Here is a 72,089-nt window from a genome sequence, read left to right on the forward strand (position 1 = left end):
CTAAACCCTAAAGTAAGGTTTCTTGGAATCATACAGGATTCAGAGAAAAGCATTTGAAATGCCTGAAATTACCTTAAAATAGTCATTCTATATCTGAAAGTTACCTAAGTGGAAATCTAGGGGTTTTCAGTCAGTGGAAGATTTCCTGCTGATCTCAACACATCCAAGAACCTGCTGTAAGGTAACATTCCCCACTGTGGGGACCTGGCACGGTGGTAGGTAAATGGTAGCTCTTCAGGAAGCTGAGACTTTCCCCTTCCCACTGGGATGGAGCTACAGGGATGCTCCTTCCAAAGAGTTCAGTTCCCCTATGGCATCAGGCCTAATTGTGGTTGTTCAGGTTTTCTGAAAATCTGGACACCCACTTCAGAACCAAGGACGGCTGTGGGATACTTGCCTAGAAATACAGTGGGGTTTCTTAGAGAAAATTCACCGCTTCCTTGGTGAAGGGCTGATGCTTCCCCATTCGAGTTATCATTCCAGCAAAACTACCCCAAATTATGCCATCTGCAGAAGTGCGCATGCACATCTTCCCTGGCCAGCCACAGGAACTCAGAAGGGTGGGACTGGTTGCTCTTTCCCCATAAAGCACACGCTCGTGACGGCCTTCGCCTTCAAACATAGGAAAGGAGTTGCCAGACTGAATTCAAATTAGAAAGCAGCACCAAGCCAGCTGATGGAGTGTGTAAGGACCGTCACCGAAAATCCCTGGGCACCAACACTCCTCTCCTTTCTACACGCCTCGGCAGGCACCACCCACCCATTTGCCATCGTAACAATTTGGAGGTAGGCTTAGTTTGGGATATGTTTGACAGCTTTGGCACGCTTTATATTCAAGGGGATCAGACAGTAACATCCTCTTATATCTCCATAGAGCCATTTGGCAGCAGGTGCTCACAGTCATTCTGGGTTATATAGTATCTGGTCCTTTTTATAGTACAGACTCATTACATTGATAATTAATCCGATAATGCCTATATGTCTGCCGTTATCTCCAAGGAACACGCAGCCTGAGCGGTGAGCCATTAACACACCTCACCACTCATTGTCTTATAGCAACGATGAAAGCTTCCCTAAACTTCACTCACTTGCCTTCCAGCCAGACTTTACAGTCAATGTGAGATTATACCCAGGTGGCATTTTTTTAAATCTGATTTTTCAATTATGGAGCCAAGCCTTGTTCTTGCAGCTGGTGGTGGCATTCCCAGTCCAGGCAGATGGGATCACGGGCTGAAGGATAAGTGAGAGATCCCACTCCTTTGGCTTCTTGCTCTAAGCAGAGAGTGTTGCAGCTCCAGCCCTCACCAACTCTCTGAACTAAAACTGCCAGGCATCAGGCAGCCTGCCTGGGCAGGGGACGGTGGTTATGAATGGCAACCTACGTGGGTCTCAAACTGCAGCTTCACAGACTTATTTCATGTCTCACAAATATTAAAAAATTAAGTCCTTAAAATTAAGAAAATCCAGCCTCAGGTGCCATCCTTCAGCAGGGTACCCCTGATATTCACCAGGGAAAAAATGGCATGCTTGTGCCTGGATTTAGGAAAACCCTTGATCAGGGCATCCAGGCCCTCTCCAGGTCAGTTAACCCTGCAGGAAAGATGTTTTATATCAGTCACAGATTTTGAGTTTGTGTTTTCTCACTTCCATGTGTCTGAAGGAATCAGTGACTGGGAGGCCTTCTCTTTGGGTCTGAAAGATGCGATTTCCCTTGTGTTCCTTGTGCCATTATAAAGTCCTGATACAGGAAAAGGAATAAAGAGCAGACTATAGAAACAGGGGGAGGACAGCATGGAAGTGATTTCTGCTGAAGCAAATGAAGACATGCTGTAGCTGGGGAGGAAAATAAATTGAAAAAAAGAAAGAAAAGAACCCAGAAGGAGCATTTCATCTCAATCACAATGCTCTTGTTTTCCAGTGGAAGCTGGAATCGAGTGGTCTTCAAACAGTCCAGAGAAATAGAATTCAAACTGAAATTTTATATCCCCCGCTCGCACCCTGCTGAGCCCATCGCGGCAGCTGGAGGGGGCTGAGCCCGAGGCTCTGCTGACTGCCTGCTCCTGCCCCCACCCGTGCTGCTCACACAACCTGTGTGAGTGCATTGCAGAAGGGGCTGACAGCCCCTGAGAGAAAGGAGCAACAGTCCCTCATGGCATCACTAGCCTCCACCTTTCCCTTTAACCTCAAGGTGTTGTTTCTCCATCAGTCAAGGAAGAATGTGGCATCAGGCTGTTTCCCTGAAATGACTGTGATGCTTTTTATTTCTCACAGCAGGCAGCTCCCCAACACAAAATGCATCGCAGGCAGAGGTAATCAGGGATCCCAGACCAGCAGCCTAACCACACCAACTAACTTTCTCTCATCTTTCCACCCAATTACATGCTGCAAAATGCTCTCTCTGAAAGTAATTAGGTTGTCTTGTTTAGTCCCTGCACAAGTGATTACAGAGAGACTCTCACTCCTGTGAGTGGTGGAATTACTCACAGCAGATACATCCCAGATAAAAGCACCCTCGCTATGGCCTTAGTGCACTTCAAGAGCTTATTTGTGCTGTTTGATTTTAAGTATGCACCAAAGCTTAAGCTCATGCCGCTTCAATGCATTGCACTATTCACACTGCAGGAATACCTCTCTGCCTCGGCAGCTCTCAATAAGCAGAATAGGACAACTGCCATTCAGTAATAAAAAAGGGAAAAAAACCACCAAAAAATAACACACTATCATTTAAATGTCTGTATTCTCATGGGACCCAGCAAATCTGACTTAAAGAGCCATGTAGCCAAAGGCTGTTGGATTACCAGCATTCCTGGCAATGCCCAGACATCCGCTTCCTTGCTCACCAATGGCACAAATGGGCATTTTTTGTTCCCATCTCGGATACACATCTCTGGACTTAGGAACTCAGGCCAGGTTAATGCAGAGGGAGAACCCCTTTCTAAAGGCGGAATCCAGACAAGGGAGAGGGCTGAGTCCAGACCTGCCATTAAATCCAAACACAAATGATCCGAACGGGCGACTGGGTCCATGTGGTACCCTGAGCCGAAGGATCTGTCCTCCGCTGACGGCCAGCTGGGCTGTACCCCCAGGCACGTGTGCTGCTGGCCCCACAGTGACTCAGGGCTGTGCAATTCTCTTTGCTGGATAAAATTTCAGAAGGGCTTGCACAGACTGTGCTACAGGGAGCCTCACGCATTGCATCTGAGGTCCCCACCATGCAGGTGGGTCTCCCAGTTTAAGTGCTCAGACTTCACAGTTGAACCTAGAGGACGTGGAAAGTAGAGCCCAAACAACACCTAAATAAAGGCAAGTGGTTGGGTAGGACACAATTTCTTGTCTGTTTTATGACTAATAATTGTTAGATTTCTTCCTGACTGGGCATTACCTAATCACAGAATCGCTGAGGTTGGAAAAGACCTTTAAGATCATCCAGTCCAACCATTAACCTAACACTACCAAGTCCACCACTGAAACAATTAAGGGTAGAGTAGCAATTTCGTGTTTCCTGGCTTGGTGGCTGGATTCCTTTTAATGAAAGTGAAAACTAGGAATCATTCGGGTTGGAAAGGATCTCTAAGATCATCAGTCCAACCATCAGCCCAACACCACCATGCCCGCTAAACCACGTCCCAAAGTGCCACGTGTGCTAATCCTCCCCCTTCCAGAAGAACACAGCTGTGGGCACAGGGGCCTTGCTTCCAGACTTCGTATCGGTGCAGGGCTGTGCCTGCTCTATAACAATTGCTAAGACTGTATTGCCCAGTGTATATGCTGCTGAAATGTAAAGCTCTAAATACCATCCCGGTTGTTCTCCAGCCACTCTCCTTCTCTTTCTATTCCGTACACTTCCTCCTCACCACCACTCTCCTGCGTTTTGCTGTCTTATGTCAGTTTCCAGGGGTTCCCCCAGGAACGATTTTATTATCTGTGGCAGGATAGAGGCAGATTTAAATACACTCAGCCGAAGCTGTCGCTCAAATTCTCACAACAACCTTTCTTCTACCACAGGGCTGTGGGTTTTGTTTACACAGCTCTCCCTGAGGGCCCGATTGCGGGGATCCAGCGGTGGGATTTGAGATAGAATTACGAAATACAGGACTGTGCTGTCTAAGCATTATATAGTGCCTTTTTTCATAGACATGCGGACATTAAAGGGAGGGAGGGGAAACTATTTAGTCAGCCAGATCATGCGTGGCTGTTCAATATGGTGCTGTGGTTCAGCCGTGGGTGGTGATGCAGGGGTGTGCGCCCAGCCTCACACAGGTTTCCACACAAGTCCCTGGATACCATGGGACTTAAGCACTTCCAGGCCCTCTGCACCACGGAAACTGGCAGTGAAGCTTTGCAAATGCTGTGCGCACTGTGCTGTATGTACACGCTCTGATGTAGAGATAAAACAATTTGGAGGTAGGTGAACTGACTTGAAAGTAAGTGAAAACTTCATGATGAACACATTTACTATTCAAAAGCAGCCAGTTTTGGAAAATATATTACCTATTCTAGCCTATGTTTGTGCAAAGACTTAGACAAAGTGTGTTTGATCTTAGCTTTTGGAGGGCTTTGCTGTTTCTCTATCAGTTACATGGTGCTTCCTATAAACCTGTGATTCCTTAATCCCCTGTTACTTCACACAGGCATTCATTGACATGACACAAAGCCTACACCACTGCCTGCTAGTGTTTCAGCCCTCTACATATTGTTTACTAACAAGAGCTAATCCCCCTTCTGCAGCCCAATGTGGTTCATCACTTTCCCTTGCGTGGGGAAGCTGAGGCAGGTGTGTGCACAGTGCCGTGGTGTGGGGCGCTCACCGTCACGGCCAGTACTGCAAGGCGGGTGTGCAGCCTGCTCACCTGGGTCAGAAACATGATCCCATCGCTTTCCCTGAAACAAAAGAAAAAAAAAAAGAAGAAGGATAAATAAATTCATTGCTCCATTTAGCATCTCCCTCTCTCTCTCTTTGACCTGGCAGGAGGAGGAAGAAATGCTTGTCATTTCTTTAACTTATGTTTTTAAAACTCAATTCTTTTTTAACTACTTACATTGCATAGGTGTCATCAAACTGAGAATGGACTGTGGAGTGAATTACCTGTATTCCTGATGCTTAAAACATGTTGTCAGGCTGCATGTAACCTGCTACAAAAATTCACTGCAACTGCAAACCGATTAGCGGGCAGCTCTGTCTCATCCAGTGCCATTCATTTATTTATTTTAGTAAAGACCAAATTGTTACAGCTAACTGTGTTCTGTGCGTTTTAATCAAGTGCAATGTTAGCCATGCTGGTGGGGTGATAACCAAGGAAAATAGTCCTGGACACCCTTTGCTTTCTGAACTGACATTTCAATTCACTGCTTGCCCGGAGACACAACATGAGCTCAGGTACATGGGGGTTATTGCTCCTGCAGAGTTTATTTTCTCCTTATAGTATTTGACCACCACGGTGACTGCCGTTTGCTGGAGAAAAGGACTGAAACAAATAAACCCTTGCTGAGACTCGCTGGATAAACCGGGAAGCGTGGGCACGCAGTGCTGCTTGCTGCACAACTCCTTGGGGGCATTGAGCCATGGCAGGCGGGCGGGGGGGGGGGGGTCCTTCGTACAGCTGCAAATCCTCTGAGCTAATTGCTTTAAAACCAGTTCACCTCCAACGGGACTCTTCACTGTCCAGCGACTGGTTCAGGCTGGGGGTTTGTTTTCTCCCAGCCCCACCATATTGAGGAATCGCTCAGCCCTTGGGCGAGTTATTTCACCGCGGTGCAGGAACCGCTCTGCCTCCTTTGGCCACCCATCCCCGCTCGCTTCAGCCACGCTTTTCTGAGGTGCTTTTTGCAGCGTGTTTGCAGAAGCTGTAGCACAGGGAAACCCTGAGTTTACTTAGGACCTTCAGGTTTTGCTCTGTGCAGCAATAAAGCATATATGGGGCCCACAAAAAGCAGTATAAGGCCCATCTCTTTTAATAGCAGTAAATCCCCATTGAATCAGAATTAGTTCTAGCAGGTGGATTATGACTGTACGTCCCTTAAAGTGACGTTAATAGTAATGGGAGGAGGTGTTTTCTTGAAAATATACTTACGGTTTACCAGAGTTGCCTCTTTTTGCTTGTATGTGGATTTTTGTGGGGAGCACTTGAGTGTGTACAGCTGGACGTACGCATGCCGTGCACACCCACCCGTGCACACTGGCAGAGGTGCCAGTCAACAGCCCGGCTGTGCCCCTCCATATTCCCTCCAAAGACAGCAGCCCAGCCGTCATTTCAGACTCTGATGGTGCACACACCCCCTCGCAGTCCTGCTGTGCTTTTAATGGGCCTCGTAATAACTTTTCACAGAAGCAACCACCGATACCTACAAAACATCAGCTGCTGTAGGGACCCAAATGTTTTATTTCCTCCTCCCCATCATACTTTCCTGCCCTTTCTCGTGCTCCCGCCATCAGGCAGGTTATTAGTATGTGCCTGTGCAAAAATTAACAGCTTCTCCATCATGTACATGCCAAAATATTACTGGAAATAAAAGGGCTGAAGAGATGGCAAGTCACCTCTTTTTTATAGGCAGTCACCGCTGTTTCACGCAGATTGAATGCAGCAGGGAAAAGCAACAAAACCCTGGTGCTGAATAAGGAACAGAACAGATTTTTCTCCCCTCCTTTGTTTATTTAGTTTGAGGAGGTTAAAGTGGCATGTTTTGCTTTTTTTTTTTTTAAAAAACCACAATTCATTGTCATTTTTTTAAGCAAAGTCAAGACACAGAAGTAAGCAGATAATGGGGTACGTTGCAAGACGGGGTGACAGCACGGATGTGAAGCGTGCACAGATTAATGTCATTCGTATGAGCCAAAGATTTTAACATCTTAATTACTCATCTTAAGGTCTCAGTGATTATGCCAATTGATCAAAACTATCCGAAAAATGCCTTCTCAAGGGATAACATGGAGCAAGGAGAGAATGCTACATCTTGAAAGGTTAAGTGACTGCAACACCTCTGTGAACTGGAGCCTGAGTCAGCTCACGCTGAACAGCAATGCCGGAGCCCTGCAGGAGCCCACTTCTGCTGACACTGCCTCTTCCTCAGCAAAAATCATAAACCCACTTCTCTCCCTCGGTTATTCTCTTCTAAACCTTCAGCCTGAGGATCAGATTGAGAAAAATCGTTCCTCTGAAATACCCATCACTAGAAGCATGAAACCAAAACTTTGAGCTTGTGCAACCTGTAGGCTGCTCTTAGCCATTAGCACCCGACAGCTAACGAGGTTGTGTTTGAAATGCTGGTCCTGCTTAGATGCATGGGGCAGTCCGTGTCTCCAAATCATTGCCACGTGGGTTTGCCTGCATCCTCCTTGCAGAGTCCCCAGGGATCCTCTCCTGTTATAAGAGTACAGAAACAAGCACAGCTCCTCTACAATCACAGCTGAGAGACTGCAAAACAAAATGGCACCTCCAGTAAGCTGTGTGTTGGGGAGGTGACCCATAAACTGGCATGATGAGGGCTCATTTACACCCCTGCACATGTGAGGCAGCTGGAGTTTGCTCAAGATACTCGTATGGAAAAGTGTTGGAAATGTTGGTGTTCAAATGTTTTTTGGAAAAAGACAGGTTCAGCTTTCCCTTCATTAATGAATTTGTGAAAGCATATCTGAAAAAAATGTTGGGGTTTTTTCACTGTGTAGGTACTTTCATATTTCACTATAACTTTAAAATTCCCTTCACCTTTATTTTTGTTCTTTTTTCTTTAACATTTATACTTGTAAATTCCCAAAGATGCTCCAGCTCTACTACAAAAATTGTATTTTCAGCAGAAGAAATGCTCTTATTCCACTCCTCCCCTCCCCAACAGTTCCTTTTTTCTTGATGGTAGGAGGGAGTTGTTTTTCCAGTGAGCCAAAGCACCATAATTCACACAGTAATTCTACTTGCTGCTATAAAAATATCCACATCTTCCCAGTGGATTAAGCTGTCTTGCACACCAGACTAGCCAGTCCGGACCTCTGCCAAATGCTATATTTACATTTCCAAACTAGAATCTGTTTCTAATACATTTTTATGGGGAGTTTTGACCCTTTATATTTATTGTTAATGAGCTTTCATCTCTATAATAGCCTTTCATCCCAAAGGATCTTGAAGAGTAATTGTAATAACCTGGCATACAAAATATACACAGAAATCAATTTACCCACCATTGAAATGTAGCCACAACTGGAGGGGTTGAGAATAAGCGACTGTTTAGCAGAAACCTGTGCAATGCTGCAGTGCTGTTTCCATTTGAGTGACAGGGCAAGCTAATTACCTGCACTGGCTTTCATCCAGACGAGCAGGGTTCACCCATAGGCCTGCAAAGCAGCTTGTGGAGAAGATACTAGTGACTGTGAGGGCTCGGGAGCTTGGGGGTTTGGGTTGTTGAAAGGCCACCAGTAGCTGCGCACTTATCCAGCTGGAAGATGGTACTGGTGGAGCCCCCAGCGTCGGTCCCTGCGGAGCCCTAGTGCCACCATAGCGCTCAAGCAGTGGCTGGAAAGCTGCTGGCAGAAGCTGGCATCGTCGCTGGGCATCAGTCCTTTTGCCACAGCAGGCAGGCTGTGTTGCTGTTTAAAGCAACCTGCTGGCATGGACCTACGGACTCTAAAGGGGAGCTGGGCTTGCCGTGGCTTCGCAGCCCCACGTAGCATCAGCTTGGCTCTTTTTAACCCCCAGGACTGTGAAGGGCTAGACTCTCCTTGGCCATTTGCAGCTGGAGAATGCTGCCCATCAATAAGCTGTGCTGATGGAGCAGGGCAGGGGAGCAGTAAGTAATAATGTCACCATCAATCACCGATTGCCATGGGGAAGCCTCGGCACTCGGCTAAAACGCCACTGCCCGAGTGGTGTAAATATTTTATTAATGGCAGCCTCAGTTTGCAGCGTTTTTATTATTGCTCACACCGGTAGCGCTCACGCTTTGTATTATCAGCAAGGGAAGCCACAGGGTATCTTGTTTCTGACCCCCTGCCCCTGCGCTAATGGGGACCACCGGCAGCTGCAGCAGCCCCTCCGCGCAGGCAGGAGCCCTCGGCAGAGGGAAGCGATGCACATCCCCAGCAGCCGGTTCCTGCAATGGCAGCGGGCTCGGGCTCAGGCAATCCCGTCATGTCAGAGCAGGGCAGGGCACTGGCCATGCCAGGATAAACTGTGTAACCTGCTGTTGACAGGCTTTTCCATTTCCTCTCGCTCTGCTTTTACTATTCCCAGCCTGCCTGCTGCAGGACGAAAGCCTCTTCAGCACTAATCTTGCCCAGCCTTTCCCGGTGATGAGCGGTTCAGGCATAATGCCAATGCATTTATCACCTTCCTGTACTTCAACTTGCTGTGGATTATTTTCCATGATGGAGCAACCCACAACCCATCAAATGACTTGTCAGCCACCATCCCGAGTACAGTAACATTCTCAATTAAAAGGATTTTACTTTTTTTGCCCCTCAAAGGGCACCAGTCCAGGTGAGAAGGGGAGCTGAGTGCCAGAGACCCCTGACTTTGCTGGGCACTCATCTAGTGGGATCCCTGTAACACCCCTGCCACTGCTGGAAAAAAGAAAAGGCAAAGGCAAAAGAGACAGGAGGAAAGAGCCTTCCCTTCCCCCATCCCCTCCCGTAAGTCATTTTCTCTGGCCTATTTTACAGGAACTGAAAATCTATTAGAGGAATAGCTTAATCCGGTTTGACTGTAATAATTAGGGTGCTTTAAAAAAAACCCTGACTAATCGTATAAAATGTGATTGTAGACAGTTCAGTGCACGACCCTTACACTTATCACTTGAGGTATTACTACAAACCAGAAACAGCTGGCAAGCACGGAGGAGGATAAAGGGGAAAAAAAAGAATTCACATGCAAAGGGACAGGGACTGTTCCTTTTCTGCTCTCCTAACAGAGACACTGGCAGCACCTTGAGCTGTCTTTCTAACGCAGACCCAAAGCATGAAATCACCTCCAAGACCCTAGACAGACACCTCTTTTTTTGCCAATGGTGCGCCCCGCCAGCCACGGGGTCCTGCCATCGGCACCTCCTTTTCTCACGCTGTTTTTGCAGGCAGTCCAAGAGGATTTGAATTAGTGGTGGAGCGATTCCCCTCAGAGCGTGCTGCAGTCAGCAGATGTTTGTAGCAACAATGGGCAGCTTTTCCAAAACAAGACAGTCTGTATTAGTCAAGCAGGCTTTAGGGTCATTGGGTTACAACAGAAAAGCAATGCTTGCTTCCGTGTCTTGGCTGGTAGCAATCTCTTTTTCTCTTGCTCTCGATCTTTCTCAGGCTCCAACAGCCACAATTTCTTCCTCCTCTTCCTGAGCCTAGGCTGGCGGCAGCTGAGTTCCCATCACAGCATCACCACACCTTTTATTAAAGCTAATTTTTCCCTACGTGTTCTGCCAGTTATTCTATAGGATTGCTGCCTGCTCGGTATGTCCCTGTCCCCACAATATGAGCTCCTCCATGTGTTGACAGTTCTTGTTCATCCCTTCCTACCACTTGAGACAGGACAAACAGTCCAGGCACCCGTCTCCTGCATGACTGTCTGAGAAGACAAATAACTCTTCCAGTCTCAGTGGCCCAAAAGCATATTTTGGTGCAGAATTCAAAATCTGAGCACACTGCAGCAATCTAGTAATAGAGAAGATGTCCCAAAGGCACTAATGCTTTAGTAGGGTCAGTCGCAGATGAAGAGGTTGGAGCTGTCTTGACTTGGCCATCACATAAATGTTGGGAGAAGCACAGGAAAGCCTCTTGTTCATCGGTACCATTCAGAGCTGAGACTGAGCCCTTGCCAGACACTAGCTCACAACACTACTCTGTAGAGCCAGGCAGGAGCTTTAGACTTCACAGAGAGATGACAGCCAGGATGAGACTATACTATCACCAATATGCTACTTTAATCAGTATTGAAACCATATGATCAGCCTTGAAGGAGGCTTTTAAAGACTGAAATAATAATAAGATGTACTACAGTTTCAATTTTCTCTCTCTCTCTCTCTGTTACTGTGATTAAAATATGTGGTTGCTCTTGGTAGCTCTACTGCAGCTTGTACAAAAACCGTAATAACAACATTCACAGTAATGAAACTTGCAGCTGGAGTTGGGTTGTTTGGTTTCTTTTGCTCTCCCATGAGCCTTCCTTGGGTCTTTTTTTTCCATTCTGCTCCATACACATTTTGATCTTTCCTATATTAAATAGGAATGGTTATCCCCACTGACTCACTTATCTAATAATAGCTAGAACCTTTTAATTCAAATGATTTGATTCCTGGGGTTTTTAGATTAAAGTAAACATACGGATAGAGTATTACTGTGTGAGTGGCGACAGAAATACCATGGTCAAATTATCCTGTGACTCAATTCTGCAAAGCGCGCTGAATCCCTTTTAATACATTTCGTAAGTACTTGGTGGTGACCTCTAACACCAGAGTAGTTTCTGTCCTACGGTAGCTCAATTTCACAACTCTGAATACACTTTTTTTTTGAAGGAAAGCCATCCAAAGGTTTTTATAAAACATTCTTTAGCCTTTGGGAATGAGCCAATTAAATGCCAGGGTATCATTCCAGTTTAAAGAGTTGAAGGACTTGAGGAAACACAATCTGCTTTCTGAACAATGTGAGATGAATATAGTTGTAGTTTCATTCGAAATCAAGCTGGAGAGTTTGGATACAGAGCTCAGCTTTTTCAAAGTTCAGCTGTGGCTCTTGGTTTGTCAGTTGTATTTCCCTGCAGCGCTCTTCTTGAAATGGCCCTTCTGAAGGATCCTGCTCCAGCATAGATGAACACTTGCATTGGGAGTAGATGGCAAAGGAGACATTGCTGCCAGCCAAAGTTTCTATCATTTGTTGGCCTTAAAATGGGAAGGGAGGGGAGGTCCCTCTGTAAAGTCAAGAATCACCAATGGAAAAGCACCTCCACTTGCTTTGAAGATCACCTTGGGTGTAATTACTATTTTTCTCTTTGCAATTGAAAAATGGGCAGGAACATAGGGAATAAACTCCCAGTGATTAAAGGGGAAAATAGCAAGCTCTGAAAATGCCTCCTGAAAGCTAGAGTCACCTCGGGTCTTCGCTGCAGCCACGCTCGGCAGCACCAGGCACACACACATCACCACCCACCATGTCCCAGCCCAAAGCAAGAGTCACCAAAAAAAACCTGCCAGAGCCAGAGACGCTCAGTCACATCTAGCTTTATTTTAATCCCGTCAGAAAAGTTCAAGAATTACACCAAAAAATACTTCAGTCTCTGCTACCTACTGACAAAAAATACACCACAAAATTATAAACTGTTCAGTGGTTTGCTGGAGTTTTGATTGTTGGTGGAGGGGGTGGTTTGTACATTTTGAGAGAGAAATGAATTTACAGGTGGAAGGGGAAGGAAGGATAGGAAATCAGACAATGGCATTTGGCACTACATTTTTAGCTACACTATACAGTTATTTATCATGATGCCTGTTAGGACTGAGGAGTTCTGCCCTCTTTTACACCCTCTAGTGTCTATGTATGTGAAATGGAGGACAAAACTGCCCAATGCAGGGGAAGAAGGGGCCAGTTCCTAATTTCCATCCCAGTCTAGCCACAAATCTGAAAAAGCAGCCTTAGTCAAACGTGAACCTTGCCCTCCCTGTGCACTCTGCTCCTGCTGCTCAGTCTCACCCTGCCTACACTACCGAGGAGCAGAGCTGCTTTGCAGTAACGGCTTGCAGCTCTGAAAAAAGAGAATCCTTTTGGTTTTTAAATCCCACCAGTCTGCACTAATTGTACATGCCATTTGTGGGGAGAGGATGTTTTACATTGGCCAGGACTGGATTAAGCTTGGGGTCTGGTCTGTGTTTGCAAGCAGAGATTTGATGGGACCCTTGCACTCTGAGAGCATGCTACAGCTATCCCTCTCTAACTGCCTAGAATGACATTAAATACTGAAGTATCTGAAGTTGAAGGAGGGAAGCAGGAGCATTGCGTGTCATGGGTGAGGAAAAATTAGGGTCTGAAAAGTTAGAGGCTTAATACTGTTCTATACTATCACCACTCTTGAGAGGCTCCTCAATTTATAACAGCATTTCTTTGTCTCTTGGTGACCCTCCAGAGGGAGGTCCCAAAGGATGAAGCCTCATATAACTTGCCAAAGGTCATGAAGGAAATCTGTGCCAGCAGCAGAAATAAAGCCCTGATCTCCTGACTCCTAGGCCCTGTGCTCAGAAGTATATTCTTGATTTCACTATGGCAGCCTCCATCTGCTTCCATCCTGCTCCATACCACCCAAATGACAACCAGGATTTCAGCCTCAGGGCCCAGCCAAGATCACCAACACAGTGGCAGCTCATTACAAATGCCTAGATTTTTCTGAATTTACTTAGGCCACTGTGCATGTGTGCACGTGTGTTTGCACATGTGTACATTTGAGGGAGGAGGGGATACCTGTATTTCTCTATCAGCAAATGAACACTGATGATAGATTCGATTTGACAGCAACATATCCCCCCTTTGGCAAGCTAAACAATATCACAATGTCTTTGTAACAGATTCTCTCTACCCTCTCTCTTAAAAGGATTCCAGCTGTTCCTTCAATGCATGCTAAACCTTGTCACAGCTTTCCAGCAATGACAAAACTTTGCGTTATTCTCTTTGCTGCTTTTATCCTCTCTGGCTCTTTATCTAATTTGCTTTTTTTGTTTTTTAATTTCTTTTTTCTAACAAATAGTTAAGCAATGATTTAAAAATATTTTTACATCATAAGGTACAGTCAACATCAAACATGCCTTTGTACAAGAGCTCGACTCGGTTACAAATCAACGAGAACAATGCACGAAAAGAAATATCCATTAAGATGACTCCTGCACTTGGGTTTTATTTATTCCTGTTGTGCTGTTAGCACAGCACCCTCAGCTAGAGCAATGCAGTATAGACATGGTGTTGTCCCCCCACCCTCCCGCTTTGCCCATCACCACTTGTTAACTTTAATGACCTTCTGTCTTGGCAGCCTTGGCTTCGTGGTTTACCGATCCCGAAGACAGCCAGGGCGATACGGCCCGGGAGCTGGTCTGCTTGGCCATGCTGTAGTGGCTGATGACAGTGTAGAACCTGCCCCGGGAGTTGGAATCCTGTGCAGAGTAGTATGCATCCAGTGAGGCCGGGATGCACCGCTTGTGCTGGAAGCGGGGAGAAAGCAAGAGAGGTGAAGAGTGGTCCCACCAGCCTCAGGCTCTCACTTTAAAAATCTCAGGGTTAGATATTTGCGCGGATGACGTTTGACTCGGGCTTGCTGCAGCGAGAGTGTCTGCTGCGCAGCCCCGACTGCCTTCCAGCACTGTGGGAATGCACAAAGTTTAGAGTCGGGCAGCAGCCTTCAAAACCTGTTGCTATTGGCAACCCTGATTGCAGGCTGATTTCATCTGTGGATGGGAAATGTGGACTGTAAAATGAAGGTCTGAATGGTTTGGTACGTTACTGGCACGCGCAGAGACCGAGGCCCTTTGCTGGAGTCCTAGCAGGGCTGGCTGAGCAGCTCTGAAGTGCTGGACTGAAAGCTCTGTAAAGCGAAGTCCAGAATTAATCCTCAGAGAAGTAGAGGACAGGCAGAGGCAGAGTAAGCTGCTTAGGTGCTGCTCTGTTACAACGTCACCTCTGACCTGTAGGACAGCCACCTGGGTCGGGGATGGTAGGAAGCACAGCCAACTGGCCAGCCCTTGTCAGAGCTTCTTGTCTGCGCAGACCCTGCCCATGCATCTCCGCTGCGCTAGTGCGGACACTTGCGTGCCAAGAACTGCACAGATAAAACAATTTGCTTTGCAACAGCTGTAAAAGAGCGATCAAATGGTAACAAATGTCAGACTGGTCGGTATTCACCAGAGTCAAAGGACACAAAGGGCCTCAGGTACAATTATTATTAAATTATGAGATACCCCAACTCCCAATTCAATATGACTAGCTGAAATCTGAGTCCAAAACCTCTAATCTTTTCAGAAGTTCAGGTTTGGATCTGATTCTGAAATTCATGACTCTGCTCTAACTTCATATTTATATAACCTAAGAGAATAATTCACAATGACTAATACCCCAACATCCTTACTCTATTTTCCAGCCCACAGACTGTCCCCAGTGTGATCAAGACTCCTGTGAGTTTATGAGTTTATTCACAGTAAGGAGTCAGTGAATTATTTTGGAAACTTTTTTTTTTTTAAAAAAATCTCAACAGACCAGGCAAATCATTCGCTGTGAATATTCAATATAAAATCACTGGGCAGTGGGGTTTTAGCACATTACATGGTTCTGTTCTTGACAAAGACTCAAAAGCACCTGAAAATGAACTACATGGGCAAATTTGGATTTCTTTCACAAAGGACACATGTGCCAGCACTCTGGGAGTTTGCTTTGCATTAAAATGTATGCCAGTAAACCTCAGTCACTTGAACGTGTGGGAAGCAAACGCAGGATTCCAGCTGCAATAAATCCATTCACAAATATGAGGGATTGTTCCTGAACATCTGTCTGTAGTGTTCACCAAATGCTAATCCCAACAATTACAGTGTAACAGTAGCTGATGGAGGCAGATGCAAGTCCACATTTCCCATAACACTTTTCCCATTTCAACACATTCTTGCCAAATGTTCTGTTTGGCCTGGTCAAAAAAGCAGACTAGACTGTAACCATGTAGTCAATTAGAGTCTATCATTAACTCTGGCAATTCATCCATCTGAAGTTTCTTACCTTATAAACAAATCCATCTGGGCAACTGTGGTCATAAGTAAAGGCTTTGTATACCACAAGAAACACTATGCAGGCAAGGAATGCAAGAGCCAGACTTATGAGAATAGTGACCTACAAAAGAGGGATAATGTTACTCTACATATGTTAAAATGGCATATGAGCAACCTCATAATTAAATGACTTACAGTAACAGCCATCCTAACAGACTGCAGTCTTCACTCCACTGTGCAGTACTTAACTAAGCATGGTAATTGAATGAATACTAGATCCAATAGCCCTGAATTCTCACATCATTTCCATCCCGCCACAGACCTTCAGGAGCGCACATTCCTGCGTTTAACCCCTTGCAAATGTCTGGATTTTGCTGAGGCATTTGGTGTTCTCGGAGGCTTTGTGTTCCCATGCTCTCAGCTGTTCAACCGGCAGCATCATCTGCTGGCCCAGCAGGATCCGCCAGCAGCCAGAGTCCACGCTCAGGGTCTAATCTGTGCAGATAAACTGCCTTATAACCTTGGCAAGATCCTGCTTTTCTGATAGCAGAGGTAGGTGAGCAGGTAGGAAGAATGAAGCCTTTGTAGCACACATCCCTTTATGCCTTCTGGGTGATGCACCAAGGATAAGTTGTGCCTCAAGTACACAGAAGGGAACGGCAGGAGAAAGGGAATCCTTCTCTATTTATCAAAGTTGTAAAAGGAGAACACCCCGACCATTGACAAAGCCCAGCATGTAAACCCCGCAGCATGTCCATGAGCAGATGCTGTTGTCGGAGGTACCAGACACAATATGCTCTTTGGGGCTCAAATATTTCCCCTCTCCTCATTCCCAAGCAGGTTACTTTGCTGCACCATTCTGTTTCTTTGTTGTAGCTCCCTTCTCTCCAGCCCTTCCAGGTCCCTCTTAAATAGTTCATTCAACAGCAAGTTTTCTGGTCCCATTCAAATGTCTGGACTGAGGCCCTGATCCTTGATTTTAGCTGAGCTGTGTCCTCCCTAAGGACTGAGCAAGGGTCCCAAATGCACTCTCGTTCTCCCCTTTCCCAAAGCTTTCTTCATCCCAGCTGGTAATTCTGCAAATGCAGCATAAATGGCTCTGGACTTCTACTGCCTAAATTACAGAAACCCGTCCTGTCGAGACTGCTGTCTCACACTGATCTGGACTGGCATGAAAAAAATATCATAATCCCTCAGGCTCCAGTGTTACCATGCAAACTGGAGTTCCTAATCGAATGAACTCACAGAGATGATGGGGGTGGGAACAGCAGTAGGAGAAACATTTAAATCTGTTGCACCACCAGCAGCGTGTGGAGGGAGCTGTGGCAGCTCCCCAGCTTGCTCTGGCTCACTGGGACTGAACACCAGCAGCAGGCATTTTGCAGGATGTTTGCCTGCATGGGGAAGGGGCTGCAATGTCCCTGTGCTTGATAAGCCTGTGAGAGCTCATGCTGGGGAAGTTCCTACAGCAAAAGTTTGAGGTCAGGCACGGGTTTACAGGAGGGATAGCGATCAATGAGGCTTTTTCCTACCCACAACCTCAAATCTGTTTGCTTCAGAATCCCACCTTCCCATCATGGCACCAGAAGCCGAGCCCAGGGCTGCAAATTTTCCCTGGTCACATCAAAACCCATCCACTGAGAGAACTGCAATGGTAGGACGTGGCAGGGACTGTGTGCCTGCCCCTGTCTAATGCCCCTACCTGCAGGCACGCTACCACCGTACCATGCATGTGCTGCACTTACCTGTACTAAAGGCAATCATTATCATTTACTGCCCTGGCAAGGAAAAGTCAGAAATTTTTCAGCTCCGTCTAGTCATTCAGGGTTCATCCACCCTGTTGTTGTTACAGTTATGTCACAATCCTCTTTGTTTTCTTGTATGGGTGTTCAAGGAAATTGAATAGTAGGTACAGGCAGAAGTTGTTCCTTAACTAATGTGCAGAAGACTGGTGATGGTAGAAAGTGGGGAAATAGAGAGATAATTCCTACAATATACCGGACAGGCTTGTCAGGAACAACAGCTAATCAAGAGCAAGCTGCCCACATCTCAGAATTCATCAATATAATATTATTAATATAACAATAGTATTATGTAATATTAGTAATATCAAGAAAGATCTACTAATTGCTTAATATTGGTTCACACTGAATTTTGCTCTAATTCTCTCCTTCGGTCATTGTAGCAGCTGTGATTCTGAGAATGTGGTATGATATGCAATCCCTGCACAGACTCAAAGAGGCCACTGTAATTGCCTGCAGTGCAGGAAAAGACTTCTCATCCTCATCAACCCTGCGGAAAGATGCACTGCCTGGTGAGATGTATTCCTACATCTCACACAGAACATTGGGACTATTACTCAGAGAAGCTAAAGCAGCCCTGGCAATGCCACCTGCAATGCTGGAAGACCCAGATATACAATTCTGGTGGCTGTTTTAAGACAAAAAGAAAGAGTGAAGGTAAATCTGCATGTATGGTGGTAAATCTGACCCAACACATGCAGTTCAAAAGTCAGGAAAGAGAGAGGTGTGGAGACTATATCTGGCAGGAGAGATTCATAAGTTTATTGCTAAGTCAGAATATTTTAGAATAAAGTATAAAAAGGTAAATTGGGGCTAGCAGGATTTTCTAGTGATGAACAGTTCACTGAAGCCCCGACCCGCCTTTTAGAATAACTGCTCATATAAAACTCCTCCTTGGGGCCTAATCTGCTGCAAAATGGGTCAATTAAGCAAAAGGCAGCTGCAGAGGGAGAAGCACTTACTGCTGGATCTCATCAGAGAACATGTGTAACAGAGTCCTGGTGTGCTGAAAAGGTAGTTGGTAGGAAAGGAGTACAGTTGTATGAATTGCACTAGTCTGACCAAGAAAATATGGGCTCCACCTCTGCTCCATCAAAGCACACTTGCCTGCAAGTTTGAATAGAAATATTTCAGACCAGCTTTATGGTAGCCCATGGGTTCCCAACCTCGGGAAGCCACATCCCTTTTCATAGTGCTGAAGAGGAAGAAGACTCAGTTGGATTCAAGGGAGATGGAAATAGAATTTGTCATGATTTCTGCCCCAAAAAAGAAGTTATGTTACACCTGAAAAAATGAAAAAAAAAAAAAAAATTACTTTGAAAAAGTATAGTCAAAAGGAGAGAATTCTTGGATTAAGTATGCCCACACTCTACTCCAACAGGAGCCCTGGGAAAAAAAGACCCCTCTCCAAAAAGACACATCACAGCCAGCTCTGGCAGGCCAGTGTGGAAGAGCATTTTCCCCTGTAGAATACATGTTCATCAACTCTTCCCCATTTAAAAAAAGGGGGCGTGTTGGGCCTGGTACTTCCTCCAATAACAATTTATGTAGTAATACACAGATGACAATGACACAAGCCCCCTTTGAGGTTAGTCTGAAGGCACTAAAGCAAGATGTACATCTTGCTCTACCAAAGCTCTGCCATTCACTTAGAGGGCAGCCCTGGCTAGAAGTTCAGAAAATAAGAAGTGCTCAGCTCTCCAGTTTGGTTGCTCTGCCCTAAATACAATGTACAATGAAAAAAGAAATCTTGCTTGGGTTAAGCTGAAGGAACAAGGTTGCACTCAGGGCAAAGGAAGAGACAAAGGGCAATGAAATTACACCGAATGCCACCTGGAAATGCATAGAGCATAACTCAGTGAGAAAGTACCTCTTGTTCCTGCAAAATAAGAAGCTGCTCATCCTCTAGCTTTCTTCAGTGAATACAACCTTCATCATCAGGGCTAGCAACAGCTGCACACCAGCAGGATGCATACATCCTGTGCTATGATTCCTCCTGCCCTAACGTCTACCTGGTTCCTTTCTTCCCCTCTGCATCCCCATTTCCTCCATCCCAGAGGGATCCCTCAGGGCTGACTACACCCAGAGAAGAGGCTGTGAAAGGGGGATATCCCTGAATAGATGTCTCCCTCACCCGGAATGACTATGCGTCTGCCTTCCCCAAGAGTTGCCACCAAAGCTGCTTTGAAAGCTTCTCTCTCTGAGCCAGTTAAAATGGCCGAGTTCTTCCTTTAGCCTTCAGAAAAAGAAAGAACCAAGCTGTCTGGAGCGAGAATGAATGTCCCTTCTTTCGTTAAATCCCACGTACATGCACAGCCTATGGAAATGACGATTAGTAATGCGATTTGACTGGTTCCTTTCCTCTTGTCTGGCCACTGAGCCCCTAAAAATAATAAATTCCCCTCCGCACCATCGCTCTGCTCTGGCAAAGTGCTGACACCCAATTCATTACCTCCCAGGAGCAGGTCCCTCTGCTGAGCTCTCCCTTCCCTTCCGGGTGTAATTGAGCCCATTCTCACCTCCCTCCTGCTGTTTCATGCACTTGCAAAATTACAGCGTGACACAATATTACACATGATGATACATAGTGTAAAATTGCTCTGGGATGAAATGTCACATAAAGATGTTAAAACCCAGAGCAAAGGGAAGAAAAATCCACCCCTGGATATTTTGCCATGCCAGAGCTAAGATCCACCTCTCTAGCTATTCCAGAGCATACATAGCTTCATTAACATTCAAACACCAAAGAATCACAGAGCTGCAATACCTAATAAACCTCCACTTTTTTTTATGATTAACATGAACCTTGGCAGTCTCTAAGCAATATAAACACTCACAGAGGGGAAATAAAATTTAGTGAGCAGATAAAACCTAGAAGTGCTGCAGGCATGAATCCGTCACATGTGACTGCTTGAGTGGGTAAAAGAAAGGGGGGGGATTCGCCTGCCCCTTCCCCAAAGTCTTATATGGTTCCCAAAGGTTCCCTTAAGAGGGGAGTATCTGCTGGTATGGAGAAGAGAGAACATTGTTACCCTACCAAAAAACTCCCCATCCTCCACAAAACATGGAAAGAGGCCCTTAGCATCAGTGAAAGATGATGTCAACCTGCCATCAACAACAGCACGCTTGGCTTGGTTCCTCCCCACTTTTCCCATAGATGAAGTACATGTTGCATTTTCACAACAACACGGATTAAGAAAAGATACATCCTCATCAAGCAACAGGACGCAAGTTGCCACTAGGTTTTGTTCCAGCAAGATGATAGCTCATTGCAATGGTGTTCCAGTTAACCTGGCTTTCATGCTGTCCATCGAAGTATCCTTCAAGCTCTCTTTGACTTCAACAGCTGCCCACGATTTTTTTTTTCATCAAAAATTCCCTTTTTCCCTCTCTAGCTACAATGAGAAGCCTTATTTAAAAGCAAACCAGAGAACAATGCCACATCCAAACAGCAGGCCATTCTTTTAATAGCCTTTTCTATTGCAAGGTTTCTACATTTTTTATTCCTTATTGTTTTCCTTGGCAAAAATTTTCTGGTTTGTGCCCTTAGCTTTCAGAGAGGGTGTGCACCCTTCACTCCCCATGGAAGTCAACAAGAGCGGGGAGCTGCTGGGCCCTCCAAAAATCAAGCCTTAGGGGCTTTGACAGCGATACTGATAACCTGCTGAGCTACAGAGTCCGCTGGTAGCTACACACCAGCACTGGGCTGGTACTGACTGTCACACAAACCAGTGAGATATTTCGGTGCCTTAGAGTCCTGGGAAACCTGAACTCTCTGGAAATACCCAGGGGAAAAAAGGAAGTGGAGAAAGGCAGACCCTGAATAGAGGTTGATGGGAATACTATGGCACAGAGCAGATATTCATAAGGAAGGATTTTCAGGCAGTGTAGGTGGGGGAAGGGTCTGTCAGCAGATGGTAGTTCTCTCAAATTTATGCACTGTTTGAACTGAGTTGACAAATATTTTTTTTCCCAGTGGGGACTGGATCCAGACGGCTCTCTATTAGTATTCAGCATCCAACCTGAGCTGGTGAGTTGTGGAGGGTGTGGTTTTGTTCCCACTTAAGCCACATATTACTTGCATTAGCAGCTGGAGGAACATAACTTATAATCATGGCCCTGGTCTCAGGGCTTGTCATGTCACCTTTATGTTTTGTTCACAGGCTCCGCTGATGGTGTCACACACTGCGAGGACTCAGCATAAAAATGGTAAAAATAAAATTAGATAGGAAGAGAAAATAACATGGGCATTCAAATGCAAGCCACCTCACAGTGAAACACAGAAGACAACATCCTACAAAATTGTGAAGCAACACCTTTTTGAAGAAGTAAAGGGATGTTTCTTGTAACCCAAACCACAATTATTCTATGAAATTAATCATAATTAATCTAACAAATTTACTCTGTACAATATGGTCGGCAGAAGGAGCTCAGTAAGATTCCAGAAAGATTAGACATTCATATGGAGAGCTTCCACATGGCTTGAAGTAGGACTTAATAAAACAAAAGGCACAGTCCCCTCTTCCCTCACCGAGTTCTCATATTTGATGGCATGAACCAGTCATTGAGATCCAGATCCACAAAGGCAGCCAGGTGTCTAAATTTCCTTTAGTTTCCTACAGGACACTAAAATCTGTAGGCACCTTCTGTAGGCTCAGATGTCTTCAGAGGATTAAGAAATTGCCCATTTTGGGTTTTCATACATTGCTCTGACACATCTGCCTCTGGGTCATTACAATGAGTTTCAGCTAGTCTGGTACAGCACTGCAATGCTGGAGCACAAGTACAGCACTGGAGCACAAGTGTGCTCCACTGCTAAAGCTCAATCCCATCACTGCTCACACTCAGGCAGCAGCCTTATCATCTGCTGTCTAAAATTCATTTGGAAAATCACCATGCTGCTCTTTCTTTGGGGGAAAAACAGTTGCATTCAGTCCAGCTTTGGAGGAACTCGGGAAGAACCGCCTGCTGTTTGTGGACAAGGCACAAGCCCCAGGTGCCCAGGCATTTGAAACCACCCTCTATTTGCCACCTAAGTGGAGCAATTCTCAGGGTGCAAAGAGATGATGTGATCTCTATCAATCTGTCTGAAGAAACAGCACAGAATATTTCTTCCGTGCTCATGCAACTCTTGTGAGAGACTAGCAAGCAGGGATTTTCATCAGCGTGGGTGACACTTCTTAGATATCAAGCATGATCTTTTTTCTAAACCTGGCAAATAAATGTTTGACTCTGGACAGCTTTCCCACTGCTCAGAGCATGCAATGCATATGCTTATATATGCTCAAAATAGGAGTACAGCCAAGAAGATGCCACGACCAGGAAAAGCATTGCTGTCTATAGAAAAACCAGCCACACAAGCAGCACCCAGAGAAAAGTTAATGCTCTCAGAGTGTAGAGTTGTGTGTTACTGTGAATGAGATAAGTTTAATTCCCAGGTAAAGATCATTTACCATGGTAAAATCCCTACAAAATTCTGCACAATTTTCCTAGTTTTACCAGCTGTAATGGGAATAAGGGACCTCAGAAGCCAGATGCCTCTGTCCATTCCTGCACTGCAGTCTCACCCTCTTCACGTTCAAGTTTGTCAGGAAAGGATGCGACCAACGATGCCATGTCTGGTTCTCCAAGATACCTTCAGTGTTGCTGGGAATTGGGAAATTTTGTGACCATTAATAGGCAACTCAGTTGAAGAAATTCTCTGGGTTTTAATTTTCTCTTTGTAGAAGAAGAAAGACTCTGAATGAGGCAAGATTTGTTATAAATAAAATTGGCAGAAATTCTGTCAAGATTACTTTCATAGAAGGGCATAAGAGCTATGTTGGGAAAGGCAACAAGGCTCTTTCCATAGTTACACCTGGAAACCTATCAATCCATTGACAACCTAGACAACTTGCATGCAAGAAAAAACATCACAAAATCGTCAATCCATTTGCCACAGGGCCAGTCCCAGAGGTCCTGCTGCTCAGCAGAAAGGTTTCAGCTGTAAGGGCATCTCAGTATACATTCATAGATTCATGATCTCATTATAAGGATTTTCGTTTGACAGAGAAAAATTCAGGACGGTAATTTTTCCCCCTTCATCCCATAACTTCTTCCATCTGATAACTAGATGTAAGACTGACAACATTAGATCTCGACATGAAAGCTACAGCTAAAGTGGAAGACTCAGGAGCACTTCCCAGCTTCCGGATCCAGCTGTCTATCCTGGCTGCCTCCCACCTGTATGCCAGGATGAAATCCAGGCATGAACCACCCCATCATTTGAATCCAGGTTGGTAATGTAAGAAAACACAGGCATATAGGCAGGAAGGGAGCCACAGGCTGACAGGTCACTCAGATGGGTCGACCAGGGGGATAAAGACTCTGAAATACACCCTGGTAAAAGCTGCTCCACTGTTTAGACTCAGACAAAGAAACGGTGTGGTGCATTGCCCAGCACTCTGTTATACAGCCTGATCTGCCCTGCAGGTAAAAATGATAACGTTGCACTTCTTTGAAAATGGCATTTCACTTCTGATTTTTAACAATCTTTTTGTAGTAAGTTGCTGATTTTGCTGATTTTATGACAACAGCTTAGCCTCTGAAATTTTGAAAGGCTAACTGAAAAAAAGTGACACAATTGGGTCTTCATATTTGCTTGGTACTGTTCAAGAAGATGTAGGATTTGTCCTTTATTATTACAGCACAGCTTTATTCCAGATGGTGTCCAGATTCTTCAGTAGCATCTCTTAGGAGATGCTTTGTAAGAGGGAAATGTCCTTAGTCATGTACCTAAATCTTCAGAGCTATGGGAAAATACTCCTTAGTGATGCATGGCTTCTTACACGAAGCTTAAGGGTTGGGGTCTTTTTGTCCTTTATCTTAGAATTCATAATCATAAACCAATTTGGCCCCAATTCTCCTAAGAACGCTGAACACCATCCACGAGGATGGTATAATCTCGGAGTCCAAAAACATCTCACATCTGCTCTACTACTTCATGGGTTCCTTTCAGTCCACACAGCCCAGCAATCAAAGTCCAAAAGACTCACAGAGTAGAGAGAAGAGAGGGTCATTTCTTCAACTACCCTAAAGCCTCAAAGGTATCACTTGAAACAGCACTAGCTGTCTCCTGGGCCAGTTTGTTATCCCAGCCATGTTCCTGTTGGCTCTACCAATCTCTGCATACACCACCCCACCACGACCACACTCTCCAAGTTTGCAAACATCACTGTTCCGAGATGACTATGTACCCACCAGCAATTCCTCTGCTCTGTGCCTTATAATACTGTGAGTGCAGCACGAGTGTGGAACAAGAACACCATGTTTCTAAGCAATTTGTCAAATAATTAAATTATGCTCACAATAACTAGCTGGCTCAATTATATTAGCCAGTCTCCATCATGTAATATAATTTCTAGTGGCTGTTTAGGCACTAATAGCCTCAGATCTTTTTAACTGTGTCTGGTGCCAGCTGCGATCTGCATGACGTCTTTCTGTGCCAAGTCAAACCCCTTGAAAGGAAAATTCATGGCTCGGTTTCCAAGTCCCCATTCCTTATGGAAGTTCTAAAATGCCATTTTCAATAAGGATGCTTCCATCATTGAGTGTTAGTGAATTTCCAGTTAGGTAAATAAAAAGCTCTGTTTGGTTTGCTTTTTCTTTTCTGCCATTTAATGCCATAAAAAAATTCCCTCATCAGAATAGGCTGGTATATTGAGATTTTATAATATTGTTTCTAGGAACACCAAATAAATACATGGCCTTTTTGGCAGACCATACACATGTTTAAAGGTCTTTTCCCCCTCCTCCTAAAAGAATATTTTCTTCCTTTTTCAACTATCATAAGCCTTCCCCCATTGTTTCTGTGACTGCTACCTTCAAAAGAGAAGAAGCAAAATCCCAAAATTAAACAAGGGGGGTGAGTCAGGAACACTGCTTATAAAGGTGCTTTTCTTCCCAAACAATAACACCTGACATACCATTTCATGAGCTGAGCAATGCTGGAAGAGGCTTCCTTCCAGATCACTAATTTGAGATGGTTTTTCAATGAGTGGGATTGCAGTAGACAGATACATCATCTCTACAGCTAACCCTTCGTTAGTGACATGCTGCAATTTCCCACTGGATTGTGCAAAGCTTGGCTGTAACATTTCCTCTGGTCACTTCACGTGGGACATGACAATGGATGCCTCAGCTCATCAAGGGCCCTTTTTAAATGCATTAACAGGAACACAAGATAAATCAAGTCATCAATAAAATGTCCCCTTGCCTCCCCTTTGCCTGCCAGGAGTCAACCTCTGAAGAGTGTCATACATGCAAAATAATCCCTTCTCCCTGCCTCCCTCACATTGGATTTGGTGCAGGTAAAGCATTAGGAGCCCTGAGAAAAAACTGGTTCAGGGATTAACACATGGCAACAGACCTGAGAAATGCAGGTTGTGTTCCTTGCTCTGCTGCTGGCTTTCTTTGGCACCTGGCGCACACTCAGGTCCAGCTCCATGGCTTGCTCCCCACTGATACTCACAGATGCTCCAGCAAGGTCCACCCAAAGCTGCAAGCATCTAAGTTTCCAAAAGCCTGGCTTTCTCTAGGCCTGTGTGTGCAAAACCACCCAAGCAGCTACACCATCCCACGGCCAAGGATCAGGCTGGTTCTAGGGAAAAGCTGAGGTCTGTTTGCTTTATGAAATTACCTTCTTCCACAGGCAGGACAATTTTCAAAGCAAGCCTTTCAGGCTTGAGTATTAATGTAAGGCACAAAATGGTATTCCTCCAGGCACATTTTCTTGTGTATTTGCCTCTCCCATCGCTTTCCTGTGTTTTGATTTTACATGTGACACTACCACTTTCCTCATCAGCCATCAACAACAGAAGACTGGATTTAAAAATGCCCAGAACAATTTAAGCTCTTTATATGCCAGGGCACAAGATAACTTTCTCCTACCACTCCCCAGTCCCACGGACTTCTTAGATAAAATGAAATCGAAGGTCAAGCTTGCACAAACTAAAACACCTTTGTTCAGTGCACTCTTGTGGTTAAAAAAAAAAAAGTCAATTGGAAGTTTGTTCCTTCAAGAAGGCCAACATATTCACATGCATTTCAGCACCTATGTCTACCATCACGGGTCAGGAAATAAAGCTAATAATATGGCAGCATTCATGGTCCAGTACACCCATTTCTCCTAAAAAACTTATTCTTATTATGTGGGTGCTTCATACAAGGACGAAGTGAGGACTTGGCGAGCAAAGTGTCTCCTGGGTAACTTAAGAATTAAAAGCCTTTCCATTTTAAATTAGAAATGTGAAGCTTTATTGCTGCAAATGACTTACAAAAGCTACTCTTTTAAAAACAAACAACAAAAATGAATAATCTAGCTGATTATGATGCCTTCAAAGGCATGAAGCCAGTTCCATTAGCTGTGGATCTGGCCCAACAGGCTTAATACATCTGCAAGTACTAACAAGAGGGAGCTGAGCTCAGGTCTGCTTAATATTCAATCAGCAGCCTGTGCTATTTTATAAATAGAGAGAATGAAACATTACATGGAAAAAAAAAAATGTATGAGTGAACCATTTCACTTCCCTGATTTTTTTTTTTTTTAGCATTCTGTGGTTTGGCTACAAGACTCAAAATGCACTTCATGACAGTCAATAAACTTTGCCATGGCTTCAATCAGCTGAAAACTCTTTCCTCCTCCATCCCATTTGGTCTCTTTTGCTACATTAGCCAAACTAGAATTAAGCATATTTCATTCCACCTCAAATGCTGACAAGAAAATTACCCAACAAATAGGGTTTACTGTGGGGTGGCAGAGGTACCAGAATGAAACATGGCATTGTGTTGTTGACAATGAAGATGCTGTGTAAGAAATCACTCAGACTAAATGGAAACTTCAGTTACATTTTGTAATTAGCAGAATGGGTATCTCCATGCAGTCGCTTATGAAAATCTTTTTCAAGCATCTTGTTCCAAAGCAAAGGGTCAATTGAGGTTTCTGCTCTGTTACTCCTCTCTTCCTCCAATATATCATGGTCTGGAGAATTTAGATTCAGCAGGTCTACCCCACAAACCCTTAGTCATGTGAATATTCTCTGTGACTTCCATTTTTAGACATTTTCTGCATAGCAATTAACTTTCTTCTCTCCAAAAATCAATTAAAGGAAAAAAATAACCCTGAACAAATCTCTTCAGCTGATTACTCTGTCAATGTTCACAGATGGCAAAAATAAAATATATTTGAGGTGGTTTTTCTGACTTTGCAAAAGAGTGTATGTGTGTGTTTCTGTAAAAAAGAATATAAAACAAGAATACACTTTAAGGAATGATCCATTTCATATATTGTCTTTTTTTTTTCCTTTGCTTTGCTAGGTGGTCCCTAAGCCAGTGATATACAGCTTTCTACTTAATCAATCAATAAATCAAAATATATTTTTCTTGTGTGTTTTGTAGACATGGAAACTCTTCCTGGCTTTACCTTTTTGGGACATAGCCTGTACCAGAAAGCCAGGTATTAGCTGGGCACTCTTACAAAAATGACAGACTTTTACCCAGACAGGGGAAAGCTTGCAGCGTTTATAGTACCATACCTGGGGATGTGATCAGAAGTATCTGGTTTTGGGCAGCTGAGCCACAGGTCCACATTTGGTTCATCCTCACAGCTCCAAATTGTCACTGACGACCACAAATGGCTCCATCAATCTGTCTCCATGCAAGCTGTGAAACCAACTGGGACAGATATGACCTATCCTCTTCTCTTCCATTACAGCCAGAGGAGGAGAAGAATGATTTCTGAGCTCAGGCAGAAAGATGATGAGCAACATTTCTCACTTCCTTTCATACACACAAGTGAGAGTCTGAATCCATGCAGGTGCTATTTTGCATCAGATGTAAGTAGACGCAAGGCCAGGCAGGGCTGGGCAGTGGATTTGTGATAAAGGAGAAACTGTGACCCTCTGCATTGCAGTGGAAAATATTCAACCTCCAAAGACAAGGCAAAGTGTAGATCCAGACACAAGTCACTCCATCACTGTCTGGAGAAGAGTTAGGTGAAGTGAGGGCTGCGTGACACCCCTGCAAAAAGAACATGCCCCCTGCATCGGAGCCCACTGGGAAAGGAGATGGCTTGATGATAGCTGAGAACTCCCGGAAGGAGTGAATAAGCCTCCAAATCAGTCCCTGGAGACTGAAATCAACCCCTTCATACTGACACCTATCCAAGCCCCTCTTTGAATGCAAGACTCAACAGGAACACACCATACCACCTCTGATGCTGGTGCCAGTGGAACAAGATGCCTGGATGCTATTGCTACTGCTCCCCTGTGCCTGCCACCTTTCTGATTTTCCTCTGCTTTGTCCCTTGTTCCCCTGGAACACACAGCCCACCCAAATGCTGTGCAGCCTGGAAACAACATCTCAGCCACATTAGCAATGATCACCAAAGTGAGAAAAATCTCTGTGTATTAGAGCGTGTTCCCTGCCTTGAGCACCACTCACATTAGTCAGTGTAATGGGATCTTTCAGCAGCCACTCTGCATCTTCCAGATAACCAATGTGATGTGGCAGTCACCATGGTAACATTGTTGTTGTTAGTATTAAAAAGCAGTACAGAAAATTGTCCTGCTCACACTCAGAGTAGTCCTTTCTCTATGAGTTACTCCTGCCCTGTGGTAACGTAACAATTAAAGGAATCTTTAAATTTATTTAGCTATTCAATGGGCATAACGAAAAGCCCCAGGCCATTTTTCTGGGATTCATTCCTTTGGAGGTTAGAGGAAGAACTATCAGCATAAAGCAATAGCCTAGAGGTGAAAGCAGAACATCCTATGGGGAACTTTGCAGGAACTATGGCTTGGAAGAGAAGTTTGGGAAGGGGGAGAAGAAAGAGAGGAATGCCACATTTGGGGTCGTGCGTGTATGCAGCAGAGCAAGGGATAGTTGCCACCTACACAGCTGCAATGGTGATGTGCCCTTTAAAAACAAGGGCAGGGTGGGCAGGTAGATAAACGTATGCATTCAGGGAAATGAGGTGTTTCTCAAAGCTATGCTCACGGTGCAGTCATTTGGCCACACAGCAACTCTCTGCACCACACTGTACAAGACACCTTGTGCTCACATCCCAGCGGATCTTACCTACAGAAAGAAAGTGATCAAGACCTGCTCCCACCTTCCTCCACAAGCATACAAGCCCGCGACTTTCCTTTCCTTTCCTTTCCTCTGAATTGCAATGCCTGTCACATGAGGATCCTGCCACTACAAGATCTAGCTGAATACCCTAAGCATTCAATAGGTCAGATTCTAGTGGTGCAAGCAAGGAAAGCATCTTCCATTTCAGCAAAGCTGTTGCCAACAGCAAATCAACCCCTGGCCCTGGCCCAGAAAAAATCTTTCTTAATTAGGAGCCAAGTGTTTCAGATACTGGCTTGTTTTTGATAATGAACAATTATTGCATCAATGTCTGTTTTGTAGGGTGTGGCTGGAGACAAACTGATTTTGTTCTAAGTCTTTCACATTAAGTCAGAGGAAAATAATTGTTTCAGTATGAGCATTTCAATAACAGAAACATTTGAATGAGTCCCACTATATTTTAAGAACCTGATGAAAAGTGTGGTGGATAATTATATCCACTGGTTACTGGATCTGCATGTATCAGAGCAGTTTCAGGGTGGAGGGAGGAGAGGGTTGATCTAATGATAAGAAATATATTGTCATTGCATACTCAACAGGAACAGATTACACAGCCAGTGACTCTGAAAATGGATCTTGCCAACTTGTAGCAAAAAGAGTGAAGTTCCCAGTGTTCTTCAGTGAAGTAATGATCAATACTTGCAGATGATTCTTCCAGGTAGATAAATTGCTCATAAGAAAACATCTTAAATATCTCAATTTCTCCCCCATACACCCACTCCCAACTTGTTCTGTTAAAGACAAGTACATCGTTTAATTATTCCAAGTCTGAAACACCGATAACTTCAACTTTCTTAAGAAAATGCTCCATGAAAAGAAAGAACTGTGGAAGACTTGAGAAGTCTATGGTAGGTAACTATCACCCAGCTCATGGTCATTAAATCACTGTCTCCCTGAAAAGGCACTAATGAATAGCTCCATGGCACTTAGCGATAACAGAGGTCAAACGGGTTGCACGTGAACTTACTGGTGTAATAGAGAGCGCCATTTGCGCAAAACCAGTAACTGACAGGCAGTTGCGTGTGTCAACACGACACTCTGTGTTGTAAGCCTATGCTGAGAGACCACTCCAGTACCTTTTCTAGTGCTGTTTGGAGCTACAAAATTCTGGGCAAACTCAGGGCTAGCACAGATCTACCTACACTCAATGGGTCTGACTGGATCAAGCACAAAATCCATCAGCAACTATTCTCCAGCTTGTTTCTTCTTCTTAAGTGGGGTGCTGATGTCTTGAACACAAACTTCAGCTAAGTGACAGTCAAGAAAGTGGGTAGAAACCCACTCTGCACTCTATAAATGCTTCTGGCTGATTTCTGTGTTATCTGGACTGCTTGGAAGACAAAAGGAGTCACTGGAAACCCTGTCCTCCAGAAGTAACAAGACTTCATTCAATGGATAATCTGCTTGAAAAGCAAAAGAGCATTTGATCTCATTTCAGTACTGATAGAAATAAGGGCAGAAACTCATGGGAATGATGATACTCACATATGCGAGATTGTTCTTAAAAGCTGTAACATAGCGTATCACTGGCAAAAAGAAGCAGTAAGCCCTACCTCAAATGCAAAGGGCTAGACCTGTTGTCCCACAAAGGAACATGATAGAGAGAATCATCACATTTGCAGACCTTTTCTAATGCACCTCAATGTCATCACTAGATGGTAAAGCATGGTAACATGGGCTACTTTCAAAGCATGCAAAATGGAAGGCAAACACCAGACACCACTCCCCTCCAGACTGAGAAACCTTGGTATACATCGTTACTGCAAAATAAGATCTTTGCAGTTCAAAAACTTCCTAGAGGGACACACTCCAAAGGCATAAACAGTCTGGAGGAGGCAAGGTCTATAAATCACTGCCAGTCAGCTTAGAAAAAATGTTGTCATTGCTTCTCTGTGGAGGAGTAAAACAATAAAAGAAATTTCTTTTATGTTTGGATGGCTCAACCATAATGCTATTTTAACATCATTTTCTTGTAACCCATCTACACACAACTATTTAAACATTTGTTATAAACTATGTATGGGGTGACTCATCCAGCTGAAGAATAAGCCTAATTGGTCAAACTTCCAGGACACTGTGTGCTGAGCTATAGAGAATCATAATCTCATCTATTAGGAGATGTGACAAGTTGCAGAAGCTATCTAAAATTCCTGGAAGAGGTAGTGTGAAATAAGAACCGTTGCCTAGGGACAGTCTCTTCTTTACAATAATTAAAGAGCTCAGATCTGTGCTATTCTGGATGGATGAAAAATATGCATGCATAAGCTTAAATTCTGGCTTTGGCTTGCTCATGCAAGAAAGTTGTCTAATAATTCATTAGCCTCTTCAATAAAAGATAGCCAAAAGGCAGAATAAAGGGCATCTGTGGATTTGACTGCCATGTTCATACGGTCCCAAAATTTCCCCCTGAGATCCTGGCTCTTCTGTATAATGCAGCTACATGACTCAGAAAAAAAACAAGAACTTGGGAAGAGTTCCCTTCTTCCCTGAGAACATTCCCATACCAAGTGACCAGAAGTAGAGAGGAAACAAAAGCACTTCATAGACTGAAACAGAAATGTTAAAAACCCCTCCAGAGAGGCTACTAGTGGGTGGGGAGCACAGTCATAAATATGGAGTCCAGCAGCATTTTTCCACACACACGCATTAATGATATTCACTTTGCCATATTTCTGTTTTGAGTTGATGATAATTCTACTGTTTGGGTGAAAAATAAAATACAAGACATCTCACTTTGTATTCTCCAGGATGCCAAAGTAGTGCAGTAGCAGACAGCAGAGGACTTCTTGGCTATTTCTTCACATCCTCTTACAGACCTGTCTCTTTCCCCAACATACAGGTACCATGTGCTGAGACGTATTGCTCCTCATACACAGATTAATAGAGCTGTAGTAGCAAATGGCTCCCTATGAAAACCCTTGAATTCAAGCATTGCTGTGGACTCGCACTAGCTGTGCATGCATTTCCCATACAGCTCTCACACATTTGGAGTGCTCTAAACCAATGAACCATCTACACTTGGATAGACTATTGGCCTTTCCCACCATCATTTCTCTTGCAGAAATCAATGGGATGATTTACTTGCTTCTGCCAGTGTATAGCTACCAACAGCCCAGCTCAAGTATAGATGAATACTTTAATTTTAATCAGCATGTTAGCAAGAAGTTGTGGATGATATTTCCAATGCACCACATACCGGAAGGCTATACAAAGCAACCAGCCAGCAAAAGAAAGTATTATCATCTCTTTTTTTTTAGCTTTTAAAAGTGTAGCCAAACTGAGGTAATAAAAGTTAAGTATTTACTATGATTTCCTCTCACGAAAAACAAATGTAAAATTATTTCATCAGTACCAGATAATAGGCCTGCTTAGAACCAGAGGGCACTATTTTTAATAACTTCACTAAAAGTATGCACTGGTACAAAAATGTGGTGCAATAAAAAAAAAAAAGTACAAAAGGTAATGAAATATTACCTATTATCTCAGCTCATTTTTGTCAGGAAATAATACTACAAACTTAATATGATACATGGAAGCCTTATGAAAAGCAGGCAGGGAGAGGCTTATAGTCTTATCCAGTATTAGACGAGAGGCTGAGTGATTAATAAGTTGACATTGAAGAGCTGAGAATGGAAATCATATGGACTTTAGGGAAAGGAAATAGCTGAAAAATGAAACTGTCATGCTGCCAGGCTGCATAGGAAGAGGCAAAGCTCCCACAGCCATCCCCACCGTGCAGCAAAGGGGAAGGCAGCTTAAACCTCTGTTAGTGCTGTGCACACCACTGGAGCCTCTGGCTCCCCCGCACCTGCTGCCGTGCAGTCCTCGTTCACAGACCAGTGAGAGCAATGGGAGAACCTCACCAAAAATAGGAAGGGGAGAGGAAAAAATACATCAAAAGGAGAGGTTTGAATGCAACAGCAAGTTGGGGGGGTTGAAGAATGGGAAAAATAAGATACTCTATAGAAGGAGTAGATGAAATGGTATGTATCCACAGCAGTGGATGAGCTATGTATCTAACTTATGGGCCTCCAGCATGCACAGTGTGTAAGGATGAGATGTTCCTGATTGCCTTTTTAAATAGCAGGGCCAGATCTTTTGATGGGATTAAAACTTGGTCTTATACTGACCTTAATACTGTTCAGGGCTGCAGGATTAAGTTTTAAAGACCCAGTGAAGCACTGTTACTTACAATATCAACATTAATGCCATTTATTGTGTGTCAGAAGCCAACACATCACTTCCAGGAGACTCTACATTTCTGTTGTTTCTCAGGCACATTGTGTCTGGTTCCGATTTGTATGTTGTTCACACTGGAAAACATCTGCTGCAGTTTCCAAGACTGGGGATTTAGCTGTGGTTAATTCACTGTTTACTTTACTAGTGGTACCAACAGAGAGTCAGTATTGGTGGTAAATAGGTACTACGTATGCAATAAGATCAGTGAAGAACTCAGTCAAAATCAACAGCACGTAAGCCCCTGGTAAGTAATTTAGATCAAAACATGTGATGTCCACTGAAAAAAAAACCCCAAGAATCTATAAACATTTATTCACAGACCTCTTAAGAATAAATTATGGCTTTAAAAATCCTGGATGAAAGCAACAGAATTGTCCTTGTGAAATATATGTTAGTGAATTTCTGGAAAAAACAGAAACAGTGCCATTCTGTAATGCTTCAGAAGAGAGCAGCTAAACATTTTTCCTTTCACTAGGTTGAACATGCCTTATCTTGAAGTTTATCAAGGATGAATGGTAACAATTTTTCCTGGATCACATTCCAGCTTTAAAAGTGATAGTTTTCTTCTAAATTACTGGAAAATAACCTTTCTATTTCTTGCAAAACTAAGAACAACTGGGCCAAATGAAAGACTGTTCAGTTCCTTCAGTCAATTCCTGTTCATTGTCAAGGATGTTACCCTTTCACAGAAATTTGTAAGCCCAATCCTAGCTTTTCAAGGAGCAGGACTATAGCTAGGCACTGTCTACTCTCTGTTTTCTCCTCAAATCATTGATATTTCTTTTGGCTTTGGAAATGTGAAATCAGATCTCACATTTTTATCACTCACATGCTCTGTGGTTTAGGAGAAGCACCATATCTTTTCAATGAAAAGGGAGAAAATACTAGCAGCTACATGCTTGGAGTCTAATTTTAGGAGGAACTGAGCCATTCTAATATGCTGCAGTCAACAGGAACTGAGGCCACTCAATAATTCATGAGCTTCTTTCCATGTTTGAGTAGAACCTGTTGAAAATTTCTCAAGGAAACATTTTTCATCAGAAAATTCCAATTCCTGTGAACCAAAACTGCTTATAGGACAGGATATGCTTGGATACTTGTCTAATATCTCGTCTTTTATCTAGCTTGAAATGGCTTTTAATCTATAATTATATAATTATATAATAATAGAATATTTTAAATATGGAAAAGGTTCTTTGACTACAAGACAAAAGAATTCTTAAAAGATGAAAGAAAATGTTTCAATCGATCTTCACTGTGATTTTTTTTTTCTTTTTAAACACGAATGTTTGAGAAGCAAAAAGATTCAAATGTGTTTTACTTTCAGTTTGGGCTGGAAAACATTTTCATAACTTTTCCTGGGAAAAGAAAAACATTTCCTACTTCAGATCTAGTTAGTTTCATTCCCATCTTACAAAAAACCCCAAACCTTTATTTCACACAGATAAACCTCTCTTTGACCCTAGTGATGAGTGGAGTGTTAAATTTGTTATGTCTTTACTGTCACTTTGATTCAATTATTTTAAAATGAATGGCATTTGCATCAGAAGGCAGCAGAATAACCATTTCTTACCTTTAGTCTTTCTGTTACACCATCAGTGAAACTGACTGTGAATTCAGCAATTTTGGGCACTCTGAGTTTTCCTTTGTTCTTCTGGTCAGGCTGATATTCTGTTCTTGTTTTCACAATTACCTGGAAAATATCAGCAATTTTAAGGTTTCTGCACACAGCATGTATTTTCTTTGTTATCTAAGCTTTTCTATATAAACCATCCCCTGAATCTACACAAGTCTTCTAGAACCATAAATTAACACAAACTCGTCATACGCTCAGGAACTAAGAGAGACAGATAAACAGTCAGGAAGATACGCAGACCGAGGACAGAGAGCTTATCACACTGAGTCTTAAAATAGCTGACATCAAAATGTTTAACACTCACTTTTGTTTAGCACCAGACATATAATTTTTATATCATATTCAACAGGCAGAACACGCAGAATAACAGCCCATCCTAAAGAAGAGCCTCACTTATTAAAAGACCCATCCTAACAAGTTCCACTGAAGCCAATTTAAATTTAGGCCATTTGGCATCTCATTTATTCAGGCTCCAGATTATCAATATTAATCTCATACTATCACCTTGGGTTTTCCCCAGAAGAATTCAGTGTCATTTGCTGACTAATCCAGGTCCTACTAATCTTATAAAAATGAGGTGGCTTACGCCAATGGAGATGCCATAAGTGGCTTTTAAAAGGGTACAGTCAAATTACCAAAATTGTATTGTCAATCTACATTGAATTTAATTGTAACCTAGAATGATCCGAAATATTTTTTGTAAAATCCACCCACTGCAACGCAGAAAAGGTAACATGTAATGCCAACTGCTCCCAGAGGGGACTAGCATCGGGGCTGTACTCTGAAACTAAAAGCCCATCAGGGGAGTGAGCGTATCCATCCCATTAGACATGAGAATCTTAAAAGACTACCCATCCATGAGCCTATGCAGCAAAACAGTGGTGTGAGAGCATCCCAGCGTAGCTACACTATCTTAATCTAGCTGGAAAATGCAAGAGAAGACAAAATGGCCCTGTCTTCAGCACTGGCCAAGAGCTGGAGCTCATCCTTAGAGATGGGGGCTGCAGCTGTGAGCGCACGCTACCACTGCACTTCTGCGCAGGATTCCCAGCCCAGGGCCAAGGTCCACAAAGCATACAGCAATTTGGTGTGGTTTGCAAGGTTTGGATAGGTTAAACGCAAAAGGATAGAAAGAACACTGAAGCTCTCAATTCTAGGGCAAACACTTCCACTTTTTGGCCTCCCATTCTGAATTGCAGGACTATCCAGCCATCAGCCTTGCTGAAGTGAAAATTAAATACTCCAGGAGTGGTGACTGGTTCATATGAAAGTCACGAGAGCGATCCTAAAGCTCTTTGTCAGAAACAAAAAGTCTTGAAGGATTGAAAAAGATTAAGTGATGCACAAGGTTGAGTTACCAGCTAATGAAGAACTTGCTTCCAAATGAAGATAGCAAAGTCTGGTTTGGACCAGAGAAAACCCCAGGTATTTAACCCTCCTGCATTTAATGCCATGTGAAAATCAGAGTGAGAGAAAATCAGCGTGGAGTCATAAGCCAATTTGCTGGATTCAAATGCAAATCATTAAAGACTGATGAATATTTACATCCTTCAGTGAATCCCTTTCAATAATATTTATTACAGCAGCATTTGCAACATTAAGTCTTGGGAAGAAGAGGGGACAAAAAGCCACCCAAATATATTTACATGAGCATTTTGGAACTCAGAATTTCTGATGACACAACATGGATGATGGGCAATGACACATGGGGACAAGCTTGATTCAGCGGGTTTGGGATGAACCCGAACCCCACTGTGAACTTACTGTTGAGGCTGACCCCGCTACACGCCGAAATGCAGCCCAGCACACTGTGGACCAAATAAAGCAAAGCTCCCTCTCCAGCCAGGACAAGCTGGCCCAGGTTAGCTCTGAGTTACGAACAAGCAATAAGCTCATTTTCTCACTCAAAAGGAGGTAAGTGCACTCAGGACTCCATGCAGCTGGCCCCTAGCTTTCCAGCCTCCTTGCTGGCCTTTTGTAAACCCAGTACAGCGAATTACAGAATGTCAGCCATCAACACCTGCCAACCAGCATTCAGAAATTGCACTCATTGTGTTTTCAAACCTACCAGCCACAATAGCCAATTCTCCCAAATTCATGTTTCCTGCTCGATATAAATCTTAGTTTCAGGCAAAATCTTTAAATATGTATGAGGGCCTTTCCACAGACTCTAACATTAAGTCTTAATGAAGCCAACAAGAAAAAAAAATTAAAAGCCTTACTTATATTTCTACATATAATTTACATTTTCTTCCACTCTTTGTCATTAATGACAGTCGTCTTACAGGTATTTTTTAACTGCCATTACATTCAACCAATATCCTATACGTAGAAACGTTTGAAGTATGCCGTCTACAGAGATACAGCATGAGACTGAAAATAAACACACACAGCCCTTCACAAGGCATCAGATTCAAGTCCAGTAGCAATGTCTATCACGTCTGTGAATAAATAAGCACGCTCAGTCCCCAGCTAGATCAGAAGCTACTTGAAACCAAATTTGCTGACTGTGCCAGCAGTGAAACCTGTGTGTGTGCAGAGCCATAGTGATCCTGCTGGTCAGTGTTTTGCAGAGAAATTTGCAGAGGTATCAAAAAGCTTTAGTACAGGAGGTAAGAAGTACCTTTGCTAAATGCCTTCTGGCATTGCAAAAGCTAAGTATCTGCTCTCCAGAAGTATCTTTGTTAGACACCTGGTGGAATTACTCAGCAGAAGAAAGACAGGGCAGCCAGTAAGGTCTCCTCTTTAAAGGAGAGCACGGAAATAAAATGACAAAAGACAAACAGAAAACTGAAAACCTGTAGTGTGGGGGTAGCATTCAATATCATGGCAGTAACAATAAAAATGCAATTTTGCTGAGGGCACGGGGTACACATTTAGAAGAAAAGAGCCACCTCTTGTTCAGTCGCCTACAGTCTAAATAAATAAGCCTGAGCACAGATCCCACTTTTGCAGCAACGCTCCCCCCCTCTCCAACCAGCAAGCTGCCATCAGGAAGCCCACGCAAAGGCTTCTGAAAATGGAGTTGTGTTCATCACACTCCTTGAGCCCCCTGCGCTAGGGAGACCACCGCAGACAGGGCTGCCTTCACAGTATCCAGAGACAGGAGTGAACACTGTCAGATGATGACACAGAAATACACACACACACCACACACACAGAGTTTTTAGCGGAGCATTTGCTACACTGACAGCCTCCCATGCATGTGTCACTTGTGAGTGTCTCTGAAACAAGCCTAAATCAGAGCTGGTCAAAACACAAAAGAACTTTTCTAAAGCACCAAGTATTAATCTAAGTGCAAATTTAGAAAAGGAGTAATTAATCTTATAAAGATTTTTTCTATATTTTTAGCATTACTGGTTTTTGCTATTTTGGTTGTTTGTTCTGTTTTCATTTTCCACTTTTCTGATTTCGGTTGGGTGGGAAAGAAGATTTGCCTTCCCCATTCCCTGCCATCACTCCTTTTTCACCTTTTCTTTCCATTTTGTCACTGAGAAAAAATTCCTGGCAGTAAAGTCTTCCAGAAATTCTAACAGAATTGCTGTTGGATGTACAGTAATAAAAACCCCACCGACTCCACAGTCAGCGCAATGATCAGCGTTCATTTATCACCGGCTCCCCCAGAGCAGTTCCATCAGAGCCCGGGATCCCACTGTTTCAATGTAAACAAGGTACATCCATCTCACACGACGACAGGTTTCCCGGGAGAGCTACTGGCGTTTATTACAACCCCCAGCAAACAGAATGATCCCCGTTCCCTTTTCTTGTCTGCTTTGCAGCTTTGCTGACCTCAGTAGAGTTATTCTTGATTGAAACCAGTGAAAGGGAGTATAAAATTGGGGTCCTGTGCAGGTTGCAATTCAAAGCAAACTGAAGCGAAAGAAATGCCCATCTCCTCATTCCCTTCTCTGCAATGCTGTTACAGTGGAAAGAAACTGCTCTAAGGGGGTAACTTCCAGAGCTGGCAGCACTGCTTGGCTTGTGCTCTGGTCTCATGAGTACAGACAATAAATGCAAACAATCAAACCAGTGCTTAAAGGAACAAGCAGTCTCTTGAATACTCCCAAAAGAGACAATCAGCCCCCTCCCCACCCCCACTGCAGCAACAGCAACACCATTCTACCCATTCTCTGCACTTGCCTCCTTGAGCTCTCACCTCCTCCTGCACGCTCCCTAAGGCTTGTCTTAACTCATACTCTGCATGGTGACAAGGGTCTGGCTATTTTAGAATGGCATCCCTAACCATGAGCTTACTGGGGCAGAGAAATAATAATAATAATCATCATCATCATCATCATCATCATCTCATGAAGCAACCTGCACACCTGTAAATGAATATTAAAAAGCAAGAACAGACCCACCAGCTTTTTGGATTGTCTGAGCCTTTGCAATTCCCAGATAAATATCCTTCGAACATTTTTGGACACTTGTCAGCCTTTGTGTTCTGTTATCTAGGCCCTGATCCAGCACCAGTTTATGCCTGTGCCTCACTTTGTGGGTTGTGATCGTCCACCAAAGAGAGCAACCCCCCTGCCAGCTCAGTCCAGCCTATCTATAGCACTTTAAAGCCGGCACTGTGGATGGAGTCTAGAATGCTAGCTCAGGGGATCTCCCTGCAAATTATGTTGCTGCTGTAACCTGTTCTTAAAGTTTTCACACTATTTCCCAGAGACTCTCCACCTTTAAACTGCAGAGAGACTGTGCTGTTTATGACAGATGCAATAAAGGGGACACAAATAAATTACCTGGGACTTTCTTCATTTTACATCCAAAATAAAACTGTTCTTTGAAAGTTGCTTCCTAGCTGAAGTCTGCAGGCTGATTGTAAGAATACAAGAAAAAAGAAAAGGGCTTCCAGAGAGTAGCAAATAGACATGTCTAATTACAGGGATCCACACTGCCAGTCCTTGCAGCTTCCTCCAAAACTAAGTTTATCTAGCATTTGAACTCATTAACTTCCAATTCAGCAAAGCACTTAAGCATGCAAGTAGTCCTGTTAACATCAGCAAGATTAGTCAGATTATTTAAAGTTAAGTGTGCACTGAAGCACTTTGGCCAGATCAGAGCTTAAGCTGGCTTCAGTCACCTTCCCACAGCCAGTTATAATACCGATGCTCAGGGCTCCTGTGGCATTCTTCAGCAAGACCCCAGTACTCCCATATTACTGATGGAGGAGTAGGGAAAAAAGAGAAAAAAAGGCTTAGTAATGTGCTGAGTCACACTAGCAACTGGTGGTTGAGTCAGGAAAACACACCACGGCTTGCTGCTACTTACAGTGCACCGTGTTTTCTCAGGTTTTTCATTAACTGCGCAATACTAGTAGCTCCAGCACGTTCTCCATATATAAATATAACATTTTTGGGGATTAGGGGCTAGCAAGAGATATGGCTGGGGTGGGCAGGAAGTCAGACACTCGTGGAAACTGGCAATTCTCTGCAGAACTGTTGTCCTCAATCATCCTAGGTTAGCAGATGTCACAACACTCTCCATGTCTTGAAAGGTTTTTACTTCCTATTCTCTATCTTGCATCTTCTGGTTCCTCATTCCAATCCCTCAAAAGGTTTTCTGCAAGAGCTCAGTAGCAGACTATAGAGAATGGCCTGTAAAAGTTATAAAAACCCAAACACGACAGGACAACAAGCCGTATCTATCATGCTGCTCCACACAAGCAAGATTTTTCTAATGATGCTGTTTGCTAATACATTTATCGAGTCCTAAACCTAAATGCACTTATTATTCTAGGCTTAATGCTAGTGACACCACTGGAATCAATAGGAAACCTTTCCTCGGCTTTAATGAATGCAGGACCAGGCACCTTCTCTGTAGTGATGCTTTGGAAAATTATAGGTGTGCTGAGGTGAGAAACAACAGATGAGACTCTGCGTATACCAGCAGGAAATCCATCATCAACAACCTTGAGAAAGTAAACAGTAGGAGAGTGTTGGGAAATCTGGAGATTTTGGATGCTGAAAGAAAAAAGAAAGCAAGCTCCTAACCAAGTGGGCTATATTAAAAGCATTTGCTTTAATAGGAGGAAGGAGCAGAGTAGACGTGAAATGTGACAAATGGAAAAGTATCACATTAAGCATGGAACCTTAAAAAGAATTCTCCTGCAATGGGATGAAGTAAGTGTTTCAGAAAATGAACTGAATGAATTCTGAGTCTTGTCTCAGACTGGCTAAATGTAACATCATTTATTGCCACTTTATATTTGCGTTTGAGCTCTATGGATTTCCCTGAAGAAATGAGTAATAATATTTAACATAACTGGCATTGTGAAAACTTTAAATTATTCATTCGGAAAAGGACATGCAGCCCTGCTGTAATTCCCACTTCACTGTCACGGTGCCTGTAATATATTGTGGTTCAGGTGCTGCAAAGTGCAAACCATAAAAATTTAAAATAGTACTTCCCAGGATTATTAATAATGAAGAGTCTCTCACTCAGAGTGGTTTTCAGATTGACAGAAGAGATAAACAAAATGTGTTTCTCCTACCAAGGAGAAAGGTTTCCTCCAGGTTCAAAGCTGGACTTTGTAGTCCCACAAAATGGTTGTAACACACCCATCAGTTTCCACGTGGATTAGACATGTTCACTTTTAAATGAAAATGAGACTCTTGGCTTCCAAAGACATGCCTTTCTTCATTCCTTGCAGAGAGAGAACAGAAAACATAAACTTATCACTGCCACTGACATCATGGTTCCCTTTGCCTTCATTACCCAACTGAGCATCAATAGCTGAGAAAGACTTTAGACCAAGTCCCAGCTGTAGCGTGCTGTCCAGGTTACTGATGATAGCAAAATGGTGCCCCCAGTCTTGGCACTAAATCTGCTGTGACTGCGTCAGCCTCCATGCTTATGTGCTACAAGCCACGGGATGGCTAAAACTTACCACCTGCTTGCACACAAAACTCTCCAGTGACCTACAAGCTCTAATCCTCACACAGCCAGCTTCAAAGAGCAAACGAGACGTGCACATTGCCAACAGTAGCTGAAGTTAAAATACTTAGCAGTAAAAGAGTATAGGAAAAGAGATGGAAAAATCATGTTTCAGGGCTTAAAACAATCTTTTTCTTTGCAGGCTGCTGCTAGAAACAGGACAGGTTGGACCGCATGGCCTAGTACTCTGAGACTACCTGGCAATCACCATGCTGCAAATTCCCAGATTTTTAGACAATGAGGTTTTTAAAAACTTTCCCAAACAATTATGACTATGTCCCAACCCATGGGAGAGACAGCTGTGCTTCTAAATCTACAGGATGAACACATCTCAACAGGCAGACTTCCCAGAGATTAGTATTAAAATTGGCATTTGGGATGTGTGTAATGGTAGTCCCCATGGCATCCTACTCACTATTTGAATACATGGAATGCCTGAAATATCAAGCAGCAAAAAGAAGGTTTAAAAAAAAAAAAAAGGATGCCTGGGGATCAAATCCATAGTCAATGGAGAAAGCCACAGTCAGTAGAAACACTCTGGGTTTTTTTCCTGTATCAGCTCATCTAATGGATGTTGTGCTGGAAATGAGTTTCACAGAGGGTGGTAGAAAAAAGTGGTCTCCTGAATCAGTGCCAGGAGGATATTCCAGGCATAAGGAACATCACAAAAGGATGAAAACAGCAAATGTAATCAGCCCTGGCATCACCAGTGAAAGGCAGCACAGAATGCAAAGGCTGCATTGGGAGCTGAAAGCAGCTGAGAAGGGAAAGCCATAGCTCGCAAGCACAAAGGGAGCTTGGAAATTATTCAGCTAAGTCTCCCTACAAATCCCTAGGTGACCATAACCACCAGGAACCCACAGGAGGCTGTGAAGGGGTGACAAAAATTTATTTCTGTAGGTTCAGTCAGGAGAGGGTATAGCAAAGCAGACAAAAGAATCAATCAGTCAGCTATAGTGATGGTGAATTGGCCAGGGTAAATTAGCAGAGCTCCACTGATTTCATCTAAACTACACTGATTTACACTACTCAGGAACCCTACCCACTCTTATTTTCCAGACCGGTAACTGGTACGTGGGGTTCAGTTCACAGTCTTGCTGCAGTAACTTCCACCTGCAGCAATGAGCTTTCACGTTAGAATAAAGAATAGATTGCAACAGGCTTTGCCAAACATCCATACCCTAACACACGTCTCCTGTATCCATTTCTGCTGTTTCTGCAGAATGCAGCTCTAGGAATTGCAGTGCAGACATAACTGGATTTGAGAGAGGCAACGGAGCTCACAAAAAGAGACATGAGCTAGCTTTAAACAACCTAATGCAGACACCGATAGCAGTGCAGTTAAGGAGAGAAATTTCTGCACAGGCTACACAAATCCTGAGACTGTCCGCACTCAGGAACTGCAGCAGCAACATGTTATCTGTATGCAAGTGAGGTAGTTGAGTGCTACCCCAGGTGTCTGCGCAGGCTGCGAGCGCACGCCTGGATTACAGCACAGCCTTGCCGTGAGCGTACCGCCCGTGCACAGAGGCGTTCGCTGTAGGGGAAGGGGAGCCCGATAGTGGCTATACCCAAACAGGAGGAGCACGAACCGCCAAGGACCTCAAGTAGGGCTGTCCAAGACATGCAAACAAAATCAAAAAGGTTACCCCAGAAACACTGCACTGCCAGAGTGAGTGTTGCTGCAAATATTTATTACAGCTTAACGAGCGCAGGCGGCGTTTACATTCAAATACACATTTAGAGGACAAATGGATTTGCACAGTGCAGAAGGGGGACAAATGTCACAGGAGAGGAAGGCTCAGACTGTGGTGTTTGTGGGGATTAAGCAGAGTATCCCAAGTGGAGACAGGAAAGGATGGGGAAAGGCAAGACAGCCTGCCCATTCCATTCCTTCATATTCGCAATGCTCTCCTTTTATTCCCTTCCTTTCTTTTATTCACGCTTTCCTTCCCTTTGCGTCCTCCTGCTCCCTTTTACTCTTCCTTCCTTCAGCTGCCACAATCACTAGCCCTGCCCCATGTCTCCTTTTGCCATTTGCTCCATCCTACCAAACTCAACAGCAGCGTGAATAGGAGCACAGACACCTGTCCCCGGCTGCACCAGGAGCCCTCCCGGACAGCGGCAGTGAAGGCTGAGCTGCCTCTGGCCCCAGCACGTGTAGCAGCACCCCAAAACCAGCTCCACGGCATGTGCTTTCAGGCTGGCTAGAGCCGCCGCGTGCGGCCGGGCTTCGCAGAGGGCAGACTGACATCAGTATTTCAGGACAGAGCTGCAAGTAGTCCCCTCGGTACAAAAGCACTCATCCAGCGTACTATTAATTATGCCTGCTCAGCTGGCCAGGACAAAACATTATTTTCTGTTAAGCCAATAGGGACAGGCTGTGAACACAAGGGACCCTCCTGATTTTCAGGAACTCTTGATTACTCTGCGTAAATACGTGGCCTCGGCCACTCAGAGAGGGGTGAGGCCAGGGAGGGCAAAAGGCAGGAGCACGGAACGGGAAAAGCATTTGAAGAGAGCAGTTAACATCTATTTTTTTCCTTCTTGGGTTGGATGGCAGGAATTTGTCACCAGAGAAATTATTTCTCAAGCCTCCAGATGCATTCAAAATAAAGAACAATGGACCACATGATAAGCCTTCTGCAGCTTTCCCCACAAAAGAGATGCCGGATGTTTTTTTCAGCACTGACAATAGCTTTCATGCACTTTTGTGTTATGTAAAATTAGGATTTTTACTGCCAGAACAGAGGCATTTCCTGCTGGATTATACTGAAGTGAGCCTATGAGACCAAGGGGTCCCCAGTTGTTGGTCTCATTTAAAATTTCAGTGAAACAGTATGGTCCCTGAAAAGCTGCAGAGACACGTAACAATTACAGCCGAAGCACTTTGTCTACGCCTAGGAAAACAAGTGAACAGCTAGCCTTTTCCCCTTTGGTCCTAAAAGAAAAAAGACTTTTTTTTTTTTTTTTTGCTTTTTGAATAAGAAGAAATTAAATTCAGAGACATAAAAAGACAGCTCAAGGGCTTGTCACCGGTGGCAGCTATTATTCCTGTTACATGGATGGACTTCAGCAAAAAGGCCACGCAAAAATGATTTAAGAGCATCTGTCTCTGCCTTCTGCAAACGCCGCCCCAGCAAGAGAACAGTGGGCAAGGGAAATGCTTGAAGATGGTCAGTAAATATAAATACACAGCAGGCTTAGCACCCTAGGAGAGAAATTACTGTCCTGGGTACATTTCTCCCCTTGCAGCCATACAACTGCTAACAGAACAACGAGACTGCTGATGCTGCAGGAGGAATAGCATGAGCCTTGGGAGGAGACATCCTCATTTGGTAGAAAAAGAAATAGTCAGTCCAGTGGCCAATAATTTTAAAAAAAGGTTCCCTAATTCAAGCCTCCTGAATTCCTGCCTGGATTTTTTCCAACAGCATCAAGGTAGAAGTCAGAGGGAGCTGCTAAGCTCACAGTACTTCGAAAAACAAGCTTGTTAGGAAAGCATCCCCAAAAGGACAGCCAATAAGTTTAAGTATACCTTTAAAAAGTGTTTCCCCCTGTCATCCCCGACATGATTTCTTGTAATCAAGGAACTATCTGAAAAGAGATGGGCTTCAGGGATTACATCACATGAGCAAATCCTCTTCTTTATATTCTTTCTCTGTATCCTTTCTCAGAAAGGGGAGCCAGACACAGAAAACACTTCGAAAGAGATGAAACTCTGGTGAAAGACCTATAGAGGCTAATGCTGAGAGTCACTTTGAGTGACTCTCAAGTGATCCAATTACAAAAATATCCTTAAAATGAAGAAAACTGAGGTATTTAAAGCCCTTCGTTAAAACACAATTTTCACTCCGTAGATTCCATAGGCTTTGTGGGGTGCTTTTAAGGATCCGCAAAGGTAAGTATACTGACAAACAACAGGTTTGTTTTTCTTCAACTTGCATGCAGGCATCCAAGACTCAACTGGAAAAAGCCTATAAATTAACACAGCTTGCAAACCTTTGCCATAAAATATACACCACGGGTGAAGGCATTATTGCACACTGGGAATACCAGCAGTTGGGTTGCCCCACACAGACCTACTATACTCTTGGATCGCTAGCCAAAGCCTGTACTACCCCTCCTTTACCAGACAGACTGAAGCTAGAGCAAGTACACAGCCCCAGGCTGCAGTCAAACCTCCTTGCTCTGGTTTTGATGCACCCTGGATTGTCCCAGACCCAAGGTTAGATCCAGGTTGAGAGCTCACATTGTCTTCAATGAAGATACCCTCTAATGGCGAAGAGAAGCCCAGAAATGGGAGTATTTAGCAGGTTTTTTTTCTTTTTTTTTTTTTTTTTCCCCCCAGATTTCACTTACAGGAAAATGCCAGGGCACACCAGCTCTTTGTTGCAGAGGCAGAGGCGTTGTGTTGGCAGCAGCTGATGCGCAGGCAGGGCGCAGGGCCGGAGCTTTGCCTCCTTGTGGTTGCAAGTGCGCTGCGATGGGTTTGCACTTGGGAAAACAAGCGCGCAAAGCCCTTCTGAGCTGTTGCATGCAGACCCCGAGACCAGAGCTGGCTGGGCCCTCGGTCATTTATGCGGCACCCCGTGCAAGAGGCACAGAAAGCGCCTTAGCTTATGTTCTCACTCTCCCAACCTAAAAATCAGCTGCTGGCAGGTTGTAGGAATAGATAGAAAAAAGTCAAATCAATTTTAGTGGGTTGTTTTGTTTTTTTTTTTAACCCTGCCTCCTGACTGCAAGGGAAGTCCAAACAAGAATACTCTCTGAAAGACGTGAAATCCATGTCTACTCTTCCTCAGGCTCACAGTCTGACTGAATTCAGTAGCAGCTTTCCTTTCCTAAGTACAAAGCTGAAATTTCCCCCTATCATTTAACCTTTGCCCAAGCTTTTCACCTGAGGTTCAACTCCTTATTAGCAGGTCTTTAAACAGACTTTCTGCCCTAGGGTGAACTCACCCCAACAGAATCTGTTCTACAAACAGCAAAGGAAACAGATTGTGAATTATTTTGCTTTTATCATAAATAGCCTCTCCTCCTTGTAAATGGATCTCCAGTCCCCGTTAACTCCAGGCCTACTGCACATAGGAGCTCAACCACAGCCTGCAGAAATCAATACCATTGACTCTAATGAGTTCTGAATCATGCTTAGCACTCTTGGAGATACAGCCCACTCTTCCAGCAAAGAAAAATATGTATGTCAGTAGAGGCATTGACAGTAATATATGCTAACGAAGGTAATGTAACCTAACAACATGTGAATTATTGATGTAGGCATGTTTAAACAGAAAAATCAGCAAGGAATCACACCAGACCGATAGACTCCAGTGTTTGTTCACCAACAGGCAATTGGAACATGGTGATCGTGAGAACACTCATTACCACTTTATTAACTTGAAGGATTTTTGTTAGGTTGTCCGTGTCTCACCTGATACATGAGTCATTTAAAAATTTCATGTCATGTGACACTGCGTGATCTCAACAAGCCACTTGTACTAGCATTAAATGAGCTACTTTCCCACATCCAGAGTTTCCTCTGAACTTTTCAGATGGTTATGATAAATCGTGCTGCTTTGCCTGAATTATTTTTCCTTAATCTTATTTATCAGAGTCATAGATAAGGGCCAGTTTAGCCTCCCATTCACAACAAGTCATGGAAGTGCAACTCTCCTGAATGCAGTGAAGTTGCTCGTGATTGCCGTGAGGCACATGGAGAATGAAACCAGCTCCGTTGCCTGGCACGGCTCTGGATCCCAGGATGTCAAGGCAGTTGACTCAGCTCTATCATAAAATAAACATAGTTTGTCTATCTAGACAGTTTTATCACATCCATCGTCATGTTCTCCTAATGTATTCAGAGAAAATTAATTTTGTACTACAGTAAAAACAGGATATATGTTCAATAATCATCAGTGTTAATATTACTATTATTCCATTATCCTGTGAGATCTAATCATTCTGTCTGTACTTTCGGGTGAGTTGGCTCCATCTCTGTGGTATCTGGGAACTACATTGCAGACAGGCTTTGTTTTTGTAAGGGCTGTTGGGGCATACGGATTTTTACGGTCTCATCATGTCCTCACCAGGTTATATTCATATGCGTCGTCACTGCATTGATATAGACAAAAGGTTTCCTAGTACATGCTGCGTCTAAAATAACCCAACCACCAAACCACAGCCAATCGCCAATGCACATTTCTGGACATTTTAGTGCTGCATTCAGTTCCGAGAGTGTTGAGTGGGCAGGGGAGAAAGCTGTCCCCTGGCTGGAGCCAATCGGGGAAACGAATCCCTGGATTGCTCCATCACCACCCCACACATGGGGGAACTCAGCCGCTCTCTCCAGAGAAACCAGCATCCTCAATGCCCAAATAAGCTTTGCAAAGCCATGGAGAAGAAAACCAACCTTAACCGAGATAATTAAAATAGCTGCTTATTTTGGAAGAGTTATCACATTACTCTCAATGCAGGCAATTAATCTCACTGATAACAATGCACTGTAAACGGCTCCTCAATTCCTCCAGCACTCGCAAGAGAAACACACTAAGCCTTTTCCAGCTGTATTAACGAAGGAATATTTGGGGCTTTTTCGAGGAGGGAAGGAGTTGGAGGACAGTTCCCTGCTTATCTGCCATGTTAAAACACATAAACACACTACAAAAGATAACCCCTTTTTATTTATTGAATAAACGCTATGCCACATTTCATATCATCAGAGACCAGTAAGTCACCAAGGCAGCGAAAACCGAGGGGCACGTACGCGTGGGCAATCATGCAGGAGCACCGTTTGCTTTTGATTTACCTTTTCCGGAGCCGGGAACTGCAGGTGATTTACTTCCAAGGGTGTGATCAAAGGAACTGTTTGAAAACCATCTTCGTTGGATGGTTGTTTGTTGTTCTTGTCGTTCAAATTACTCCCCAGCTTCACCATTCTTGGACCTTGCTTTCCAGACCTAAAACCAGCAAGATGAGCAATGTCACAAGGGCAGCGGGAAGGGGAGGGTTTCTGCCTTACCCCGTTGGCTTTGACTTAGCGCATCGGTGACCTGGGCTTTTACGCCCGGGCCGCTCGACACACGGCGTACCGCACCGCAGCGCGACTTCACGCATGCATTTTGCCGCGCCTTAACGCAGACACCCCGTAAAATACCCCTTAAAAACGCCCGCTGCGAGCCCCAGCACGGCTGCGCCCAACGCACCGGCACCGCAAACGGCGCTCCCGGTGCGGACCACCACCGCCACCGCCGCGCACCCGCGAACACCCGCAGGGACTGGGTGCGTCTCCCGCTGGCAGCCTGGCCCCACGGGTGCTTTTGCCCACTCCCCCCCCCCCATCATTTCTTGCAGCCCCCTTGAGGGTTCCGAACCCCTCCCTTGCAAACCCCACACCCTGGGGGGCTTGGGGGTCGCCTCCTCCCAGCTCCCCCGGGGGCGGCGGCGCTGGCGGTCGCGCCGCGGGGCGGGGGGGTGTCGGGGAGGGGGGGACTGCGGCACCCCCCGCGCCCCTCCCGCCGCCCCCGAGCCCCTACTTACTGCAAACCACGCGGTCACTGGCGGCGGCTCGGCCCGGGCGCTGCGGCGGGGGGGGGCGGGGGAAGGCGGCGGCGGGGCGGGGGGAGGCTTCCGTTAATTGTCACTCGCGGTAACGAGGCGCGGGGGGAGCGGTGCTGAAGGGACAGCGCTGCGCCCTGCGCTCGGCTGCGGCTCCGCAAGCGCGACTGAGGGCGGGCGCGGGCGGCAGCTCCCCCCCCCCCCCACCCCCCCCCCGCCCCGCGTCCCCCGCCCGCGCGCCGCCCGCCGCGCGCGCGCACGCCCCGCGCCCCCGCGCGCCGCCGCGCGGCCTCGGGCACCCCCTGGCGTCCCCGCCGCGCACGGCCGCGCGCCCCGGCGGGCGGTGGCGCCCCCTGCAGGCCGAGCGCGGGGCCGGCGGTGGGCGCGGCTGCACGGGGGAGCGTGGGCCGGAGAGGGCCCCGCGGCAGCTGCGGCGCTGCACGAATGCGTCGTGCGTGCACGAACACGGTTGCATCAAGGCCGGAGCGGGCCACAAGCAAGCTGTGGCGCTTCCGCAGCGCACAGCGCCGGCACAAATGCGGTCACAGAGAGGGCTGGGGGCTGCAGGGGGGCCCAGGGCAGCTGTGGTGCTGCAAGGAGAGAGCACCGGGGCTGCTACTGGGGCAAGCGGGCACCCCATTCCCCCACTTTGGCCCACATCGCCGTTGCCCCTCAGCAGGGCGTTGCACCAGGTCAGTCGCTGCTCTCTGGTGCCCATCCGAATGCTGGAACAGCAGGACAGCAACAAGTCACTGGCCCTGCTCGGCTTTGTATGGGACTCTCCTCCGATTTCCAGAAGCCAGCCTGGTAACACATACCTCCACCGCAACAGGAGGTACTGCCACGGAGCGGCGGGCTGGCCTGCCGGCAAACACGCTCCCACGCGCCAGCATCCCTGAAATCACCAGCCCCTGCGGGATCAGGCTGAAGCACTTTGCTTGGAGACAGAGGATACTTTGGGAGGACTTTAGCCTGATTTGTTTATAAATACAGAATTTGCCTCCAGAGCTTGCAACTTGGCAGCTTTTGCAAGACCTAAATATACTCCTAAAAGGCGTGAACAGTTTCCATAATAAAGCCTTTTAGAACTCACTTGTGAAAATTAATTTAAAGCCATACTTTGGCAGAGCAAGTGAGAGCGCTTAATGCATTCGTATGAGCTTGTTCACAGTACAGCCGTCTAGAGCGAGAAGAACTTGAGAAGCAGTCAGTAGAGTTGGGACAGCTAAAACTACCTTCCACTATTATCACCTTACATGGTCCTTGCTTCCGGTAGCTTTGCCAGTTTTTAATGCTGGGGTTGGAATTTTCTGTATCACATTTCTGCGTAAGGCCAAACTTCTACAGAAAATTTCATCCAAGAGAGTTTTTCTGTTTTTAAGAATAAGGTTCTGCCAGATATGAAACTCAACTTTGAACAACTTTTGCTCAGAGTGTTAAAAATTGTTGGCAGGTAGCTTTTTGATGTTCTCAGAATCATCTGCAAAAAATTCATCACGTCATAAGGTTTTGGGAGTTCATAATCAGGAAATTCAGGAAAGATTTCTTAAGTTCAGCGGCAGAATTCCCCTCAGATCCCATCCATTAGACGCATGTTCAGCTCACGACTCAACAAGATTTTCACTGTAACTACAACTCCAGGTTGCTGCAGACTGGACCAGGAATAGGTACCTACAAAGAAAGCTGGCAGGTTGCACCCCACAGATAAGGAAAAGTGTAGGTCTTAATGCTCTATAGGTCTGAAGAAGCACATAAAAAAACACTCACTGAAGATTAATGATTAAAATACTACAATATAATGATTTAATATTGTAGTAATACCAAAAATCAACCATCAATGCCCATCGATCTGTGCAAATATATAGCAAGTTATAAACCCTGCAAAGTCCTTCGCTTGTGCTCTGCCCAGAGATGAATGTCACTGTGATAGTTTGACTCAGGATGATAATTAGGGCCTTCAAATGGGGAGGTTGTAAGAAAATCCAAAAGCACGTACTTTGCAAATGATCACAGAAGCCCAGTCTTGTCCCAGACATTGCCCGCTCTCCAGATCCCGAGCAGAAGCCCTCTGGTCCTAGAGGAGCGCTGGGTCAATCTCCTATCAGAGTGTTTCTTTTCTTCCATGTACAGCATCACTGAGGCTGGCGGGAACCTCTGGAGACCATCCAGTCCACCCTGGCTGCTTAAAGCAGGGACAGCAAGAGCAGGTTGCTCAGGGCTGTTTCCAGCTGGGTTTTGATTATCTTCAGGGATGGAGACACCACAAATGCTCAAGTAAACCTGTTCCAGTGTTCAGCCACCCTCACAGTAAAATAGCTTTTCTTATGTTCAAATGAAATTTCCTGTGTTTCAGTTTGGGTCCATTCTCCCTTGTCCCGTCACTGGGCACAACTGAGAAGAGGCTGGCTCTGAGCCCTCTGAGTCTTCTCCGGGCTGAACAATCCCAACTCTCTCAGCCTCTCCCCATATGGCAGGTGCTCCAAGCAAGAAAGTGCAATTGCAGCAACTCTCCCCAATTTTCAGTATATTACAGATTGTATCATCTGAAGTGATTTGGCCATCCAAAGAGATTCAGAGACTCTACAGTTATCTTCCACTGAATGCATATGTTGGAACTACTCTAGTTCTGCTGTCAGCAAAATGGCTATTTTCAACTGGGGGACTGGGATATATTATTAAAAAATGCAAAGAAAACATTGCATTGTGACTCCATAGAAATGGCATTCTGGTTTTCCACCTTCACCTGGTAATTACCCAGGGACATAAGAGCTCTTTTTTGAAAAGCAAAGTGATGTCTTTCATAGCTTGCAAATGCATTCTGTGATTGGAAAATCAAATCATTTTCATGCACATTAGTAATGAATATCCTGCTAGCCAAAATACTACCTTAGCAACACCTGGGCAGATCTCTGACTTAAGACATGTCTTAAGCAACACTTCACAAACACACTGATGTTAAATCTCCAGAAGCATTTGTGCAAACCCATGGAAAGTGTGGTTACACAATGAAAAATAAGGTTGCAAATAAGGTTATCTGCTTGCTCAGCATGTCTACTCACTTGAACATACTGATACGCTCACAGAGTTTAATATATTAACTTTTGTTGGTTATACTTGAATACTCTTCAGAGTAACATAGCTAAGGGGCAATGAAATGAATCCCATTCCTTCTTGTGCATTGCTACCACTGTAAAATACCTTTCATGTAGCTGCAAATCTACTGATAGCTAAACAGAACTAAACTCTGCTGGAGATATTCCATATAACCCAGAGAACACAGCTCAACATTACCAGCACTCAAGCACTGGCAGTTAGAGCCACTTTTTCACTGGAAGACTTTTAGTTGTAAGTACTAGCAGTGAGAACCTGTGATAAGTGAACAGATGCTGCTTTTACCTTATGACTTTTCAGGGTAGAAGCACATTTTAAGCAACGCCTTTCAGTGGCACCATCTGAGAATTTTGGCATTGTGGTGGAGGGAGATGTGCAGAGAGACGCTGAATGTCTCAAAGCCCTCCTTGGCATTATATCCAATAACCTCCATTTCCTCCATGAGACTGAGCTAGCCCTGTAACTAGTTAGGGTCAGTATGCCCCGTTTCAGTTTGAAAACAACTCTTTGCAAAATGACTCTTTCACAGACAAACTACCAGGAGTAAATTTATGTAGCAGGATGCTTTATGGAAAAAATAGATGCCTAAAGTTGCCAGAAAGATCCTAAAAGTGAACATTCTCTAGGGACAACATTAAAGGAAACCCAACTGAATATGAGAAATCAAAGAGTAACATACAGATTTTCCTATGAAGCTAATACAGAGTCTGACATTTCCACCCACACAGAGCAGCTCAGTGACTGGCAAAAAGACGAAGCAGCAATATGAGCAACAAGAGACCCCAGAGGAATAAACAATATATTTCTTCTGTTAACAAAAATATATGCCTCTTTTTATTCTTTTAATAAGACTCCCACGATATATTCTTTTCTATTTCCAGTTAAATCAGAGCAGAATTACTGTTTTCATTATCAGTTTACACTGAAGATTATTGGCTGCCGTTAAGAGGCATGATATTTGTAATAGGGCTTGGCTATAACATTTCACTGTAGTGTAAATTCTGCAACTTGTAAACAAAATGTCAGTCACAGAATAGTTCAACCTCTACCCACTTCAAGCCTGAACATAGAAATCAACTTGTCTTCAGGGTTAATGAATATTACTTACTTGCTCCTTGATCCATGAAATTCTTATGCTCATCTCTCTTCAAAAAATATATATCCTGCACATTGCGCATTTTTCCCTATAGTGTTCTTGTTCATTATTATCAGTAACATTATTTTTATCTGTTTTCATATATTGAAAAACTGGGATCAGGCTTTCAATGAAAGTATTTGAAAACATGTGAACAGGCAGTAGCAATAACTAAGAAGAGAAACAACACAACTTGAAGGCACAAAGTGAGGAGAAAGTCGCAGGAAGTCAGACCAGTCACAGTAGTCAAGGTAGGGCAATCCTTAGGAGGAATATCAGGCACCTCAGACTCTTCTACCAAAAGGTCAGGTTTCTTTCTCAAACATTCATGTTAATTCCTTTCAAAATTAGTCTAATACAACAACGAAAACCAGTACAGAAGTTCAGGAGACAGTTTACACCAAACCCAGCCCTGATCTGAGTCCTGTGACTTAACAAATACATACAGTGAGAATTCCAGTATGTGTTTTTCTGGAGAAAAAACACCATGATGTGGATGGAAAGTAACATTGAGACAGAGCACATCAACAGGGGAAGGAATCTTGCCACAACCTCAACCTAAACCCAACATATGGGACTATTACCACTAAAATACTCGCCTGAGTGAACTGCAGACCTGTAGAGGTTGTAAAAGGACAGTCTTTTTTCCCTGCTCATGCTCCAAACTGCTCCTCACTGCTCATCCTCCACTGATTTGTTCAGTCTAGGACAACAGAGTCAAGCAAGGAGGGCACTTCTGTTCTTTTCCTTGGGAGATCACTGCACAAATTAGCACCACAGTCAGGAATTTTTACTCTATATGTAGTTAAAGGAATTTAAAATACCAAGGCTTGTAAAAAGCAATCATGTACATTTTAAGTTGGGGTTAACTACTTGTAGTCATTGCTGTGGAGGAGCTCATCCACTATACAGAATTACACCACCGACTTCCTGTCACACACACAATAGGAACAAGAAAATAAGCATACAGCAGAAGAGGAAAAAAAGCCATGTTAATTTATTATTCATTTCACAATACAAGAGATTACAAAGATTCTGGAAGAGACGGAACACTTGTCAGTGCCTTAGTGAACCTTCCCACACAGCTCTTTTAATCTCTGTCCATTCCTTGTCTATGCAGGAATGCCAGGCGTGCAATAAATTTCACACATTCACAGCATGAATGTATTCTTGTCATGATCTCTGGGAGACTACACAAATCAGACATGTTCACAAGCAGCCCAGCAACATCCGCAGTTCAGCTGAACCACTCGGATGAGACACACGTGGGTTCACAATTCAGACGAAGAAGAGAGCCTCTCATTAATATGCCCCATACATACAGTGCAGAAGATACAATATAGCCCATTCTAAGAGGTGCCACAGTCAATGGGAGGTGAAAGTACTCAGCATCTTCCAGGAGGTATTCAGCCTCTCTCTGCATCAAGGCATACTCCCTTTTTCCTTAGGGGCTTCCATACCTTCTGTTTCTAACAAAATGAAACTGCAGCTACACACATTGATTTTTCACTAGCTACTAGGCAGGCAGAAACTTTCAAACATGAATTTTTCTGCATCAGATCAGATGGCCACAATGCTGTCACTAACAAGTGAGCAACTGCCTGTGAATATTTATTAAAAATTCACTGTGGCCTTAATATGCTTCAATAAATTTTGCTCTTTTGCTCATAAAGTAAACTTCCACTTAAGCAATAGGTTCCCCTGCTACTTTAATTTGCTGGGAAGCCTATAATGTTAAACTCATCAAAGTATGGCTGCTTTGGTTTTTTATGCAAATTCCTATCATTGTAGTTATATAAGTGCTTATGCAATGAAAATATATATAATACACAAACCTGCCCATGTCACTGAGAATTATTTACAAGAGCTATAAATCAAAGTTGCATCCTGTCTTGTTTTACATTTAAGGCCCTACTGCACACATTAAATGTCACATATGCCCAAAATTTGCTTTCAGTCACTTCCCTCCCCAAAAAAACCCATAACTGAACTGCCTGCTGAAGGCTATTCTTTAGTCAGAGCCCATGCAAAATTGTGTTAAAATCTCTGAAGTTAAAATATGAACATTGACTAGCAGAGAGGGCCCTAAAGACAAAGACATTTACTGGATGTAAATGTTCAGTGAAGACAAAGGTCACCTTATACTTTCCTGAAATCTGACCATGTTAGAAACTCCACATCCTGTCTCAAGTTTTGCTTAAGAGCTGAAATCTTTTCATGGAAGGTATCAGCAATGAAATGTTACTAACCCTTGTGATTGATTATGTTGTAATGGCCAAGTTATGATAACCTCACAGGCCATGGGGCTGCGGAACCTCTGCTGTTAGGACAGAGGAATCTGATTCATCACCACACCAGAGCAGATGGGGCATGAGCAGAAGAGCTGCCTGGCAAGCCAAGCCTCCAGTTTGCGGGAAATGGGATTTTATCTGAATTGGTGGCATTGGTCCAAATCAAACAGGAAGCAAACTCTTGAAAATGCCCACAAACTGGAAATTCCCAGAAAGGTCACTTCAGAAACATCAAAACACTTCCAAAACACAATTCCCAAGTTCCCGAGCCTGCAGCTGATCAGTGACATAATCTCCGGCAATAGCAGCAGCATCTGCGAACATCAGTTCCACACAGTAGCTGTGGGAGCTCCCAAGACCCTCTGGCTCCGGTGCAGCTTTGATGCTGAGGACTACCCTGGGAAGCAGGCCCAAAGGCACAGCTCCACGTCAGGGAGTGCAGGAGCTCTGGCAGTCCTGCTTTAGCCAAGCCTCTTAGCACTTCCAGACATCGAAATCAAAGTGGAGTTCAAGCTCCCAGGATTTTCTTGCTTTTAGCTTTACAGCAGGTTGGAAGTGGTAGCCCAAGCCCACCAGCTGGCATGTCAAGCCCCCAAGCCCTGGACAGTCCTTGGTGCCATTGGACAGGCTACTCCAAGACAGAGGAGGCTGCGTTTTCTGGGCTGACCAGCCAAGAAGTGCTCCAGGAACCAGGGGAGTTGAATTTGGCAAGAGCTCACCAAATGGGATAGCTTCAACCAAAACATTTCAGGCCCAGCAGATCTGTTATTTCCAGCTAAACTTTGTTTTACCAATAAATCTCTAACTAGAATGGAATAGCAATATAAAAACCAAAGGCCTTTTACTCTCCATTGCTTACCTTCATATAGAGTCATTTGTATCTATGAAAACACAGTACAAAACACTTATTCACACCAACTTTAAGATCTTGAGACAAGTGGCTGACACTATTATTTATGGATAACAAGAATTCAGCAGCAATGCCTTCGGTTACTCTGTGTGTCCTGGCTGCTCCCTCCCACCTCTATATCACAAGGTACCTCCTCAGATCTCTTGGCAACTGTTCATAGGGTTGAGATGAAAAATTTTCAAACTTTTAGAATAAACTAGAGTTTTTGTTTTCTGTAGAAAGGTAAATCATGTACTGAGAACAAGGCAAAACAAAGACAAAGTGTGACCTCTGTATTTGCACATCTGCTTCAGTTCACACTCCAAGTGAGATTTGTTATTAAAAACTTCAGGTAACTGTTATGCATTTTGAAGAACGTGAAAGAACAACACGGCTTCCCAGGAACCACAGCAGGATGATACGACACTTGCTTTTTGTTCTGCAGTGATGATTAAGGACTTCAGAGGACAATCAGTTGTTTTCTGAATCTCAAGTATATGATCTAGTGCCCTGAGGTTCCTTTATTTATTTCTGACTCCTTTTAACAAAGAGTGTTTAAATAAAGGTTTTCCTGTCTAAACCAACCCTTTTTTTTTTCTTGTTGAAAATATTACTTACTCAGATCATATAAGCATATTTTAATGCAACACAACAATTACTTTCTTTTCTGCAGTTTACAGTTAAATGGTCATATGAAGAGAAAAAAAAAAAAAAAAAGAATGCCTTATTACAAAGGTCTGCGCAGGTGGTGATTGTGTATGTGTCAGCTGGTCTGGTTTGTATATCTTGAGCTAGGTTTTTTTCCAGACTCTTTTTTTCAGCAGCTTAACTGCTCTGATTACCCTTGTTCACAATGGTACCTTTGAAATCTGGTCCCGACATTAATAAGCTAGACTTCATCACCCAAAGAGTTAGAAATTGAACCTAAATCAGCATATATCTTTTTGCCCCACTGCATTAGCTGTTCTGGCCCAAAGTGACTTGAAATGTAAGATCCCTTTCAAAACACTGCCAACTGAAAGTTAATTACATCACCAGCACCACAGGGTTTCTGGGGAAGGGGCTGCTGGCTCTTACTTGTGGTTTCACACACCTTGCAGGCTGAGAAGCACTGCTGCTCACCAGCCTCCACTCTGGACATGAACTGCATTCTGGAATGAACTAGAAGTGAAGTGAAGGCATGTTGGACAATGGCTATGACAAGCAGGCAGGAAGACAGATTTGCTGGGATTAATAAGGAAGGCAGTAGTTAGTTCTTTCTCTTGATTAGCAGGATGTTAACAAGGATAAAGCCATACGGCAAAGCCGATACGGCATAGGCCCTCCCTCTCAAATCACACCTGAAAGAAAACGGAGCTGCACAGGGTGTAAGTCCAGGCTATTCTGTGTCCCCACAAAATCTAGCAAAAGCCCACTGAAGCTGGGCAATGCTGGGGCTAGACTATCACACCTCACTGGTCCCTGAAGACACAAAGGGGAAGCTACCACCCCTCCATTTCCAAATGTGTACGAATAAAAGATCAAACCTGTTTTATAGGGTCTGAGTCTTCCCTTGCACCTTCTGGTCATTTACACATATGAAGTGACTGCAGCGTGCAGATAAAACACTAGCAGATAGCCCTGGCAGCTACTGACAACCAACCTGTACAGACTTTTCAGATTATAAGACATTTATGGATAGGGATGAACTAGGGCCATATTTATCTTTTATAATTTCTTCCTTTAGCATAATCCCACAGACAAAGGTCTATATTTATCCAAAGAATCTTAATGTGTTGGCTGAATTTAATTCAGAGATTTAGGTTAATGCATCTCATCTATCCTGTAAAAGCAGCAATTATGCACCTGGAAGAAAAGCTTTGTTTTCAGGGCCGCTTAAGTCTGTGCCAGTAAAGGTACCAACTGCAGCTGTAGTTTACAAGAAAAGAAACACTAGAGCAACAACTCCACAGTTTACAATCCAGGATTATAAACTAAATACTCTCAATGCAAACATTTCATTGATAGAACTGTGGGAACAGGGAGACCATTTCCCTTAGTACAAAAAAAAAAAAAGAAGAAAAGAAAAAAAGTGTGACTCCAAACATGTATTTTGAAAATACCAAAGAACTATGACATTTTTGCTCTGCCAGAAAAATGATCACATCTTGATTGAATACTTTACTTTCTCACTTCCTTTTCCAAGCTGAAATGTCAACTATTTTAAGTAAAATCAGAATATTACTCAACCACAAATCAGAAAAGAACCTTGATGCCAGAGCTGTCATCAAAAAGGCACATTCCAGTTATATACTTGCACTTTTACTATTAAGAAAACAGTGATTAAATGCTTCCAAATGCTTTGCTGCTTAATGACACAATCACTAGCATGTTATTAAAGCTCAACACTCTGACATTCCAGTCATTATATCTGCAAACGCTAAAGCATTATGCAATAAGAAAACAATCCTTTTATTGAAACCAAGGACATCTAATTGTGACAGGTGAATGTTTTATCTACAGAGATGAAATTCATATACATACTATTTTTATGCAGTCTTCACGTTCCATTTACACAATTTGCTAGTTTAAAAGGGTTTAACAGTCAATCAGGAGTTCAAGTATGAAACGCCGTAACAGAAGAAAATTATATTGTGTTATTGAAGTCAGCTAGATAAACAATACCTTCTGATTATGATGATATCATTATGTGCTTCACAATGAACACTAAGACAGAAAACATTCACCTGGTTTCATATTCAAAATACTTGCTGAGATTCATGTATAAATGGATGAATGAACAGAAGGGTGATTGTGTATTATTTTAGTATAATAAAGTCAAAATTATTCAAATCAGTAAGAAAAAAGTGTTTCTTTATATCTTGTGTGGAGTTCTGCCTTGCTGAATTTGTGTTTGCTTATGATTCTGACAAGCTACAAAAAAAAAGATATAAATACAGAGTCAACACTAAATATGTATCTCTATTCTTTTGCAAGCAAACTGTCACAATATTATGCTCATTAAAAAGCTTCTGAAAACTAATAGCTAAGTGAAATACTAGAATTAATGACTTGACATAAGTATCTTGCAACAGAGCTGTTTAAGCCACTGAAAAAACAAACATCTTAAACTGTAGAAGCACATACACCAAACAGAGAACCTGTGTTCACTGAAATCACTTGCAGTCTTGCCACAGACTTCTGTAAGAACTAGATCCAAATAAAAACTTTCACTACTTTTATATTTCCTTTTGTATTGAATCTTCCTTTATTTTCTTGCTATACCCAGCCAAAGATGGACTCCTCCTAGAGAAAAAAGATGACAGAAGTGGTGCATTCCCTTTAAATATAAAAAAAAGTCAGATATAGTGTGACAAATAAAGACTTTTTTCAGATTCTTCAGATTTTACTTTAGACCATCACAGAAGGATTTAGCTCAATAAAAAGGCAAAATCGACCTCCCAGCCTTGGCAATGCACACAGCACTTCCTGCTGAGGACAGAGCTATTCTGCTTCCCAAACATCATGGAAATCTTGAAAAACATTTGAGCCTAATGTCAGTAATACTGAAGTATACAACTGGTACTTATTAGTAACATTAAACAATATCAGTGTGTCTTTTTAATATGATTATTTTGTTTATTTTAGCATTTAGGCTTGCTTGGCAATTAACAGACTACATACATACCCTGTCCAGGTAGGATGCCTCATTCTGTAAACTTTGGTTCATGTCATTGCCTGTGGGAGAATATTATGTGGAGGCAAATTGTCATTTTCAGTCACACTGAATCTAATCTTAATTGCAGAATTCCAAGGATTAAATAGGTAGCATTAGAATTCAAGTACATTTTTGTTCTCTCAAGAAAACTATTTATAGAGGCAATAAAATGCAGCATTAATTTTTTAGCTTTATTAATCTAGTAAAAAAAAGATAAAAATGAACCCAGTTTATTCACATTTGTTGATCCATATCTAAATGTCTGCCAGAATTATTCCATTTACTTCTTGTTTAATGAAAAATTCAGATGAATAGGAGACTTATTCCTTGATTTGATGTTGTGCAAAATCTGCTAATTAGAAAGAAGGTATTAGAATTGATGGTTTTCACCTAAATAGAGCTTAATAGTAGATTCTCAATTAAAGATCCTGAAAAATGAAGTACAATTACAATTAAGGACAGAATAAGTGTTGGCAGGGGGTTTAGTTGGTTGGGTTGTTTGGGTTTGGTTTTTTTTAAAAAAAAGAAAAAAAAAGAAAGGAAAAATAGCACACTGCATGTCCATAACAGAAAAGCAGATTAGCAGCCATTATGTTGAGATGGTAAATCCACCTAGGAGATCTTTTGTATCAACAGAATTCTTCACTTTTTTACAATAACTTGAAATTTTGGAGGCAATCACATATTAAAGATTTTTCCTTGTCTCTTGTTTCCCTTTTTTCTAAAAGCAAGCAAACAAAAGACCTGGAAGACTTTTTTTTCTTCAGTGACTGCTAAGTCCTACATATATATTAATAGCTGTGCACAAAAACTTCTGCAATTATCTAAGCTGCAGGAGAAAGTATGTGGAAGCTGCTAGATCAAAACCTTTATATTAGGTAGAGAAGCACAGTGTTACAATGGATTCTGCAACAAGTGTTATAGAGGAAAAAGTCCTGCAGAAGACACGCACTCCCCTCCGCCAAACCTCTCCTGGCTAGCAGGAACGGATGAGTTCAGGAGGAAGGGTGCCCATGCCCAACCCTGTGGAATTGTTATATTTCACAGGTGCTCGCTTACACAGGCATGAGTCAGATACAGCGTTAAGGTTGCAATTAAGTACTCCCATTACCACAAACAAATACTATGGATGAACCATATAAAGAAGCAGACAGCATTTTAATCTATGACAAAGATAAGAGAATAAGGATTATCAGAGCCAGGAAACAGTTTCCATATGAGGAGATTTAGTAGACTGGAACTTCTCAGCTTGAGAGAGAACTAAATGGAAATATGACAGAGGCCAATGGAATCATGATTGGTATGAAGAATATGAATAGCACATAATTAATACCCAGCATCTCATAACAACCACATTAATCAGGAACTGGTTTTAAAGCAAACAGAAGAAGTGCTTTTCCACATAATGCAGAATATTTGCAGAATAATTGCGGAATGCGTTGTTGCAACATATTGTGGAATTTCTTCTACTATTACAATAACATCCACTGTAGGTCGCAGGGGACATCCATTGGGGTAGGCAGATTTCTGTTTTGAATGAGAATTGCACTTTTTTTGTTCTCATGAAGAAAATTTTTGAGGGTGTATTTTCTTGCCATGTATGTGGAAATGTAATCAGTATGCAACATACAACGTTTTACAAAAATAAGATACTGGCAACAATGGACATACGTTTTGGTATATACCCTAACATGCCTACATGTGGAAAACTTCCATCAACGCAAATGTTAAGTTAGGCGGAGGCGCTGCGGGTGAATATGTCATTTTTTAACTTGCCTGGTAACTCTTCATGGATTAGTATATTCTTTTTCCTAAAAACTCATCAGACTGTGAGGCCAGAAATTCCAATTACATTTGTAAGCATACACTGTAGTATCTTAAATTGTGCAGCAACTACAATGTCTCTAATTGAAGTTGTCTCAATGCAGAGCACCAGTTTTAATTCCCGAGGCATTTTCTAGTAATGAAATAGCTGTATTCAGGGCACAGTGTGAGAACATGTTCAATGGTTATATTAAATTGTGTTACAGCTACTACCTTTGGGGAGCATCTAATTTATTTATTGTCTGTATGAAACCAGCCACTATTTTCCTGTGTGAAAAAATAAATTATTATTTATACAAATACTGCCTTAGACTGATCTGTAATAATAGTTTAATTACATATTTCACATGTTAAGAAAAACTTGCAGATATTTTATGTTCATGTCTTTAGTGTTAGACTGCAGCAAACACTTCTGCTATCCTTCCTCCAAATTAATACAGGTAAGACCCTCAAAGAAACACAAGGGTTTTTGAAATATGGCTACAAGTATCTAAAGTATGCAATGAATTCCATAATTTGTGAGTTGTCAAACCTACTACCCAAAACAGCCAACTGAATGGACCTTAAAACTAGGTATCTTAAGTCAAAGTACTTGCATTAATAATTTGTTTTCTCTAGTAAAATAAAACATTATCAGTTCATTGCCTACCTTCTCCATTAAACTGACTGCAAGTCAAGAGTCGACTTCTGAACTTTTCATTTTCTTCAAGCATTTTTGAAATTACTTTCCAGACCTTATGCCAGACTTTGGACTGAAAGATAAAATTGAACTTTCTCAGTGAAGCATATAAAAAGTTTGCATTAAAACATCCATAGGGCAGAACTTTAATTCTCCAGCATGATTATGAAGTCCAACTGTTTTTTTGTTGACGACTGGGAAGGGGGAGATGTGGAGGAGGGATATATATATGTGGGATATACTGGAAGAATCACTTCTATTTAAAAGTCAAAAACCATAAATTACTCCACGATTTTCCATGTGAGATATCCTCCTCCTTTCTTGCCTAGAACTCTTGTTTATCCAGGACTTGTGAAGTGCCCTTCTAGATAAGAAGAGCTTATGAAAACCTGTGCAGAGCCATTAAACTCTCTTCAAAGTCATCCAAAATGGGGGAAAAAATAAGATTGCTTATTTTTCCAGGAGCAATAACTTTCCCATGCATCCTTCAACAGCAGCATAATTCAGACCCCATGCTCGGATTCCAGAATAGCAACCGCCTTGCCTATTTCTTATCAAATCCATATTAATCTGTTTTATAGATGTTGATGACCTTTATTTTAGAGGCATAAAGCTCCTTCTATAGTGGGCACATTTGAAACTTGTGCATTAAAAATATTAAACTGGAGCTGTTGACAAAGGCATTCAGACAGAGAGGCAGCCTAACAAATATAAATGGCTGTTAACATGCTAACGTTATGACTTTTGCTGGGCCCCATCCGTGAAACTAGTTTAAATCTAAAGATAATTCCTTTCTCATGGACATTTATTGCTAAAACACAGTACGTATTCCTCATTTTTTTTGAAGACTATTTAATGTACTAGAAGAGTGATATTACTGTATGTTAGTAGCTGTTCCTCTGAAGTCAGTAGTATTTTGCTGGTTTTAAATCAAGTATCTGTGACATTACTATATTATAGTCTAGCTGATTACTTGTACTTCACACATTACAAAATATCATAATGATTTACTGTTTTAATAAATGTGCCTTTTAAAATTTCAAGCATTTGTAGAACTACTGAACAGGAACAGAAATACATTTGTGAAACAGAAAGTAATTTCGTATTGCTACTAGTATAGCGTTAATACCTCTGATTCTTGCCTTCGCTTATTTGTAACTGGTGGGATTTCTTTGCTTAAAGCAGAAGAGGAAGAGGAGCTGCAGAGCTTTTCCCTGCCGGGTTTCATCCAGCAAGGTGTGCAGCACCCTGGCCCCACTCCAGCAAAGCATTTCAGTACAGGCTTTAAATCAACAGCCTACTCTCATTTTTCAAGGTGAGCACACACTTAAGTGCTTTATTGAATGAGAGCCAGAATTTTAAAGCCTCCAGAGAGGGAAAATAATACCATTTTTCTTTTCTGTAAGTAAGGTTTTCAGTAACAGACTACCAATTCAATCTTTTAATCTCCTTCATGCTCTCACATAGACATACATAGAACAAGCAGGAAGCGATTTTCTCAAATACAAAGGCAGCTAATTCAGCTCCCACATTTTATACCTTTTGCTTCTTTCGTTTAATTACTTTATCAACATTTCTTGAAGGAAAGGGAAAGTCAAAAGTGTCAGCCTTATCCTCTTGAAGGTCACCTAGGAAGAGAGTTTAGAAAACATATTCCAAGTGTTTCCAATATATCCCTGAGGAAGCTGCAGATTCCCCATCTTCCAGAGGGATACTTATTTCTGGTCCCAGCAGGTTACAGGATATCAGTCCTCGCATCATGCTGACTGTCATCTTGCTTATTTTTTCCATTATAACCATGGCACAAGTAGGCATTTCACAAACAACTCCACAAAACTGTAGAGCAACCAAAAATGAAGACAACAGGCTTCTGGGCAATACAACTAGCTTTTAAGTCCTTCTTTTTCCCTTTGCTATGGCAGGTACTAGAATACTGCCTGAACTCAAAGAGGAAATGGTGACTAGACTGAGGCAAGAAATCAGACAAATCACCTCTGCTAGCACTAAAAACCAGAAGCAAGAAGGGCAGGTTGATCTTGTGGACTCAAGACACACATAGCCACAAGAAGGAAGGACTCAGGTGAGTTCCCAGTGGGGTGAGGACGGCGGCTTTCCAAGGAGCTGCTGCAGGGCATGGCATGAGCTGAGCAAAAGGGTGACCCATGTGGGGATGCTGAATGTGGGCACAGCCGCAGGCTTGTCCCCTGCCGCAGCAGGGCTGCGGGCAAACCAGCATCCAAGGCCACCACAGCCGCACCACCAGATACCCAAGGCAGCCACGGTGCAGGAGCAAGGCTTTGAGTTACCGATAGTCACAGGCTGCCTCTGAGCCACAGGTTGCATCATTTAGATAATAACCCAGCAGAACTGGTGGTTTTAATTACAGACTAATGTAACATTTCTCTTTGTCATCTTTAGAAAAATGGCTTTTAGGAGGAGGGGGGGAAAAAAAAAAACCAAGAAAATTAAAATCTCTCAAGAGCAACAAGTTAGTAAATTCAGGACCACCCTATCTGTGTCACCCATCATTTCCAGCTCACACCCCGGCTTCTTCTCCAGAAGCCAGGTCATGTTCTCCATTTTCACTCCATTTCATCCTGTGCAGCAGAGCTATGTTTCATAACAGATCACAGTCAGTGGAAAACTGCCTAATCTTTTTTGTTTGCTTTTTTTAAAAAAGGCACCCACACCCATGCCCATCCCAACTTTCTTTGGTCCCAGCCACAAAGACCGAAAATTAAGAAACATCTTCGGGCTCTCACAGCAACAAAGGAGCCAGCAGCACAGTGGCTCTCTGGTTGGGCGGGAATCTTCTGAGAAGAGGCGGAAAGGACCCAAAAGTTTGGTGTGTAACAGAGCAGCCCTGCTGGACATAGCAATAAGGCCAAAAATAAGCTGTCACAGAAAGGGACGGGAAGGCTGCACTGCAGGCAGCTGCCTCACCTTACGGGATGGAGACACTGTAGCTCAACAGCGTAAGAGTTTGGGGCAAAAATATTAAATTGTTCACTCATGTGAGTTTAACACCATGTTCCACCTCCTGCCTAAATACCTAGTACAATCAGTACTGGGCACATTAACAAAAAAAAATTGCGCTGTGTTCACCTCAGCGTGCACACTCTGATTGCAAGGGAAGACCCTGGCACCGCAGGGAAGGGGTTGCCCATGAGGAGAGGAGGACATGGCAGGGGCTCAGCCCTGCGCTCTGCCGTGCCCAGGCACGCAGAGGTCCCCAGGCCTCAACGACACGTACCACGATGGCGGCTGACAGGCTTTGCCAGACACGTACCACGATGGCGGCTGACAGGCTTTGCCAGACACGTACCACGATGGTGGCTGACGGGCTTTGCCAGACACGTACCACGATGGCGGCTGACAGGCTTTGCCAGACACGTACCACGATGGCGGCTGACAGGCTTTGCCACGCCACAGCTCCCCACCGCCTGCGCCCTGCCGCCAGCGGCGGGCGGCCCAGGGCCGGCCTTGTCCCCCGGCGCCGGGGCAGCCCTCAGGCCCCCGGCCTCCCCCGTGGGGCTTGGCTGGGAAGGCGGGGGCCCGGCCCGGCCCGCCTCAGCCTGTCGATGGCCCCCGCCATAGCGGATGACGGAGCCGCAGCGGTGGGAGCCGAAGCTGCTGACATACACGAGACGCACGCGCGGCTGCCCCTGGCTGCGGCCAGGCGCCATCTGTGGTGGGGCAGGACGGCGGCGAGGCCCTGCCGAGGCAGGGCGCTGAGGAGGGCCGGGGGCTCGGGGGCAGGCGGCCTGGCCACTGCACCGCGGGGTGACCCCTTCCTGTGGGCAGCTGCGGCGTGGGGGGACCTGCAGAGCACCCCTCCTGCCTTGTCCTGTCCGATCGCCATCGTCCCATTTCAGTGTCCCGGCTGGATGGTGAAAAGGGGAGAAATAACTGTTTTCTGAGCAGGAAGGAACGACAAGCTTAGTGCAGAATAACAGTGGGCCTTGTACCATCCCAGTCTCCCTCTGACACACACACAGTGGTAACCTGCTCCACAAGGTTGCTTTTGGCCAGCGTTAGTTAAGGTTTAGCACAAAGTATGCTGCCTGAAGTCATATATTAATATATTTCATGCAAGTTATCGATAAAGTGATATACGGGACTCCAGTCTGAAGGCCGTGATGTATTGTCTGTCTCTACTGTGATTTACAGACGAGGAACCAGCGCCATCTCTTTGATGCAGTTCCTGCATTGATCTAATAAATTTTCGCACCGGTGTGCTCCGAACAGCTTACCCGCCAGTGCATGCGCGGGTGGCTCCAGCCACCTGGTGAACAGCATTGATGAAACGCTAGTTTAAATACCTGTTGCCATGTTGTCCCTCAAGCAACAGCGGGCGTACGTGCACGTTGTGTGACACCGAGGGGACGCCCGCCGCGGCACCATGAAGGTGCTCTGAAGCGACGCGCCCCACTGCCGCAGCGCGTTTGTGGGATACGGCCAGCGACAAGTGGCATTTCTCGAACCGCTTAAGAGCACAAACCCCACTGATTTTTGCTTTGGCACCGAAACACTGCTCTGCATTACTTCCCACGCTTTCAGCACGCTTGGCTGTTCAGAGGAGGGAAAGCAGAAAGAAAGTCTTTCTACAGGAAGACCTTTTTTTGTTTGTTTTTCCCCATTGTTTTAGCAGCACCAGCAGTACGACTGGTGCTGACAACCTGTCGCCCTTGCGAATGGAGCTGCAAAGCCCACGAAGCGAAGCGGCGCCTTTCCCCAGCCTCCGGAAGAGGCTGGAAGTCCGCGGGGCCTGCAGGGCCGGTGCCAGGGCCGGGTGCCGTGCGGCCGGGCCCCACGAGGTGGCAGCCCTTCCCACCGAACGGGCGCCCCGCTCCGCCGCGGCCGCCCCGCTCCGCCGCGGCCGCCCCGCTCCGCCGCGGCCGCCCCGCTCCGCCGCGGCCGCCCCGCTCCGCCGCGGCCGCCCCGCTCCGCCGCGGCCGCCCCGCTCCGCCGCGGCCGCCCGACGCGAAGGCGGGGACTCCAGGGTAGGGGAGAAAAAACCCCGCAGCACTCTTCTGCCGGGTATCCCAGGATTTCCAGCTGTTTTATACGCTGCCAGAAAAAAAAAAAAAAAAAAAAAAAATCATTTTGTGCATGCAGTTGAAAAAGAGGAAAACAACTTCCAGAGGCACAGCCTGACAATTTGCCAGAGTGATTTGTTATTTCCCAGTGATAAAAGGGCACCTACTGCAGGCTCCAAAGCGTACGGGCTAAAAAGGAGGTCACAGGTACGATAAAAAGGAGGTACGATAAAAAGGAGGTCACAGGTACAATACAACCACCACGTCAGTAGTGTGTGATCTCAAAAAAAAACCCCAAACATCAGGGACACCATCCTTCTATGCAAAGACCTGAGCTAACAAATTGGCCTGGCGAGGCAGCAGCCAGAGAGTTGAGTTTGGGGCTATTAAGCCCAGAGATAGACAAGTGAATAGCTTCATCAAAAACTGATCCTGGAGTACAAACTTTGTCATGTCCATTAATCGCAAAGCCCTGGTAAAGAAAGCACTCCTTTTGCTGAAGAATATAAGACTCAGTCCACACTACAAAATAACCCTGGACACACACCCACAAGCCTAAACAGCACCCATTTTCATTCCATGACTGTCTTCGCACTGTGCACGAACGCTTGCTGCTCCATCTTCCTGACCAGGAGCTCCCTTGGCCAACTGGCAGGCCGCTTCCTTCCTGTGGCCTCGTCAGGGCATCAAGGGCTGCCAAATCAGTGGTTTTCTCAGCATCTGTATTTATGGAATACGCTTCCACCCTGCTCATACAAACACACATGCCTTGTGTGGCACATTTTGTCCCTTTTCCCAGCAGCACATTGCCAGGACTTTGATTTCAAATGCGAATTCAGCTCAGATCCTGTTTAGGATCTATTACTACTGACAAAAATCAATGCCACCTAAAATCTATAAGCGATCTGCAGAACTGGAAAACTCAGCTATTTTAGCTGCACGCTGTTCTTCATCCTCCTTTCCACATGTGTGAACTGACTACCAGCTAGCCACCATCTCTGTGTTTGTCACTTTGTTCAAACATCTCAGTTTTCCACATCTTCAACTGCCTAGTTAAAAAACAGACCAGATTCTAGCTTTCAGTCTCCACCTCATCATGCCATTTGTTTTGTATTCAAATGTCAGCTTCTCCAGCTCAGAACTTGCATTGTCTCCTGAATTCTATTGTTTCAGTTCTACTTTGGTCAAGTATGCATCACCTTCTATTAACCTTGACTATCATTTTAAAATACGGTAGGTTTTGGTGGTAGCAAGCCTACAGCTTATACCAAGGAGAAGGAAGGAAGGAGCCGATGGGACTTTGCTGCATGCACATTTAGTGATTCCCGGATTCCTTAGTGATTCCCTGCAAAAAGGAAACTCCTTCAGCTGTTGGATAGTTGTTTTTCTATGAGGATTCTTTGCAATGGAGTTAAACAAAGTACTCGCGTGATTCAACATAATTCAGGCAAGATAGATTGCTTAGTAAGGATTACATTATCTTGATCAACTGTGAATTGTGAATACATCTGAAATATGAATCTTAACACTGTTAACAGGGATTTTTACGTGGAAAGTATGCTAATTCTGGCAACAGCTACAGTCAAACCTTGTTAATTATACCCTCAGCAGTAGCACAAACAACTACTCTATCTCCTTTGTTTTCACAGAATATTTAATAAGAGTCACTGGAGTGAGGTATTTTATTAGAATGTGGTTACTTTACAGAATACACTGGGGACCAGTTATTAGTATAAGCAGGAATCATTATAAAAACAAAACTCACCACTTCGGGTAAATCGAAGCAATGCATTATGCCTTCAGTTTTTGCTTACCTGTAAAATTTCATAATTTACAATGGCTCTCAGTTAATTATGTAAGCAACAACACAGTGCAGCAGAGAGATAAAATGGCCAGCTGCCATTTTAACACACCTGCATTTCATATTAATGAACCGGCATATCTCAGATTGCTTTACAAACCATACATGTGGGAATCACTTCATCCACACCAGTCATAAGGAGAGGCGTATTTTCCCATTTCTCCATGCTGCGCATAAAAATATTTAGCAGACTATAAACTAAGTTTGTTACATAAAAGCCTGAGCCTCCCCTTGAGAGATTTTCAAATCACCGAGAAGATCCACAGACTTCATAACCAAAACCCAAGTCAATTTGACTGAAACCCTTGGCTTAGAAGAACTTTGTGTTACAGTATTTAAACAGAGATTCCCAATCTGAAATAAAACCATGGGGGAAACTCAAGAAGGCAAAATGATCACTGAAGATAACACCCGAATTAAACAGCCTTATTTCAGGGAAAGATTTGTAGTCAAGTAGATAACGACAAAAGGCAGGTAAGGACTTCAGTTTCTCTGATTTCATTTTTCCACACAAACATGCAAGGTACTGGTATTTAATGATGACATCCTTTGTTTCCAAATCAGAGATAGTAAAACTTTACTTTAGCTCTTTCAAATTTCAGGCTGCAGGGACTATGATATTAAATGTTATTACTGCTACTCTGGGGAATGTGCAGTTAGACCCGACATGAACACACAGATGGGGAAGTTTAGTCCTACCTGCAATAAACCTCCAGATATTGTTCTCTCACATCCTGGAAGAATACTGGTTTGATACAGGATATAAAAAGCAAAAAATCACTAAATCATCCTCAGATTCAGCAGTAATGTAGGTCTTCCAAGACCATCCATCCAAGCACAGTAAGCTCAAGTTTTCTTAGCCTCTCTTCCGAAATCTAACATGATCTCAGGCCAAAGTGTGCCTGCAGGCTACTGTAATCACATCTGTCTGCATATATGACACAGTGCTATTTAACTACAGTATAGATACCACTGAACTTCCTCAGCAGTAAGTCCACTTTGTAATGGTACGAGGGTCTTTGCAGAACTGTTCCAGATACGGAACATTCTCTCCCTCCCTTCCCCGCCAAGACATAAGGATGCTGCCAGAAAAGGAACAGAGCAGGGCTTCTGTCTCCAAGGATTGCTAGCTCTGCAGAGAAATTGAAGCAGTCACTGCTTTGTTCTGCCATCACATTCCTCCAAAGACATCCCCCCGTAAAAGCAACCCTTGAGCAAATTTTCTTGCTGCTGACTGAAGAGCTGAGTTGGTTCTGCCAGTGTGTACAGAGCAACATCTGCCTGTGAACAGCTGGCCTGCTGAAGCAAAGCTGGGGGCTACTGCCTGCTGCTTACAATGAGAGCGTTCCTCAAAAACCTAAAAAAAATCACTGAAAGAAAATTCAAAAACACTTGGCATGAATGTACTCCATACACAAACCAGTACTGGGCATGTGCTTAAAGCGACAAGCACTGTCTTGAAAAATGACACTTTGCTAAACTGACAACTTAATGCTTTCACATGCATAGCAAGGCATCAACAATCACTAAGCAAA

General features: G+C 43.8%; 1 protein-coding gene across 2 annotated transcripts; it reads right to left on the reverse strand.

The window, feature by feature from the left end:
• Positions 1 to 13,950: 13,950 nt before the first annotated feature.
• Positions 13,951 to 49,408, reverse strand: NSG2 (neuronal vesicle trafficking associated 2). Of its 2 annotated transcripts, none has more exons than XM_075715667.1 (4): positions 49,280 to 49,408; positions 35,509 to 35,592; positions 15,701 to 15,811; positions 13,951 to 14,142 (listed from the first exon to the last, which is right to left on the reverse strand). In XM_075715667.1, exons 1-4 carry the CDS (start codon positions 49,406 to 49,408, stop codon positions 13,951 to 13,953), a joined length of 516 nt encoding a protein of 171 aa, XP_075571782.1. The 2 variants fall into 2 exon arrangements, with proteins under 2 accessions (XP_075571782.1, XP_075571781.1); XM_075715666.1 differs by having other exon boundaries at positions 35,473 to 35,592.
• Between the last annotated feature and the right edge of the window lie 22,681 nt (positions 49,409 to 72,089).

Source organism: Pelecanus crispus, chromosome 8, assembly GCF_030463565.1.
Source record: "Pelecanus crispus isolate bPelCri1 chromosome 8, bPelCri1.pri, whole genome shotgun sequence".
Classification (NCBI taxonomy): Eukaryota; Metazoa; Chordata; class Aves; order Pelecaniformes; family Pelecanidae; genus Pelecanus; species Pelecanus crispus.

What these genes read in the sequence shown, in the direction of transcription:
- NSG2 (XM_075715666.1), bottom strand. Translation starts at nt 49,408, where the DNA reads ATGGTGAAGCTGGGGAGTAATTTGAACGACAAGAACAACAAACAACCA. An exon ending in AGTTCCCGGCTCCGGAAAAG is followed by an intron (nt 35,593 to 49,279) that starts GTAAATCAAAAG and finishes GATATTTTCCAG; the next exon opens with GTAATTGTGAAAACAAGAAC. An exon ending in GTGTAACAGAAAGACTAAAG is followed by an intron (nt 15,812 to 35,472) that starts GTAAGAAATGGT and finishes CCTCTTTTGTAG; the next exon opens with GTCACTATTCTCATAAGTCT.